We start from the raw sequence: 72089 nt of genomic DNA on the forward strand, positions 1-72089 counted from the left end.
CTAGTGATCCGAGTGAATATGCCAGTGAAAAGAACCGTGAGGGACCAAATGCTTGTGTTGAATCTTTTGACGTGACTGGTCATACTGACAGCGCCGAATTTTTCGGGATCCTCAAATTTCGGTTGCCGCGCGCTCAGCGGGGATGACGACATCGCCATCGAGTAGGTTTCGCCTCCTCGATTACCGTGCCGTTATCTTCTCCACTAATCTTGCAGCGGCCGGTTGGGGGGATAAGATCCTGGGCCCACCTGTAGGTGACTCAGTCGGAGGCCTATTAAAGCTTCCCCGATGGACTTTCCTGTTGCGCTGCTCATCCTCCTCCCGTTAATCCCGCCCTCTCCCTCAACTCCTTGCGCACCTCTAGCCACCTCCTTCCTCTCCTCCTCTGCGGATCCGTCGCCCTCGCCATGACGAAGGGACAGACCAGCAAGCTCGAGGCAAAGAAGAAGAAGAAGGGGGCGGCCTCCACTCAGCGGCTGCAGCGGGCGTTGCCGGCGGGCTGGATCCAGGGGGACTTTCTCCCCTCCTCGATGACGGAGAACGACGTGCTGTGGCTGGTGGAGCACAGCATGGTTGTCAACAAGACCTCGGGGCTGCCGGAAGGCGAGACGGAGCCGGCGCCGAAGGAGGTGGAGCGCGTTCTGCTGCTCAGCCACGTGGCCAGAGGTTTCTCCTTGCCTCCCCATCCTTTCTTCCGAGGTATCATGAATTACTTCGGGGCACAGCTCCATCACTTCCCTCCGAATGCGATAGGTCATCTTTCCGCATTCATTACCCTTTGTGAGTGCTTCATAGGATGTCCCCCCCCCACTGGGGGCTCTTCAAATACGTTTTCTCTGCTAGATCTCAGACTGTTAAGAAGCTTAGCTAGTCTGATGATAAGACGCACATCCTCCAGCTCCGCGGGGGTTTAGGATTTCAAAAGAAAACGAAGAGTAGCTATCCCTCCCTTCAGCGATCCCAGTCAGTTAGGAACTGGCAATCGTCCTGGTTCAATTGCCAGGACATTGCTTGCCCGAATGCTTCGAGTGGGTTTCCACCTTTCAGTTTAGACCGTCCGGGGCCTCCCAGAAAGCTAGCGCTCCTTAAGGGAGAAAGAACCCAGATCCAGCCTTTGGTTGACACGCTGATAGCCGTCGCCCGGAGGGGAGTCACCGGCATGGACCTGCTGGAGACTTTTCTGGGTCAGCGCATCCGGCCGCTGCAGGCCCGAGACCACGCTATGTGGCATTACACGGGGCCTTCGGATACCAATAAGGTCTCATCCAGAGGACGTGAGCGGGGAGACTGTGAGTGCGTGGGTCCGCAACATCACAGGCACATGTGATAACCCCGTGGGAGCTCGGCGGGTGAAGGCCTTCCGCGCCGAAAGTCCTCCTCCGAATGAGGTGAGAACATGTTGTCGAGTGCTTTTAACCTTCTCAGTTTTATTGATTTCCTTGTCTCGCTGACTGACGTTGCCGACTGTGTTTTGTGCAGGAGTGGATGAACTGGCATTCTATAGTCTCGAATGGAAATCTAGTCGAGGAAGAGGAAGGCAGCATGGAGGGCAGCGCGGATAGCGCCGAGTACGTCTCTGACAGTGGGGAGATGGAGGAGGAGACGGAAGAGGAGGAGGAGGAGAGTGGAGAGCAGAGCTCCTCACCCTCACCACCAGAACACCGAACCAAGCGCCGTCATGACCCCGCTGCTCCGCCGGCTCCTCCCGTGGCCTCGAGTGCTCGGAGTGTGAAGAGAACCAGAGGCGCTTCTGCCGAGCCCGTGAATCAGCCGTCCAAGGTGGCTAAACCGAGCGGGTCTAAGCCTCGAAAAGCTTTGCCTCGGATGAGGATCGCTGTTCCGGTCGGCTCAGCGTAAGTGTCTTTGCTCTTCCATCTTCCTTCAGTATCCGATTGGACTCTTCTTTTTGGGAATCCATGTTTACCCGTCGAGTGGAATTCACTCAACAGAGCTGCTACCTCTGCCACCTCTCTGCCGCGTCAGTATGATGATCCCATGGACACTGATAACGCTGCCAATGCCCAGCAAGGTACGTTGTCACGACTCCGAGAGCTGTACTACCGTTTCGAGAGTGCTATCTTTGATCTTGACCTTTTTCTGTATTTTTATTTTGTTCAGTCGGGCTTCCTTCGGAGGTGATCCATCTGGACGATGACGACCAAAGGAGGTCGGAACTAGCTTTGGTGACTGCTTCTGGGGTTATCCAACCTGCTGCCAATCCCGCCATGAGCGTTCCGCCGACTGAGACGGTGGCCCTCACGGCGGAACCGACTGAAGCAGAGCTCGGGATGCCCAGGGAGCCTTCTGCCACGCCGGGTCTGTCCGCTTTTCAATATGATGCCCCAAGCCTCCCGGAGGATCAGGTAGGAGCCGCCAAGGACGCCATGGTGCAAGTGGAGCTGATGGTGGGCGACGCCAAGGGAGCATACGAATCCATCGCGTCTCTGTACCAGAAGAGCTTGGAGCTTCGAGATGATATCCGAGTAAGTGCGCTAGTAAGTGTTTACATTCCTCTTGGTACCCACTGGGGGGTTTCAGCGAGATACTTGAATACAGGTGGTTGATTTTTCAGTGGGTTCAGTCCGAGTGAACCCAGTGGGTGTAGTCCTCGAGACTTCTGTCGAGTGCTTGCACCGGCAGTTGTCTTTATATGAATTTTCCATAATCTCTACAGATCAGAGTTGATCTGCCCGAATGGTACCAGTGGGGGCACGCCGAGTGCACCTGCTGGGTGTAGTCTCCGAGAGTAGTGTTACTCATAGTGTTGATGGTTTGCTATGGAGCTCAATGGGACCGACTTGTTCGAGCTTCATACCAGTGGGGTCACTCTCAGTGAACCCACTGGGTGTAGTCCCCGAGACCGCTATCGATTGCTTGCATCGGCAGGGGTCTGAAGAATTTTGAGTTTTGATTGTTTTGTCATATCTGTCAAGACCTTTCCTTGTCGAATGTGGCTGATCCTCCCGTCGTGTCTCTTTGGCAGAAGACTTGTGAAATGGGATCGGCCTATAATGCTCTGAAGGCCGAGAAGACTCAACTTGCTGCGGACTTGGAGGTGGCTGTGAATGATCTGACTGGCATGAAGAAGGCTCTTGCTAAACGAGAGTAATCTTTGGAGGAATCTCGGGAGACTAACAAGGCATTGGTGGACGAGGTAGAAAAAATGAAGAAGGAGAGATCTGACTGGATGGCCCAGCTGAAGTTAATGAACACTCGGTGCAGAGCGCAAGAGAACTATGTAGACGACTGGGCGAAGAAGAAGGTCGCACTGCTTGGTGGTAAGTTGCTTTCCGAGTGCTCTTTGACTTTGGAGTTCACTCCGCGCTTATTTTCTCCCTGTCTTTTCTTTGCAGATTTCTGCTGGGATGTTGAAGCTGAAACTGCCGAAATTGAACGGTCGCTTGGGCAACCAAATGTTCCACTCGGTGATGAAGCTAACCGGGACATGTTCCGAGTGAATTCCCGCCTTAACAAGGTGGGTCCTTTCATTGGTCGCCTGAGAGGAGTTGTCGGCCGAATTGACAAGGAGTTGTGGCCTGAAGATGACTCCCGGAACGAGATAAAGGGGTTGATGACCCGTTTGGAGGACGTCCCAAGCAGAGTGGAAGCATGGAAGAAGTCTGCCGCTCGGTGTGGCGCGGACGTGGCGCTGTCTCTGGTAAGAGTGCACTGCAAGGAAGCCCGTGAAGACAAGCTGAAGACATTGCAGGTCGCCAACACCAAGAAGCTTCAATTTGAAGATTTCATGGAGACCTTCCTCGACACGGCCACTCGGAATGCAGATTTCATGGAAACTTTATGCTGAACGCGTATTTACCTCGCCATGCCGAGTGTAGTCTGTATTAAACTTTGGCCACTGCTGATGGCCGGCGCATTCGTGGCTCGGTGTGGATAAACTTGATTCACACCGAGCCGACTAATCGTAGAACCAATTTGAATTCAAACCACATCTTTTGCTCTTCTTTCGCTGAGTTTTTTTTTGACACGATTTTGACTCGTGGTTTTTGTTTGGGCGTCTCCTGGTGAAGCCAATGGCAAACATGCGGAGCATGTAGTTGTCAGTTGTCTTCACATCCACATGAGCCTCAATGAGGGTCTGCTAAGCCTCCGAGTGTATCTCGAGTGCCCACTCGGAGGAGGCTTTTTACTTAGGCGACTCTAAGTCGCAGCTAAGTCCCCGAGTGTGACTTTTCATGTACACTCGGAGTGAGTTGTTTAATTAGGCGACTCTGGGTCGCAGCTAAGTCTCCGAGTGTGACTTTTAGTGCACACTCGAAGCAAGTTTGTACTTAGGCGACTCTGGGTCGCAGCTAAGTCACCGAGTGTGACTTTCCGTGTGCACTCGGAGCGAGTTGTTACTTAGGCGACTCTGGGTCGCAGCTATATCCCCGAGTGTGACTTTTAGTGCACACTCAGAGAGAGTTGTTTACTTAGGCGACTCTGGGTCACAGCTAAGTCCCCGAGTGTGACTTTTAGTGCACACTCGGAGCGAGTTTGTACTTAGGCGACTCTGGGTCACAGCTAAGTCTTCGAGTGTGACTTTTCGTGCGCACTCGGAGCTAGTTTGTACTTAGGCTACTCTGGGTCGCAGCTAAGTCTCCGAGTGTGACTTTTCATGCACACTCGGAGTGAGTTGTTACTTAGGCGACTCAGGGTCGCAGCTAAGTCCCCGAGTGTGACTTTTACTTAGGCGACTCTGGGTCGCAGCTAAGTCCCCGAGTGTGACTTTTAGTGCACACTCGGAGCGAGTTGTTTACTTAGGCGACTCTCGGTCACAGCTAAGTCCCCGATTTTGACTTTTAGTGCACACTCGGAGCGAGTTTTTACTTAGGCGACTCTGGGTCGCAGCTAAGTCTCCAAGTGTGACTTTTAGTGCACACTCGAAGCGAGTTTTTACTTAGGCGACACTGGGTCGCAGCTAAGTCCCCGAGTGTGACTTTTCGTGCACACTCGGAGCGAGTTCTCACTTAGGCGACTCTGGGTCGCAGCTAAGTCCCCGAGTGTGACTTTTAGTGCACACTTGGAGCGAGTTGTTTACTTAGGCGACTATGGGTCACAGCTAAGTCCCCGAGTGTGACTTTTAGTGAACACTCGGAGCTAGTTTTTACTTAGGCGACTCTGGGTCGCAGCTAAGTCCCCGAGTGTGACTTCTAGTGCACACTCGGAGCGAGTTTTTACTTAGGCTACTCTGGGTCACAGCTAAGTCTCCGAGTGTGACTTTTATTGCACACTCGGAGCGAGTTTTTACTTAGGCGACTCTGGGTCGCCGCAGCTAAGTCCCCGAGTGTGACTTTTCATGCACACTCGGACCGAGTTGTCACTTAGGCGACTCTCGGTCGCACCTACGTCCCCGAGTGTGACTTTTAGTGCACACTCAGAGCGAGTTTTTACTTAGGCGACTCTGGGTCGCAGCTAAGTCCCCGAGTGCGACTTTTGGCAAACACTCGGAGTTAGTTTTTTAGACCGGAGTCTGCAAACACGGAGGAATTTTGAATCGGCAAGAAATTGATCTGCTTTGTATTACTTTGATGATACTTGCTCTTTACATTGTTTCTGTCGGCGGCTATGTGTAGAAGCGCTTCAGTAGATCTCCATTCCATGCTCGCGGCTCGTCCGTTTCCCTGTCGAGGTTGTAGAGTCGATATGCTCCGTTGTTCAGCACCTTAGAAATGATGAACAGTCCTTCCCAGGCGGGAGCCAACTTGTGTGGTCTTTGTTGATCCACTCGAAGCACCAGGTCGCATGCTTGGAACGTGCGTCTCCTGACGTGCCGCGCATGAAATCGCCGTAGATCTTGTTGATAAATTGTTGAACGGATCAGTGCCATCTCGCGCTCCTCTTCTAAAAGGTCCACTCCGTCTTGCCTGGCTTGCTCTGCTTCGGCTTTGGAGAAGAGTTCGACTCGTGGAGAGTTGTGAAGCAAGTCACTCGGAAGGAATGCCTCTGCTCCATAAACGAGGAAAAAAGGGGATCGCCTTGTTGATCTGTTCGGAGTTGTTCGGAGGCCCCACAGCACCGAAGCTAGCTCGATGACCCATGCGCCGGCTGCATGTCCAACTTCCAGCAGGAGTCGAGGTTTCAACCCTTGAAGAATGAGTCCATTCGCCCGCTCCGCTTGTCCATTTGTTTGGGGGTGCGCGACGGATGCAAAATCCACTCGGATACCTTGGCCTGCGCAAAAACCTTTGAAACTGTCCGAGTCAAAGTTTGTGCCATTGTCGGTGATTATGCTGTGCGGAAGCCCGTATCTAGCGATGATGTCTTTGATAAATTTGATGGTCGTAAGGGCATCAAGCTTCTTGATAGGCTTGGCTTCAATCCACTTGGTAAACTTGTCGACTGCTGCCAGCAGATGGGTGAATCCTCCTTGGCCTGTTCTGAATGGTCCGACTATATCTAATCCCCACACGGCGAATGGCCAAGCAAGAGAAATTGTCTTCAGCACAGACGTTGGCTTGTGGGACTTGTTTGAATAGAACTGACAACCTTCGCAATGGTCGACTATATCTTTTGCCATTTCATTCACGTGCAACCAGAAGAAACCAGCTCTGAATGCTTTGGCGACGATTGCGCTTGAGGAGGCATGATGGCCGCAGGTTCCCGAGTGAATTTCTTCCAAGATTAACTACCCCTCCTCAGGAGAGATACACCGTTGAAGGACGCCTGAAACACTTTCCCTGTATAAGTGGTCATCAATGACGGTGAAGGACTTTGACCTGCGAACGATCTGCCTAGCTTGGACTTCATCTTCTGGTAACTCTTGCCTCATGATGTACGGAATGAACGACACAGTCCATTCGGGAATGGCAGCTAGAATCTCCATGATCAAATCAACCACAGCGGGGACCTCGACTTCAGTCTGATCTATTGAGCTCTTCGGTTATACATGTTCCTCTGTAAAAGGATCTTCTTTTACCGAGGGGAGGTGTAGGTGCTTGAGGCAGACATCACTCGGGACCGGTCTCCGTGTGGATGCATGTTTTGCCAATTCATGTGCTGCTTGGTATTTCAGTCGGGGAACATGGTGAAGTTCTAGACCTTCGAACTTCTTCTCGAGCTTCCTTATTGCGTTGCAGTATGCAGTCATGGTGGGGTTCCTTACATCCCATTCCTTCATTACTTGATTAACCACTAGATCTGAGTCGCCATAGACCATCAGGCGACGGACGCCGAGTGTGATGGCCATGCGCAACCCGTAAAGGAGAGGTTCATACTCTGCTTCGTTGTTGGAAGAATCAAAATGGACCTGCAACACATACTTGAGTTTATCACCTTTCGGGGATATGAGCACTACGCCGGCGTCGGAGCCATTCAACATCTTGGACCCATCAAAGAACATGGTCCAATGAGCCGAGTAGATGAGAGTCAGTTGGTGTTGTTCTCCCCATTCTTCTATCAAGTCAGCAAGAGCTTGAGACTTTATAGCTTTCTTGGCTTCGAACTTGATCTCGTAGTATAGCATCTCCATTGCTCACTTTGCCACTCGGCCTGATGTGTCCCGATTGTGGAGAATTTCTGACAACGGAGCATTAGATATGACAGATAACGAGTGGTCTTGGAAATAATGAGCCACCTTCTTTGCAGTCATGTAGATCCCATAAATAAGCTTCTGATAATGGGGATACCTCTTCTTGGAAGGAGTCAGGACTTGGGAAACATAATATACTGGCTGCTGAACCTTGTACGATTTGCCTTCTTCTTCGTGTTTGACTGTCAGAACGGTCCTGACGACTTGATTTCTAGCCGCGATGTACAGAAGAAGGGGTTCTTTACTGAGCGGGCCAGTAAGAACCGGCGGGGTGGAAAGCAGGTCTTTGAGGTCGTTGAATACGATTTGGGCTTCATCTATCCACTCGAAGGTATGTGACTTCTTCATGAGTCAGTACAGAGGTAATGCGTTCTCGCCGAGTTGAGCGATAAACCTGCTCAAAGCCGCTAGGCAACCTGTGAGCTTTTGAACATCATGTACTCTTACCGGCCGCTCCATTCGAACAATGGTCCCGATATTTTCAGGGTTAACATCGATCCCTCGTTCGGAAACGAAAAACCGAGTAACTTCCCGCTGGGAACGCCGAATGAACACTTGGCTGGGTTGAGCTTGATATCGTACCTTCATAGGTTGGCGAATGTTTCTGCCAAGTCAGTCAGCAGCTCGGAACCTTTGCATGACTTGACTACGATATCGTCCATATATGCCTACACATTTCGACCGATCTAGTCTAGGAGGCATTTTTGGATCATTCGCATAAAAGTTGCTCCTACATTCTTCAAACCGAATGGCATAGTGATTTAACAGAAACACCTGAATGGGGTGATGAAGGCTGTTTTTAATTCATCTGGACCATACAGGCGGATCTGATGATAGCCCGAATAGGCATCAAGGAAGGATAAGCGCTCGCAACCCATAGTCGAATCAACGATTTGATCAATGCGGGGGAGTGGGAAGTGGTCTTTCGGACAGACCTTATTAAGATGCTTGAAATCGATGCACATACGGAGAGACTTGTCCTTCTTGGGCACCATGACAACATTAGCGAGCCACTCGGAGTGGTGTACCTCGCGAATGAAGTTGGCTGCCAAAAGTTTAGCCACCTCCTCTCCGATTGATTTCCTCTTGTGCGCGGCAGACCGACGCAGGCGTTCTCGGACGAGCCGAGCGGCAGGATCCACATGCAGTCGGTGCTCAGCCAACTCCCTGGGTACACCTGGCATGTCAGCAGGATTCCATGCAAAAATGTCCCAGTTCTTACGGAGGAATTGGATGAGCTCGGCTTCCTATTTTGTATCAAGGGTGGTGGAGATGTTTGTCGGGGCGGCGGTGTCGTCCATCGGGTGGATGCTGACTTTCTTTGTGTCTCCCGCCGACTGGAATGCGGACTCGGAAGCTGGCTTCTTTCAACGCATCCGGTCAGCGGGGTCGGCGGTCTTCTTGTACTCATCCATCTCGAGTATAGCCATCTGATGATCAACAATTCTCGACCCCTGCCGTAGACACTCCTCGGCCCACTGCCGATTGCCTGTGACAGTAATCACACCTTTGGGACCGGGCATCTTCAGCTTCAAATAGACGTAACATGGACGGGCCATGAAACGCGCATATGCCGGACGGCCCAGAATCGCATGGTATGCACTCTGGAAGTCTACCACCTCAAATGTTAACTTCTCTTTGCGGAAGTTCTTGTCAGAGCCGAAAACGACATCCAACGCAATCTGGCCGAGTGATTTGGCCTTTCTTCCCTGGACGACTCCATGGAATTGCATACTGATCTCGCTAAGTGTGTACATCGGAATGCCCATTCCCTTGAGAGTATCGACGTACATGATATTCAAGCCGCTGTCACCGTCCATGAGGACTTTGCGCAGCCTAACTCCTTCCACCACCTGGTCGACGACCAGAGCTTGCCTCCCTGGGGTGGGTACGTGTGCTGGGTGGTCTGACTGATCAAAAGTGATCGCAGTCTGTGACCACTTGAGGAACGTGGGAGTGGATGGGGTTGCCATGTTTACCTCCCTGTTGACTAGCTTCAGTCGACTTTTGCTATCCACATCAGCAAAAATCATCAACGTTGCATGGACTTGAGGGAACGGATCCTCCTTGTCCTCATCATCTTGCTCGGTGTCCTTCTCACTCGGCTGTCCTTCACCGAATCGTTGGATCAGGAGGCGACACTGCCGAGTGGTATGCTTCGGCAATATGGCATTGCCTTCTTCATCCGTCTTCACGTGGATTGGACACGGTTGATCTAGGATGGAATTTCCTGACTACCTCTTCTTGGGGGTGTACTGTGCTTTCCCCTTGCCTTTGAACTTGGCATTTGTAACGACTGCTGCCTCTGCCTATGGAGTGGATTGAGCTTTCTGTTTCTTCTTCCGATTGTTGTTCCCATCTCCATCGGCGACTGACTTATGCTTGCCGCTACGTATGCGGTCCTCCTCTTCACCATTTGCATAGCAAGCGGCTATCTCCATCATCTTGCTCATGGAGATGTCGCCAGTCCGACCAAACTTCAGGTACAGATCTCTGTACCGAACGCCTGCCTTGAAGGCACAGACTGCTCGGTGCTCGGTAACATTCTCCACCGTGTGGTAGAGGGTCGTCCAGCGCTGGATGAAATCGCGCAAGGGCTCGTTTTGCTTCTGGACGCAGTGCTGAAGCTCTACGAGACTAGCAGGGCGTTTGCACGTTCCCTTGAAGGTCATGATGAAGACTCGGGCCAAATCTGCCCAACTGTAGATGCTTGAAGGGGCTAACTGGTTTAGCCAAGCTCGAGCCGAACCGTCGAGCATCAGTGGGAGATGTTGCATGGCGACATGGTCAACTCCGCCACCGATCTGGACCGCGACTCTGTAGTCGTCCAACCAAATTTCTGGTTTGGACTCTCCCGTGAATTTGCTAATTCCCGTCGGGAATCGGAAGTTGGGAGGGATGTCAGCCAAGTGGATGGCCTGACCGAAGCACTCGGGACCAGAAACAACAGTCCTGCTTCCACTCGGACGGTCTCTATCGTGACCATCCCGGTGGGCTCGACTTCTGTCGACCTTCTTCTGGGCGATGTACCCTCTTGCATTAGGCCTCGGATCATGCGCGCCACCGCCCGAATGACGATCATCGTAATGCTGGGGTCCGTAAGGCCCACTCCGCGGAGGAGTACGTGAACGGCGACGATCTTCGGGATGAGACCGAATGGGAAGCGGATTCCGACTCGGGTCCTTGGAACGGCTGCCCCCTCTGCGTCGCTGGTGAGAGTCGGGACTGAAAATCGACCGATGCGTGTTCGCTTGAACAGAACTGTTGTGGATCCTGTTGTGCGACTGGGAGACCGCCGAATTTTGCTGTTGCGCCGTATGCAACAAGGCACGGATCTGCTCAACTCCTCTACCAGCCGCTGAATCAGTCGGCTAGAGAGAATCAGCTGTCCTGGCGGTTGCAGCCAAGTTGAGGATGGGTGTGCGGAACACCTCGACGTTGCTCTGGCGAGTGCGCCGACTGGAAGAACGTTGGTGTGGATGACGAGCGCCGGATGATTCTCCGAACTCACGCTCGTTCCGATCATTCCCGAGGGGACTTTCGTGGGAATCGGCCATGAGAACTGTTGGAAATATGCCCTAGAGGCAATAATAAATTAGTTATTATTATATTTCTTTGTTCATGATAATCGTTAATTATCCATGCTATAATTGTATTGATTGGAAACACAATACTTGTGTGGATACATAGAAAAAATACTGTCCCTAGTAAGCCTCTAGTTGACTAGCTCGTTGATCAAAGATGGCCAAGGTTTTCTGGCCATAGGCAAGTGTTGTTACTTGATAACGGGATCACATCATTAGGAGAATCATGTGATGGACTAGACCCAAACTAATAGACATAGCATGTTGATCGTGTCATTTTGTTGCTACTGTTTTCTGCGTGTCAAGTATTTGTTCCTATGACCATGAGATCATATAACTCACTGACACCGGAGGAACGCTTTGTGTGTATCAAACGTCGCAACTTAACTGGGTGGCTATAAAGATGCTCTACAGGTATCTCCGAAGGTGTTAGTTGAGTGAGTATGGATCGAGACTGGGATTTGTCACTCCGTGTGACGGAGAGGTATCTCGGGGCCCACTCGGTAATACAACATCACACACAAGCCTTGCAAGCAATGTGACTTAGTGTAAGTTGCGAAATCTTGTATTACGGAACGAGTAAAGAGACTTGCCGGTAAACGAGATAGAAATAGGTATGCGGATACTGGCGATCGGATCTCGGGCAAGTAACATACCGAAGGACAAAGGGAATGACATACGGGATTATATGAATCCTTGGCACTGAGGTTCAAACGATAAGATCTTCGTAGAATATGTAGGATCCAATACGGGCATCCAGGTCCCGCTATTGGATATTGACCGAGGAGTCTCTCGGGTCATGTCTACATAGTTCTCGAACCCGCAGGGTCTGCACACTTAAGGTTCGACGTTGTTTTATGCATATTTGAGTTATATGGTTGGTTACCGAATGTTGTTCGGAGTCCCGGATGAGATCACGGATGTCACGAGGGTTTCCGGAATGGTCCGGAAACGAAGATTGATATATAAGATGACCTCATTTGATTACCGGAAGGTTTTCGGAGTTACCAGGAATGTACCGGGAATGACGAATGGGTTCCGGGTGTTCACCGGGGGGGGGGGGAACCCACCCCGGGGAAGCCCATAGGCCTTGGGGGTGGCGCACCAGCCCTTAGTGGGCTGGTGGGACAGCCCAAGAAGGCCCTATGCGCCATAGGAAGAAAATCAAAGAAAAAAGAGAAAAAAAAGGAAGAGGCGGGAAAGGGAAGAAGGACTCCACCTTCCAAACCAAGTTGGATTCGGTTTGGAAGGGGAGACCTTCCCCCCCTTGGCTCGGCCGAATCCCTTGGAGGTCCTTGGACCCCAAGGCAAGGCTTCCCCTCTTCCCCCTATATATACGGAGGTTTTAGGGCTGATTTGAGACAACTTTTGCCACGGCAGCCCGACCACATACCTCCACGGTTTTACCTCTAGATCGCGTTTCTGCGGAGCTCGGGCGGAGCCCTGCTGAGATTAGATCACCACCAACCTCCGGAGCGCCGTCACGGTGCCGGAGAACTCATCTACCTCTCCGTCTCTCTTGCTGGATCAAGAAGGCCGAGATCACCGTCGAGCTGTACGTGTGCTGAACACGGAGGTGCCGTCCGTTCGGCACTAGATCGTGGGACTGATGGCGGGACGGTTCGCGTGGCGGATCGAGGGACGTGAGGATGTTCCACTACATCAACCGTGTTTCTTAACGCTTCTGTTGTGCGATCTACAAGGGTACGTAGATCCGAAATCCCCTCTCGTAGGTGGACATCACCATGATAGGTCTTCGTGCGCGTAGGAAAAATTTTGTTTCCCATGCGATGTTCCCCAACAGTGGTATCAGAGCTAGGTTCATGCGTAGATGTCTTCTCGAGTAGAACACAAAAAATTTTGTGGGCGGTGATGTGCGTTTTGCTGCCCTCCTTAGTCTTTTCTTGATTCCGCGGTATTGTTGGATCGAAGCGGCTCGGGCCGACATTACTCGTACGCTTACGAGAGACTGGTTTCATCGCTACGCGTAACTCCGTTGCTCAAAGATGACCGGCAAGTGTCGGTTTCTCCAACTTTAGTTGAATCGGATTTGACCGAGGAGGTCCTTGGATGAGGTTAAATAGCAATTCATATATCTCCGTTGTGGTGTTTGCGTAAGTAAGATGCGATCATACTAGAGACCCATGGTCACCACGTAAAACATGCAACAACAATTAGAGGACGTCTAACTTGTTTTTGCTGGGTATGCTTGTGATGTGATATGGCCAACGATGTGATGTGATATATTGGATGTATGAGATGATCATGTTGTAATAGTTAATATCGACTTGCACGTCGATGGTACGACAACCGGCAAAAGCCATAGGGTTGTCTTTAAACTAACGTTTGTGCTTGCAGATGCGTTTACTGTATTGCTAGGACGTAGCTTTAGAAGTAATAGCATGAGTAGCACGACAACCCCGATGGCGACACATTGATGGAGATCATGATGATGGAGATCACGGTGTGACGCCGGTGATAAGAAGATCGTGCTGGTGCTTTGGTGATGGAGCTCAAGAAGCGCATGTTGATGGCCATATCATGTCACTTATGAATTGCATGTGATGTTAATCCTTTATGCACCTTATCTTGCTTAGAAACGACGGTAGCATTATGAGGTGATCTCTCACTAAAATTTCAAGACAAAATTGTGTTCTCCCCGACTATGCACCGTTGCGACAGTTCTTCGTTTCGAGACACCACGTGATGATCGGGTGTGATAGACTCAACGTTCACATACAACGGGTGCAAAACAGTTGCACACGCGGAACACTCGGGTTAAGCTTGACGAGCCTAGCATGTGTAGACATGGCCTCGGAACAGATGAGACCGAAAGGTTGAGCATGAATCATATAGTTGATATGATTAGCATAGAGATGCTTACCACTGAAACTATTCTCTACTCACGTGATGATCGGACTTGAGATAGTGGATTTGGATCATGTACCACTCAAATGACTAGACAGATGTACTTTTTGAGTGGGAGTTCTTAAGTCATATGATTAACTGAACTAATTTTCATGAACATAGTCTAAAGGTCTTTGCGAATTATGATGTAGCTTGCGCTATAGTTCTACTGTTTTTATATTTTCCTAGAGAAAATTTAGTTGAAAGTTGATAGTACCAAACTTTGCAGACTGAGTCTGTAAAACCGAGGATTGTCCTCGTTGTTGCGCAGAAGGCTTATGTCCTTAATGCACCACTTGGTGTGCTCACCTCGAGCATGGTCTGTAGATTTTGTGAACATCCGACATACACGTTTCTGATGACTACACGATAGTTCAGTGCAAAATACTTAATGTCTTAGAAGCAAGGCATCGAAGACGTTTTGAAACGTCATGGAACATAAGTGATGTTCTAAAGAGATGAAATTGTGATTTCATGCTTGTGCCCTTGTTAAGAGGTACGAGACCTCCAACAAGATTCCTTGTCCACAAAGTAAAGGAGAAAAGCTCAATCGTTGAGCGTGTGCTCAGATTGTCTTAGTACGACAATCGCTTGAATCAAGTGGGAGTTGATCTTCCAGATAAGATAGTGATGGTTCTACAAAGTCACTGCCACCAAGCTGTGAGAGCTTCGTGATGAACTATAACATATCAAGGATAGATACAATGATCCTTGAGCGATTCATGATGTTTGACACTGCGAAAGTAGAAATCAAGAAGGAGCATCAATAGTTGATGGTTAGTAAAACCACTAAGTTTCGATAAAGGCAAGGGCTAGAAGGGTAACTTCGTGAAATGGCAAAACAGTTGCTGCACTAATCAAGAGACCCCAGATTAAACCCAAGCCCAGGACTAAGTGCTTCTGTTATGAGGGGAACGGTCACTGAGGCGGAGCAACTCTAGATACTTGGTAAGATAAGAAGGCTGGCAAAAGTCGAAAGAAGTATATTTGATATACACGATGTTGATGTGTACTTTACTAGTACTCCTAGTAGCACGAGGTATTGGATACCGGTTCGGTTGCTAAGTGATTAGTAACATGAAATGAAAGCTACGGCATAAACGGCCACTAGCTAAAGGCGTGGTGACGATACGTGTTGGAAGTGTTTCCAAGGTTGATATGATCAAATGTCACACACTCCCTCTACCATCGGGATTGGTCTTAAACCTAAATAATTGTTATTTGGTGCTTGTGTTAAGCATGAACATGATTGGATCATGTTTATTGCAATACGATTATTCATTTAAAGAGAATAATGGTTACTCTATTTGCTTGAATAATCAGCTTCAATGGTTTATTGAATCTCGATCGTAGTGTTACACATGTTCATAATATTAGTGCCAAAAGATAAAAAGTAATAATGATAGTACCACTTAGTTGTGGAACTGCCACTTGAGTCATGTTGGTGTAAAATGCATGAAGAAGCTCCATGCTGATGGATCGTTTGGACTCACTTGATTTTGAATCAATTGAGACATGCAAAACATGCCACATGAAACAAGTAGAGTAACTTGTTGGCAGTAATGCATTTTTGATGTGTGCAGTCCAATAAGTGCTAAGGCACGCAGTGGATATCATTATGTTCTTACTTCACTAACGATTTGAGTAGATACAGGAGTATTTACTTGATGAATCACAAATCTGAAATGTTGAAAAGTTCAAAGCTATTTTAGAGTGAATATCGTCGTGACAAGAGGATAAACAGTCTACGATATGATCATAGAGATGAATATCGGAGTTACGAGTTTTGGTACGCAGTTAAGACAATGTGGAAATTGTTTTGCAGTTCATGCCACCTGGAACACCATAGTGTGATGATGTGTCTAAACGTCTTAGCCACGCCCTATTTGATATGGTGCATACTATGATGTCTCTTATCGAATTACCACTATCGTTTATGGGTTATGCATTAGAGACAACCGCATTCACTTTAAATAGGGCACCGCGTATTTACGTTGAGATGACACAGTATAGACTATGGTTTAGAGAAATCTAAGCTGTCGTTTCTTGAAAGTTTGGAGCTGCGATGCTTATGTGAAAAAGTTTCAGTCTGATAAGCTCGAACCCAAAGCGGATAAATGCATCTTCATAGAATATCCAAAACAGTTGGGTACATCTCCTATCTCAGATCTAAAAGCAAAGTGTTTGTTTCTAGAAACGGATCCTTTCTCGAGGAAAGGTTTCTCTCGAAAGAATTGAGTGGGAGGGTGGTAGAACTTGATGAGGTTATTGAACCATCACTTCGACCAGTGTGTAGAAGGGCGCAGGAAGTTGTTCCTGTCGCGCCTACACCAATTGAATTGAAAGCTGATGATGGTGATCATCGAGCATCGGATCAAGTTACTACAAGCCTCGTAGGTTGACAAGGTCGCGTACTACTGCAGAGTGGTACGGTAACCCTATCTTGGAGGTCATGTTGTTGAGCAACAGTGAACCCACGAGTTATGGAGAAAGCAATGGTTGGCCCGGATTCCGACAAATGGCTGGAAGCCATGAAATCCGAGAGAGGATCCATGTATGAAAACAAAGTGTAGACTTTGGAAGAATTACTTGATGGTCATCGGACTATTGAGTAAAGATGGATTTTTAAAAGGAAGGCAGACGATGATAGTGATAAGTCACTATTCAGAAAAGCTTGACTTGTCGCAAAGATGTTTCCGACAAGATCAAACAGTTGACTATGATGAGACTTTCTCACTCGTAGCGATGCTAAAAGTCTGTTAGAATTATGTTAGTAGTTGCTGCATTATTTATGAAATATTGCATGTAGGATTTCAAAACATTGTTTCCTCGACGGTTTGCTTGAGCAAACATTGTATGAGATACAACCATGAGGTTTTGTCGATCCTAAAAATACTAGCAAGTATGCAAGCTCCAGCGATCCTTAAATGGACTGGTGCAAGCATCTCGGAGTTGGAATATACACTTTGATGAGATGATCAAGGATTTTGGGTTTGTACAAGGTTTATGAGAAACTTGTATTTCCAAAGAAGTGAGTGGGAGCACTATAGAATTTCTGATAAGTATATGTGGTTGACATATTGTGGATCAGAAGAAATGTAGAATTTCTGTAAAGCATACAAGGTTGTTTGAAAGGAGTTTTCAAAGGAATACCTGGATTGAGCTACTTGAACGTTGAGCATCAAAGATCTATGGAGATAGATCGAAAGCGCTTAATGGAAGTTTCAACAAGATGCATGCCTTGACAAGTTTTGAAGGTGTTCAAAATAGATCAGCAAAGAAGGAGTTCTTGGTTGTGTTGTAAGGTGTGAATTTGCGTAAGACTCAAAACCCGACCACGGTAGAATAAAGAGAATAGACGAAGGTCGTCTTCTATGCCTTAGCCATAGACTCTAAAGTATGCCATGCTGAGTACCGCACCTGATGTGTGCCTTGCAGCAAGTCTGTTGAGAGGTACCGAGAGTGATCCATGATTGAATCACTAGCAGCGATCAAAATTTATCCTTAGTAACTAATGGACTAAGGAATTTTTGTCGATTATGGAGGTGGTTAAAGAGTTCGTCGTAAAGGGTTACGTCGATTTAAGCTTTGACACTAATCCGAATAACTATGAGTAGTGAAACGGATTCGTATAGTAGAGTAGATATTTGGAGTATTTTCGAATAGCACATAGTAGCAGCATCTATAAGATGACATAAAGATTTGTAAAGAACACACGGATCTGAAAATTTCAGAACCGTTGACTAAAACCTCTCTCATGAGCAAGACGTGATCAGATCCCATAACTATATGGGTGTTGGATTCGATGGAATCACATGGTGATGTGAACTAGATTATTGACTCTAGTGCAAGTGGGAGACTGTTGGAAATATGCCCTAGAGGCAATAATAAATTAGTTATTATTATATTTCTACGTTCATGAATCGTTTATTATCCATGCTATAATTGTATTGATTGGAAACACAATACTTGTGTGGATACATAGACAAAACACTGTCCCTAGTAAATCTCTAGTTGACTAGCTCATTGATCAAAGATGGCCAAGGTTTCCTGGCCATAGGCAAGTGTTGTTACTTGATAACGGGATCACATCATTAGGAGAATCATGTGATGGACTAGACCCAAACTAATAGACGTAGCATGTTGATCGTGTCATTTTGTTGCTACTGTTTTCTGCGTGTCAAGTATTTGTTCCTATGACCATGAGATCATATAACTCACTGACACCGGAGGAATGCTTTGTGTGTATAAAACGTCGCAACGTAACTGGGTGACTATAAAGATGCTCTACAGGTATCTCCGAAGGTGTTAGTTGAGTTAGTATGGATCGAGACTGGGATTTGTCACTCCGTGTGACGGAGAGGTATCTCGGGGCCCACTCGGTAATACAACATCATACACAAGCCTTGCAAGCAATGTGACTTAGTGTAAGTTGCGGAATCTTGTATTACGGAACGAGTAAAGAGACTTGCCGGTAAACGAGATTGAAATAGGTATGCGGATACTGACGATCGAATCTCGGGCAAGTAACATACCGAAGGACAAAGGGAATGACATACGGGATTATATGAATCCTAGGCACTGAGGTTCAAACGATAAGATCTTTGTAGAATATGTAGGATCCAATATGGGCATCCAGGTCCCGCTATTGGATATTGACCGAGGAGTCTCTCGGGTCATGTCTACATAGTTCTCGAACCCGCAGGGTCTGCACACTTAAGGTTCGACGTTGTTTTATGCGTATTTGAGTTATATGGTTGGTTACCGAATGTTGTTCGTAGTCCCAGATGAGATCACGGACGTCACGAGGGTTTCCGGAATGGTCCGGAAACGAAGATTGATATATAGGATGACCTCATTTGTTTACCGGAAGGTTTTCGGAGTTACCGGGAATGACGAATGGGTTCCGGGTGTTCATCGGGAGGGCAACCCACCCCAGGGAAGCCCATGGGCCTTGGTGTGTGACATCCTCGACTTTTGCAACAGTAATTATTGTAATTAAGCTACAGTGATCAACCGCTAATGATGCCACGTCATCGAAATCCCATCTTAGACCCGCGTTGATTCGAGTCTGTCCGGATCCAAAATTTGAAAGCAAGGGAAAAATACTTTATAAGTTCATTACAAATATTAAGAAGGATATATATAAAAAAGGAAAGTATTAAAAATAATAATGATAAAATAAAGTATAATAAAAGAAAGTGTTTAAAAAGAAAAAATCAAATAGTAAAATAAATAATAAAAGAAACAAAAAAAATTAGAAAGAAAAATAATAATAAAAAAGAAGAAGAAAGAAGCAACCCCCCCACCCCCTGGCCGAGCTGGGCCAAAAGGCCCAGCTGGCCAGCCCACCCGCGCCCCTGATCCAAACCCTAGTCCCCCCTGGCGAGCAGCCCCTCCCCTCGCTACTCCCTCCCCTTCCCAGCGCCGCCAGCGCCCCCCCCCCCACTCCCTCGTCTCGGTCCCCCCCACCCCCACCGACAACCCCCCACGAGAGGACCCTCCTCTCCTCCCGTGACACTCTCCCTCCCCCACGACCCCCCTCCCCTGCCGAGCCCCCATCTCCCTCCCACGACGCCAGACCGCCCCACTCCCCCAGATCCCTCCTCCACCTCGCCCTCCCCTGCTACTCCTCCCACCGGCGACCGCCCCCAGCGCCAGCTCGCCCCCCTCCCACCTCGGCTCCCCTCCCTGGCCGGCGGCCTCTCCTCCTCCCACAGGCATCCCCCCTCACGGCCTCCCTGTCCGGCGAGCCCCCTCCCTGGCCGGCGCGCCACCTCCTCCCGCCGGCGAGCCCCTCGGTCTCCTTCTTCGCGCGGCGAGCCTCGGCCCCCGTCGGCCTTCTGCCGCTCGGTCCGGGAGGGACCGGGCAGGGAGACGTCATCACCTCGCCGGATCCGGCCGGCTCCCCCTCGCCGGCGCGTCAACACCATCATCACCATCCCCTCCACCACCGTAACCACGCCGTCTCCACTGTCACCTTCGTGCGAACTCCGGCTTCATCGGCCCGTCTCGTCACCGTCGGTGAGTCCCTCCTCGGGCTCTTCCCACCATGTCGATCTCCTCACCGCCCCGGTTCCGTTCCAGCAAACGGGGCCTCGATCCGTCGACGATAGACTCCGGTAGGAAAGTTTGAATATTTGGTTCCTCTAGGTTGAGTTGGAGCAGAGAGAGTTCTGTGTCTCTGTGTTAGCAGAGAGGGAGATGAGAGTTTTGAGAGAGAATAAATAAAAACAAATGATGTATTAGATGCGTATGTATGTATGTATGTATGTATGTATGAGATGTGATGTATGTATTTGCGTATATGGATATTTAGAGGAATACGGTATTTGCACGGTTAGGTATCTAATAATAAAAAGATGAGAAAATAGCCTTAGGTCACTTACCGGTGGGGCCAATGCACCCGCTGTCTATGACAGGGAGGCCCCACGCGAGAGTTAATATAAATAATAAAAAAATAATGTTTTATTAAATAAATAAATAGATATATTAGTTAAAATAATTAATTAACATAATTAGAGTATGACACGTGGGTCCCTCGTTGAATTAATCTGATTAATAAATAATTAATCTTAATAAAAACTTGTCCCTATGACGTTCGGGACCCGCAGGTCAGTTGACCGGTCAAATGTTGATGTCAGCATGACATCGCGATGATGTCATAATAGGATTTTACTAAATCTTTTAAATCTGTTTTTAATTCTTAAATAATTAATAAAACTTTGAAAATTAATATTAAAAAATCCGTAAGTCAGATCAAAATAATTTCAACATGAAAGTTGATCAGCAAAATGAGACGAACCCGGATACACGGCTCGTGCGTCTGTCACGCGTCCCTAGCATAGCAAACATGGAACTTTTCCATCGTTTCCAGTATAACCGGTAGTAGCCCGAGACCCGGAAAATATCGTCAGATATTCTTCCGACCCGTCTATGACGGATGTTGCTGCGTTAGCTCATGTCTAGCCTGCATCTTTCCATGTCATGCTTTGTGTTGCATCGGTGCTATTATTTATTGTTTCTTCCCCCTCTTCTTACCGGTAGACCCCGAGACTGACGCTGCTGCCGGGTACATCTACGACCCTGCCGATCAGTCCTTTGCCGCAGAGCAGCAAGGCAAGCAAATTCCCCTTGATCATTCCTATATCGCCTATGTCTTTATTTCTACTGCTTGCATTAGTATTTTCTTACTGTTGTAATTAGCTCCTATATCTGATGCATAGCCTGTTTTTGATGAACTGCTACTTTCATTCCTGTACTTTTAATATGCTTAGTATAGGTGGAGCAGTCATCCCCTCTGACCCCGTAGCTCAGTTGCCCCGCTTGTTTTCAAATCTCGATCTTTGATCGACGAGCCAGACCCGACATAGCACATTCACCCACCTTCGTTGTACGACGCTACAGAGATACTATCGGGTACCGAGGGTGACACCTCGCTAAGTACTCCTGATGATATCTCTGTAGTATAGCTAGTCGATCGTGGTTACCGAGGGTGATTCCTCTTTCACCATTCCCGATGACGCCCCTGTCGTGCAACCCCGCGAGTGTGGGACCCCCGAGGGTGATTCCTCTAAGCCCACCTTGACGGGTACATCGTTCGGAATCCAACGAGCGTGATACCTCGGATTCCCCCGATGTTACAACCACACAGTTACTCGACCATGTTACTGGGATCATTGGTGATTAGTTGTAAGACGGGTGGATTTCCATGAGACTGTGTTGTTGGCCTAATTAAAATGCTAATGGATTTGGGTATTTGATCTGGGTTGGTCGGAGACCTTTTCGGACTAACCGGCTACGCGGGAAGAATTATGGGTACTCGGCGTCGCGGTATCAGCCGAAGCTTTTCAGATGCCAGCAGTGTAGCGGCGCGCGCCCGAGTGGTCCCAAGATGCATCGCGCTTGTGATTAAGGGATGCTAGGACTGACGTCGGCCGCCCACGCCACGTGCAGGAGCGTGAAGGGGAACTGGGCCCACGAACCCTTTGTGCTTAGGATTTAGACCGGCGGGCTGGCCTCTCTGATTAGTCTTTGGTGGGGCAGCGACGTGTCGATATTCCGAGGCCGGGCAGGACCCAGAAAAGTATGTCCGGCCAGAGTGTTATCGAGCGTGACGTGACATGTGGTGCACCCCTGCAGGGATGAAAATTAACTATTCGGATAGCCGTGTCCACGTTTACAGGACGACGTCGAGTTGTGCCCCGATCTTTTACAACTACAATTGTTACTTAACTGGAATTAGTTTGCCTCGGGATTACTTCCTCGCAGGGAGTCGAGGGAGGATCTTTAGGCGTGACCTCACTTTATTATTGCTGCAACAATATGACTATTAATGTTTTACCCTTGTTCTACTCTCGTCTATTGCTGCAAGACCCAGAAGATGCTAGTCTTTGATAGGACTAGTCTTTCTCTCTCTATCCTCGCATTGCCGCAGTCAGTCCACATATACCCCCCCTTTCTTTGATACTGATGCATAATTAGCATAGTTCTGATGTAAGACTTGCGAGTACTTTGGATGAGTACTCACCGCTGCTTTGCTCCCCCCTTGTCCCCTTGATCCCTTTGCTGCGACCAGATGATGGAGCCCAGGAGATGGAAGTCCCCGTCACCGACGACTGCTACCCCGACGGTGCCTACTACTACGTGGAGGCCGCTGATGATCAGGAGTAGTTAGGAGGTTCCCAGGCAGGAGGCCTCGCCTCGTTCGATCGTTGTATCTTTTGTGCTAGCCTTCTCTAAGGCACCCCATGTTGTTTTATGTCTGTACTCAGATATTTGTTGCTTCCGCTGACTCGTGTGTTTATCGAGCTTCCGTATTCTAGCCCTCGAGGCCCCTGGCTTGTAATATGAAGCTGATGTTATTTTATTTGTGTCTAGAGTTGTGTTGCGATATCTCCCCGTGAGTCCTTGGGTTTGATCGTACGCATTTGCGTGTATGATTAGCGTACGATTAAGCCGAGGGCGTCACAAGTTCGTATCAGAGCCAACTGCCTGTAGGTAGCCCCTTTCCAACTCCTTGGCCGAAGTTGAGTCTAGTGTTTGAAAAACTTTACTAACACTGATGTTGTGGCTTACGGGCCCACATCTCAATTGGGTGGTATTAGTATCTTTTACTCCTTTTCTATACTCTGGGCTCTACTTTCTCTTCTCTTTCGGGTCAAAGATTTTACTAACTCTAGCATTAGGTTCTCGAATAACATCGATCCGGAGAGCTGGACTATCTACTCTTTTTCTCCTGAATATGTATTACACACACTGTCGTTGAAATCCGTCAATCTTATTTTCATATGCGTCCCGCAAGACAACACGTGCGCCTGACACATGCCACTGAGACAACTGGGTTCCCGGCCATTTTGGTCGATCTCCTGACCAGGCTGGGATATCGCTGGTACCCCGAGTACACTGTGTTCCAGGATTTCCGCGAGTACAACCAGTACCAGTACCAGGCTGAGGTGCGCATCTTCGACCAGAGGGGCGGCGAGACCCTCCAGCGCCACGTGTTCTGTGGTATTGGAGTGTCGGTCGAGATGGCCGTCCATGATGCGGCCTACATCGCCATCACCCGTCTCCGTGGAGCGTACCCTCACCTGGAGGAGAGCCCTTTCAGATACATCCCGCATACTCCTGCTGGGGATGAGACTGGATCTGATCTCACTGCCTACGCTTCTGACGTTCGGGAGCGCAGCGACCGTTCCTACGTCACTGTCTGCGCCCCCTACGTGACGCGTCGCTACGACGCGCGGGTTCTGGTGCAGTACACTGAGGCAATGGATAGTGCTTTCCGAGCTCTGACTGTGGAGCTGTATGCTACGCGCGCTCGTCTTTACGATGCATTGACAAAGCTGCAGCCATCACACTGTCCGAGGGTTCCACCTATGCGCATCCGCGAGCCGAGCAGGACAGAGCTACCATCAGCTCTCGAGTGGACTGATGTTGGGGGTAGAACCCCTGCACTTGGACCTCAGCTGCTCGATTGGATGCGGTACCCTCACGAGAGTCACAACGGGACACAGGGTCCTGTCCCTACCTTCTATCACCGCCAGCTACCAGGATTCGATCGTCCTCTCCGACGTTGATGTAGCCTTATCGCTACATCTCGTTGTGGTACTCTTCCACCGCGTGCCTGCGCGCCGCCTAGTGAGTCCAGGGTATCGTCAAATGCTTCCGGGCTATCGCCAATTTTCGAATTTGTAATCGTTAGTCTGTAATCGAACTTATGTATGGGTCTGTATGTCGAACTCAACTACTATGGAGTATCTATCGCATTTCCCTTTCATAATGCTTAATTACTTTATGAATGCGTGCAATGCCTTTGCAATTACCTTAAGCTAAACTACCCCTGCTAAATATTTAACAGGATGGTTAGACCAGTTAGCCGCCCGCGTGGCCCTACCAACGATGCACCACCCCCGCCTCCTGAGTATATGGCGGGGATGATCCAATAGTTTGAGCTGAACCGCCAGTTTATGCAAGGTCTCATGGATCAGTTCCAAAGGCCGAACCTGAACCAACCGCAAGGCGTGACACTGCAAGACTTCTGCCGTCTCAACCCTGCGATCTACCGCAGCTCAACTCAGCCTCTAGATGCTGATGACTGGCTCCGTGACATTTCTTACGAGCTAGAGTCTGCCAATGTGCCCCTGGCGAGCTATGTCAACTTTGCTGCCTACTTTCTGAAGGGTCCCGCTGCTCAATGGTGGGACAGCCACAGGGGCTCTCAGCCCGATGGAACTATCATCACTTGGGCAGAGTTCAAGGCTGCTTTCCGTGCTCGATACATTCCCCAGGGAATCATGGACCGGAAGAAGCGTGAGTTCCGCAACTTGGTCCAGGGCAACAAGACTGTGGATGCTTATCAGCGGGAATTTCTGGAATTATCTCGCTATGCTGAAGAAGACATTGCGACTGATGCACGCAGGCAGGAGAAGTTCCGTGAAGGCCTCCACCCTGATATCAAGCTGACACTCCTCGTTCAGGACTATGCTGATTTCGCCACCCTCGTGAACAAGGCTATTCAGGTTGAGACTGGTCTGCAGGAATACAAAGATAGCAGCAAGCGCAACCGTGACATGGGCTCATCTTAGGGCTCATATGCACAGAAGCGGAAGATCTGGATTCCCAACAACATGTATCATGCACCTGCTCCTACTCTGAGGCCGTCCTGTGCTGCACCTCGCCTGCCTCCTCCACCACCTAGGCAGCCGAGGCTCCCAGCTCCACCACCTCGAGTTCCTCCTTCCCGTCCTGAGGACGGGTTGTGCTTCAAGTGTGGCCATCCAGGTCACCGTGCTAGAGACTGCAGGCAGAATCCGAATCAGCTGGCACTTCCCGCAACTGGCACAGGCAACAACCAGAACCGCAATTTGAACACTAAGCCTGCTTATGTTCGTGGTCAGGCCAACAACATTGATATGGGTCAAGCTCAAGACCAGCCTGCTACCGTGATGGGTACACTTCTCGTTAACTCAGTACCTGCTTCTGTATTGTTTGATACAGGAGCATCGCATTCCTATATGTCGGAAAATTTTGCATACATGCATGACATTAGGAGCGAAGAGATGAACATCCCGATAGTGGTAAACACCCCTGGGGGCGAATGCCGAACCTCTGTGGTTTGCCCCCATGTTCCAGTTGAAATTGAAGGATTAGAATTCCTTGCCAACCCCATCCTACTAAAGTCATCCAACATTGATCTCATATTGGGGATGGACTGGTTGAAAGCTCATACGGCATCGATCGTTTGTGCCACCAGAACCGTCCACCTCCTACACCCTTCAGATGAACTAGTAAGCTACCATGCTCATCTCGTCCGTAATGCTGAGGCACGGTTGTATGCTTTGAATGCATTAAATGTGTCGCCTCTGGAAGGGATTGAAAACATACCAGTGGTCCGAGAATTCCAAGATGTCTTTCCAGAAGAACTTCCGGGGATTCCCCCTGCTCGAGCTGTCGAGTTTGTCATTGACTTGGTACCCGGTACCACTCCTATTGCCAAGCGTCCTTATAAAATGCCACCACATGAACTCCTTTAACTTAAGCAAGAAATTGACAACTCGCTCCGTCTGGGTTTCATCCGTCCGAGTTCCTCTGCTTGGGGAGCACCTTCTCTCTTTGTTAAGAAGAAGGATGGGACAAATCGATTGGTTCAAGACTATCGTCCTATCAACCAGGCCACTATTCAGAACAAATATCTTCTCCCTCGGATAAATGATTTGTATGATCAACTTGCTGGTTCCACCGTTTTCTCTAAGCTCGACTTGAGATTGGGATACCACCAAATCCATGTTCGCAAGGAGGATATTCCAAAGACCGCCTTTGTTACTCGATATGGATCATACGAGTACACCGTCATGTCCTTCAGCTTAACCAATGCACCGGCAACCTTCTCTCGATTGATGAATTATATATTCATGGACTACCTCGACAAATTTTTCGTGGTATATCTGGCTGATATTCTGGTGTTTTCGAAGAACAAAGAAGAGAATGCTGAACATCTTCGTCTTGTACTGGATAAGCTTCGGGAGCATAAACTCTATGCGAAGTATTCCAAATGTGAGTTCTGGCTAGACGAAGTGACTTACCTTGGTCATGTGATTTCCAAGGATGGTATTGGTGTCAACCCCAAACGAATTCAAGCTATTCTTGACTGGACTCCCCCGAAGAATGTCAAGCAAGTCAGAAGTTTTCTCGGACTCGCCAGCTATTGCCGTCGATTCGTCGAGAACTTCTCCAAGATTGCGAAGCCCTTAACCAACCTGGTTCACAAAGGTGTTAAGTATGAATGGACTGATAAATGTCAGGAAAGTTTCCAGGCACTCAAGGACAAACTGACGTCCGCTCCAGTACTTGCTCCTCCAGATACGAAAAGGGATTTCGTCATATACTGTGATGCTTCTTGTCAAGGAATAGGTTGTGTCCTAATGTAGGATCGCAAGGTGATCGCTTATGCTTCACGTCAACTGCGTGCTCATGAAGAGAACTACCCAGTTCATGATCTCGAGCTTGCCGTAGTCATTCATGCATTGAAGGAATGGCGACAATACCTTGTCGGTAATCGTTGTGAAATCTGCACCGACCATCAAAGTCTGAAGTACTTGTTCACTCAACCGGAGCTGAACCTACGTCAACAAAGATGGATGGAGCGTATAGCAGATTTTGACTGTAGTATATCATATACCCCTGGCAAGGCTAACGTAATGGCTGATGCCTTAAGTCGCAAGTTATACTGCAACCACCTCCAGGTTCTTCAGGTTCACGATCGTCTGCAAGAGGAATTCCGTAAGCTGAACCTCCACATCGTTCCTCAGGGTTACCTTGTTCCCCCTCCGGAAGAGTTTCAAAAGATGAACCTTCGTGTTGTTAATCAGGGTTCCCTCAGTAACCTAGTGGTTGAACCAGATCTTGTGAGCTCCATAAATAATATACAAGACTTTGACGATGATGTCGACAGGATTAAGAGTTATATTGCGAAGGGTAAACCCTCCTTTTTCACTGTTGATGAAGGTGGCGCCTTGTATTTCAAGGGTCGCCTATTCGTCCCAAATAAGAAGGAAAATCTCAGGATGACTGGAAAGGTGATGGAAGAAGCTCATGACACACCACTGTCTATTCACCCGGGTAGTACCAAGATGTACCAAGACATCCGGCAGAGATTCTGGTGGCCCAATATGAAACAAGACATTGCACGCTATGTGGCAGAATGTGATATATGCCGGCGTATCAAAGCAGAACACCAAAAGCCTGCTGGAACTCTGCAACCTATCTCTATTCCCGAGTGGAAATGGGACCATGTTGAAATGGACTTTGTCACTGGTTTTCCCAGATCTCAGAAAGGTAATGATGCTATTCTTGTCGTCATTGATCGACTGTCCAAAGTTGCACATTTCCTGGCCGTCAAAGAAACGATTAATGCTAGTCAACTGGCAGATCTTTATATGTCAAGAGTTGTTTCACTTCACGGTATTCCGTTGGTAATCAGTTCGGACCGTGGCAGCTTGTTCACTTCAAAATTCTGGGAAAGTTTTCAGAAGGCTATGGGGACTCATCTGTCCTTCAGCACTGCATTTCATCCTCAATCCCAGGGACAAGTTGAACGAGTCAACCAAATTCTCGAGGACATGCTTCGAGCTTGTGTCATTTCTTTCGGTAAGAAATGGGAGGAATCTCTGCCGTATGCCGAGTTCTCTTACAACAATAGCTATCAAGCTAGTCTGAAGATGGCCCCTTTCGAAGTATTGTATGGGCGAAGGTGTCGAACTCCTCTGAATTGGTCAGAAACTGGGGAACGATCACTCTTTGGTCCGGATATTATTCAACATGCCGAAGATCAAGTCCGTATTATTCATGAGGATCTGAAGGCTGCTCAGTCTCGTCAGAAGAGTCAGTATGACCGTCATCATCAAGATATGGTCTATCAACCTGGCGAAAAGGCTTATCTTCATGTCACACCAATGAGAGGTGCACACCGTTTCGGAATCAAGGGCAAGTTAGCTCCTCGTTATATTGGTCCTTTCACTGTTCTCGAAAAGCGTGGAAGAGTGGCTTATCAATTGGAACTGCCGGCGAACCTTTCTCAGGTTCATGATGTCTTCCATGTTTCTCAGCTCCGTCGCTGCTTCAAGGACCCTATTCGAGCAGTGGATCACGACATGCTTGAACTACAACAAGACCTCTCTTATAAAGAGTATCCGGTCCGCATTCTCGATCAAGCTAAATGTAAGACTCGTCGCAAGGTCACCAAGTTCCTTAAGGTGAAGTGGTCAAATCACTCTGAAGATGAAGCCACTTGGGAACGCGAGGATCATCTTCGTGATGAATACCCCGGGCTCTTTCCCTCTACCTCTTAATTCTCGGGACAAGAATTCTTGTTAGTAGGGGAGAATTGTGACATCCTCGACTTTTGCAATAGTAATTATTGTAATTAAGCTACAGTGATCAACCGCTAATGATGCCACGTCATCGAATTCCCATCTCAGACCCGCGTTGATTCGAGTCTGTCCGGATCCAAAATTTGAAAGCAAGGGAAAAATACTTTATAAGTTCATTACAAAAATTAATAAGGATATATATAAAAAAGAAAAGTATTAAAAATAAAATGATAAAATAAAGTATAATAAAAGAAAGTGTTTAGAAAGAAAAAATCAAATAGTAAAATAAATAATAAAAGAAAGAAAACAAATTAGAAAGAAAAAAAAATAATAAAAAAAAGAAGAAAGAAGCAACCCCCCCACCCCCTGGCCGAGCTGGGCCAAAAGGCCCAGCTGGCCAGCCCACCCGTGCCCTAATCCAAACCCTAGTCCCCCTGGCGAGGAGCCCCTCCCCTCGCTACTCCCTCCCCTTCCCTGCGCCGCCAGCGCCCCCCCACTCCCTCGTCTCGGTCCCCCCCACCCCCACCGACAACCCCCCACGAGAGGACCCTCCTCTCCTCCCGTGACACTCTCCCTCCCCCACGACCCCCTCCCCTGCCGAGCCCCCATCTCCCTCCCACGGCGCCAGACCGCCCCACTCCCCCAGATCCCTCCTCCACCTCGCCCTCCCCTACTACTCCTCCCACCGGCGACCGCCCCCAGCGCCGGCTCGCCCCCCTCACACCTCGGCTCCCCTCCCTGGCCGGCGGCCTCTCCTCCTCCCACCGGCAGCCCCCCTCACGGCCTCCCCTGCCTCCCTGTCCGGCGAGCCCCCTCCCTGGCCGGCGCGCCACCTCCTCCCGCCGGCGAGCCCCTCGGCCTCCTTCATCCCGCGGCGAGCCCCGGCCCCCGTCAGCCTTCTCCCGCTCGGTCCGGGAGGGACCGGGCAGGGAGACGTCATCACCTCGCCGGATCCGGCCGGCTCCCCCTCGCCGGATCCGGCCGGCTCCCCCTCGCCGGCGCGTCATCACCATCATCACCGTCCCCTCCACCACCGGAACCACGCCGTCTCCACCATCACCTTCGTGCGAACTTCGGCTTCATCAGCCCGTCTCGTCACCGTCGGTGAGCCCCTCCTCGGGCTCCTCCCACCATGTCGATCTCTTCACCGCCCCGGTTCCGTTCCGGCAAACGGGGCCTCGATCCGTCGACGGTAGACTCTGGTAGGAAGGTTTGAATATTTGGTTCCTCTAGGTTGAGTTGGAGCAGAGAGAGTTCTCTGTCTCTTTGTTAGCAGAGAGGGAGATGAGAGTTTTGAGAGAGAATAAATAAAAACAAATGATGTATTAGATGCGTATGTATGTATGTATGTATGAGATGTGATGTATGTATTTGCGTATATGGATATTTAGAGGAATACGGTATTTGCACGGTTAGGTATCTAATAATAAAAAGATGAGAAAATAGCCTTAGGTCACTTACCGGTGGGGCCAATGCACCCGCTCTCTATGACAGGGAGGCCCCACGCGAGAGTTAATATAAATAATAAAAAAATAATGTTTTATTAAATAAATTAATAGATATATTAGTTAAAATAATTAATTAACATAATTAGAGTATGACACATGGGTCCCTCGTTGAATTAATCTAATTAATAAATAATTAATCTTTATAAAAACTTGTGCCTATGACGTTCGGGACCCGCAGGTCAGTTGACCGGTCAAATGTTGATGTCAGCATGACATCGCGATGATGTCATAATAGGATTTTACTAAATCTTTTAAATCTGTTTTTAATTCTTACATAATTAATAAAACTTTGAAAATTAATATTAAAAAATCCGTAAGTCAGATCAAAATGATTTCAACATGAAAGTTGATCAGCAAAATGAGACGAACCCGGATACACGGCCCTGCGTCTGTCACGCGTCCCTAGCATAGCAAACATGGAACTTTTCCATCGTTTCCAGTATAACCGGTAGTAGCCCGAGACCCGGAAAATATCGTCAGATATTCTTCCGACCCGTCTATGACGGATGTTGCTGCGTTAGCTCATGTCTAGCCTGCATCTTTCCATGTCATGCTTTGTGTTGCATCGGTGCTATTATTTATTGTTTCTTCCCCCTCTTCTTACCGGTAGACCCCGAGACTGACGCTGCTGCCGGGTACATCTATGACCCTGCCGATCAGTCCTTTGCCGCAGAGCAGCAAGGCAAGCAAATTCCCCTTGATCATTCCTATATCGCCTATGTCTTTCTTTCTACTGCTTGTATTAGTATTTTCTTACTGTTGTAATTAGCTCCTATATCTGATGCATAGCCTGTTTCTGATGAACTGCTACTTTCATTCCTGTACTTTTAATATGCTTAGTATAGGTGGAGCAGTCATCCCCTCTGACCCCGTAGCTCAGTTGCCCCGCTTGTTTTCAAATCTCGATCTTTGATCGACGAGCCAGACCCGACACAGCACATTCACCCACCTTCTTCGTACGATGCTACAGAGATACTATCGTGTACCGAGGGTGACACCTCGCTAAGTACTCCTGATGATATCTCTGTAGTATAGCTAGTCGGTCGTGGATACCGAGGGTGATTCCTCTTTCACCATTCCCGATGACGCCCCTGTCGTGCAACCCCGCGAGTGTGGGACCCCCGAGGGTGATTCCTCTAAGCCCACCTTGACGGGTACATCATTCGGAATCCAACGAGGGTGATACCTCGGATTCCCCCGATGTTACAACCACACAGTTACTCGACCATGTTACTGGGATCATTCGTGATTAGTTGTAAGACGGGTGGATTTCCGTGAGACTGTGTTGTTGGCCTAATTAAAATGCTAATGGATTTGGGTATTTGATCTGGGTTGGTCGGAGACCTTTTCGCACTAACCGGCTACGCGGGAAGAATTATGGGTATTCGGCGTCACGGTATCAGCCGAAGCTTTTCAGATGCCAGCAGTGTAGCGGCGCGCGCCCGAGTGGTCCCAAGATGCATCGCGCTTGTGATTAAGGGATGCTAGGACTGACGTCGGCCACCCACGCCATGTGCAGGAGCGTGAAGGGGAACTGGGCCCACGAACCCTTTGTGCTTAGGATTTAGACCGGCGGGCTGGCCTCTCTAATTAGTCTTAGGTGGGGCTGCGACGTGTCGATATTCCGTGGCCGGGCAGGACCCAGAAAAGTATGTCCGGCCAGAGTGTTATCGAGCGTGACGTGACATGTGGTGCACCCCTGCAGGGATGAAAATTAACTATTCGGATAGCCGTGTCCACGGTTACAGGACGACTTGGAGTTGTGCCCCGATCTTTTACTACTACAATTGTTACTTAACTGGAATTAGTTTGCCTCGGGATTGCTTCCTCGCAGGGAGTCGAGGGAGGATCTTTAGGCGTGACCTCACTTTATTATTGCTGCAACAATATGACTATTAATGTTTTACCCCTGTTCTACTCTCGTCTATTGCTGCAAGACCCTGAAGATGCTAGTCTTCGATAGGACTAGGCTTTCTCTCTCTATCCTGGCATTGCTGCAGTCAGTCCACATATACCCCCCCTTTCTTTGATACTGATGCATAATTAGAATAGTTCTGATGTAAGACTTGCGAGTACTTTGGATGAGTACTCACCGCTGCTTTGCTCCCCCCTTGTCCCCTTGATCCCTTTGCTGCGACCAGATGATGGAGCCCAGGAGATGGAGGTCCCCGCCGCCGACGACTCCTACCCCGACGGTGCCTACTACTACGTGGAGGCCGCTGATGATCAGGAGTAGTTAGGAGGTTCCCAGGCAGGAGGCCTCGCCTCGTTCGATCGTTGTATCTTTTGTGCTAGCCTTCTCTAAGGCACCCCATGTTGTTTTATGTCTGTACTCAGATATTTGTTGCTTCCGCTGACTCGTGTGTTTATCGAGCTTTCGTATTCTAGCCCTCGAGGCCCCTGGCTTGTAATATGAAGCTGATGTTATTTTATTTGTGTCTAGAGTTGTGTTGTGATATCTCCCCTTGAGTCCTTGGGTTTGATCGTACGCATTTGCGTGTATGATTAGCGTACGATTATGCCGAGGGCGTCACATGGTGGTGGCGCACCAGCCCTTAGTGTACTGGTGGGACAGCCCAAGAAGGCCCTATGCGGCATAGGAAAAAAATCAAAGAGAAAATAGAAAAAAAGGAGGAGGTGGGAAAGGGAAGAAGCACTCCACCTTCCAAACCAAGTTGGATTCGGTTTGGAAGGGGAGACCTTCCCCCCTTGGCTCGGCCGAATCCCTTGGAGGTCCTTGGACCCCAAGGAAAGGATCCCCCTCTTCCCATATATATACGGAGGTTTTAGGGCTGATGTGAGACAACTTTTGCCACGGCAGCCCGACCACATACCTCCACGGTTTTACCTCTAGATCGCGTTTCTGCGGAGCTCAGGCGGAGCCCTGCTGAGATTAGATCACCACCAACCTCCGGAGCGTCGTCATGCTGCCGGAGACCTCATCTACCTCTCCGTCTCTCTTGCTGGATCAAGAAGCCCGAGATCATCGTCGAGCTGTATGTGTGCTGAACGCGTAGGTGCCGTCCGTTCGGCACTAGATCGTGGGACTGATCGCGGGATGGTTCGCGGGGCGGATCGAGGGACGTGAGGACATTCCACTACATCAACCGCGTTTCTTAATGCTTCTGTTGTGCGATCTACAAGGGTACGTAGATCTGAAATCCCCTCTCGTAGATGGACATCACCATGATAGGTCTTCGTGCGCGTAGGAAAAATTTTGTTTCCCATGCGACGTTCCCCAACAAGAACTTCTGCTGCGGGCCCGTGACCCGGATTCTCGGAAGGTAGTTTAGTCGGAACTGACTCCAAGCACTGGGATGATGGTGGGACCACAACCGATTCGAGCACCGCCACTTGAGAGGACGTGTTTTGTCTCGCTATGGCGTGTCGCACCCAACGCTAGAGCCGCGGACGGCGGGATCGCTTGTTGCGGCGCGTGACGGGGGGAAGATCGACACCGGGGTCAATGGCTGGAGAAGAAGAATGCCGCAGGAACTGGCACGGAAGTGCGTAGCCCCGCGACTCGGAAGCGCCTCGACGTCGAGGGGCGCTTCCCGAAGCCATTCCGAATCGTCGGCGATGAAGGAGAGTGCACTGAAGAGGATCTCATGACACATGCACAGATCTCCGCCGGACGACATGACGAAAAGATGAAATCGCAAACTCACCGGAACTCGCTTAGACGCCTGCCCCAAGGTTGGCGCCAACTGTCGTGGGTATAAGTCTGAAAGTAGAAGTATGGGGTACGAAAGTATATGGGCAAAGCCGTAGCTACGGCGAGGATGTATGAGTTCAGGCCCCTCTACGGTGGAGGTAAAAGCCCTACGTCTCAGTGCTCTTGTGAGCTTTGTGTCGAGTGTATTGTGGATTACAGCAAGTGCCAACCTGTGCACCAGTGGGGAAGGGCGGCTTATATAGAGTGCGTTGCCCTTCATAATTGCCCGGTGGACAAGGGTGGAATGGTGACGAGTAAATGCTTACGTTACAAGTAACGTAAGCTTTAAATGCTAATAATGGTGTATGAAAACGTATGACCGTTGCCCTCCTAGGTGGTTATGATGTACAGAGTGGATTCCAGTCGGTACGTTAGAGATGCTCCGAGTGGATCGTCGCCGACTGGATGAGGGGGGCGTCCTTAGTTCAGTCGGAACTGTGTAAGGGCCTTGTCTTCTATGAAGGGTAGTCCTTGGGATGGACCTATAGGGCAGACCTATGACCCTACCCTGGGGCTATAACCCCATCACCCGTCAAACCTAACTCGATTACATGATAGATCCCATCAAACTCATCACCGTCCAGCAATCCTACGATGAGATTACTCACGAACGGTGAAGAGCAGCATGGAATTGGTGATGAAGGAAGGTTGATGATGACGATGGCAACAATCTCCCCTCTCCGGAGCCCAGAACAGACTCCAGATCTGCCCTCCAGAGGAAGAACAAGAGGTGGCGGCGCCTTCGTATCATAAAACGCGATGAACTCTTCTCCCTGATTTTTTCCGGACGAAAGAGGTTATATAGAGCTGGAATTGGGGGCGGCGGAGCTCCGAGGTGCTCACAAGCCTGCCAGCCCCGACCAAGGGGGGGCTGGTGGGCTTGTGGGCTCCTGGCTCCGTCCCTCCAGTTGATTCTTGCACCATTATTTTTTATATATTTCAGAAAAAATCCTCCTAGATTTCGAGGTCATTCCGAGAACTTTTATTTCTGTGCAAAAACAACAACATAGCAATTCTGCTGAAAACAGCGTCAGTCCGGGTTAGTTCCATTCAAACCTTGCAAATTGGAGTCCAAAACAAGGGCAAAAGAGCTCGGAAAAGTAGATACGACGGAGACATATCACATGCCAACTTTCAACATTTTCAGAGTTCATTTGTAGTGATTTTAGATTTCAGGGTCAACTAGCTCAAAAAAAAGTAAATGCACGAAAAATACCAAATGAAGTCAGAAATTGTTAAAAATTAATGATGTTTATTTGAATGGTGCATTTTGAACACACAAAAAGTATGGAGTTCAAATAAATTGAAAAATGAAATCCCTTTGTAGCAGATGAGTTCTCGTTCGAAACCCTGATACTTCGAGAGAGATTGTCCATTTTGTACACGAAGTGCATCCAGTTTTTGTCAAAACCCTCTTAACATTTAGCACATGCTATGTGCGTGAAATGATGATACCATGCCAACTTTCAACATTTTCAGAGTTCATTTGTAGTGCTTTTCAATTTCAGGGTCAACTTGCTTAAAAAAATAAGTAAATGAAAAATAAATACCAAATGAAGTCAGAAATTGTTGAAAATTTGTGATGTGCCATTTAATAGTGCATTTTGAATACACAAAATGTATGGAGTTCAAATAATTTCAAAAAAATGAAATCCATTTGTAACAGATGAGTTCTCGTTCGAAACCGAGATACTTCGAGAGAGATTGTTCGTTTTGTACACGAAGTGCATCTAGTTTTTGTTGTAACCCTCTCAACTTTTTAGCACATTCTATTTGGGTGATATGATGATACCATGCCATCTTTCAACATTTTCAGAGTTCATTTGTAGTGCTTCTCGATTTCAGGGTCAACTAGCTCAAAACAAATAAGTAAATGCACGAAAAATATCAAATGAAGTCAAAATTTATTGAAATTTTATGATATGCCTTTGAATGGTGCATTTTGAACACACATAAAGTATGGAGTTCAAATAAGTTCAAAAAAGTAAAATCCCTTTGTAACAGATGAGTTCTCGTTTGAAACCCTCATACTTCGAGGGAGATTGTCCGTTTTGTACACGAAGTGCATCCAGTTTTTGTCGAAACCCTCTCAACTTTTTAGCACATGTTATGTGGGTGAAATGATCATACCATGCCAAGTTTCAACATTTTCAGAGTTAATTTCTAGTTTTTTTCAATTTCAGGGTCAACTAGCCCCCCAAAAAAAGTAAATGCACGAAAAATACAAAATTAAGTCAGAAATTGTTGAAATATTTTATGTGCCTTTGAATGGTGCATTTTGAACACACAAAAAGTATGGAGTTCAAATAAGTTCAAAAAATTGAAATCCCTTTGTAACAGATGAGTACTCGTTCTAAACCCTGATACTTCGAGAGAGATTGTCCGTTTTGTACATGAAGGGCATCCAGTTTTTGTCCAAACCCAATTAACTTTTTTGCACATGATATGTGGGTGAAATGAAGATACCATGCCATCTTTCAACATTTTCAGAGTTCATTTGTAGTGCTTTTCAATTTAAGGGTCAACTAGCTAAAAAAAAGTAAATGCACGAAAAATACCAAATGAAGTCAGAAATTGTTGAAAATTTGTGATGTGCCTTTGAATGGTGCATTTTGAACACACAAAAAGTATGGATTTCAAATAAATCCAGAAAAATGAAATCCCTTTGTAACAGACGAGTTCTCGTTCAAAACCCTGATACTTCGAGAGAGATTGTCCGTTTTGTACACGAAGTGCATCCAGTTTTTGTCGTTACCCTCTCAACTTTTTAGCACATGCTATGTGGGTGAAGTGAAGATACCATGCCAACTTTCAACATTTTCAGAGTTTATTTGTAGTGCTTTTCAATTTAAGGGTCAACTAGCTCAAAACAAATAAGTAAGTGCACGAAATATACCAAATGAAATCCCTTTATAACAGATGAGTTCTCGTTCAAAACTCTGATACTTCGAGAGAGATTGTCCGTTTTGTACACGAAGTGCATCCAGTTTCTGTCGAAACCCTCTAAACTTTTTATCACATGCTATGTGGGTGAAATGATGATACCATGCCAACTTTCAACATTTTCAGAGTTCATTAGTAGTGCTTTTTAATTTCAGGGTCAACTAGCTCAAAAAAAAGTAAATGCCCGAAAAATACCACATGAAGTTAGAAATTGTTGAAAATTTGTGATGTGCCTTTGATTTGTGCATTTTCAACACACAAAAAGTATGGAGTTCAAATAAGTTCAGAAAAAGGAAATCCCTTTGTAAGTGATGAGTTCTAGTTCGAAACCCTGATACTTCGAGAGAGATTGTCCATTTTGTACACGAAGTGCATCTAGTTTTTGTTGTAACCCTCTCAACTTTTTAGAACATGCTATGTGGGTGAAATAATGTTACCATGCCAACTTTCAACATTTTCAGAGTTCATTTGTAGTGCTTTTCAATTTCAGGGTCAACTAGCTCAAAAAAAAAAAGTAAATGCACAAAAAATACCAAATGAAGTCAAAAATTGTTGAAAATTTGTGATGTGTCTTTGAATGGTGCATTTTAAACACAAAAAACTATGGAGTTCAAATAAGTTCAAAAAAATGAATTCCCTTTGTAACAGATGAGTTCTCATTCGAAACCCTGATACTTTGAGAGAGATTGTCCATTTTGTACACGAAGTGCATCCAGTTTTTGTGGAAAGCCTGTCATATTTTTAGCACATACTATATGTGTGAAATAATGGTACCATGCCAACTTTCAACATTTTCAGAGTTCATTTGTAGTGCTTTTAAATTTTCGGGTCAACTAGCTCAAAAAAATAAGTAAATGCACGAAAAATACCAAATGAAGTCAGAAATTGTTGAAAATTTATGATGTGCCTTGGAATGGTGCATTTTGAACACACAAAAAGTATGGAGTTCAAATAAGTTGAAAAATGAAATCCCTTTATAACACATGAGTTCTCGTTCGAAACCGTGATACTTCGAGAGAGATTGTCCGTTTTGTACACAAAGTGCATCCATTTTTGATCGAAACCCTCTCAACATTTAGCATATGCTATGTGGGTGAAATAATGATACCATGCAAACTTTCAACATTTTCACAGTTCATTTCTAGTGCTTTTCAATTTCAGGGTCAACTAGCTCAAAAAAAAGTAAATGCACGAAAAATACCACATGAAGTCAGAAATTGTTGAAATTTTTTGATGTGCCTTTGTATGGTGCATTTTCAACACAGAAAAAGTATGGAGTTCAAATAAGTTCAGCAAAAGAAAATCCCTTTGTAAAAGATGAGTTCTCGTTCGAAACCCTGATACTTCGAGAGAGATTGTCCGTTTTGTACACGAAGTGCATCTAGTTTTTGTCGTAACCCTCTCAACATTTTAGAACATGCTGTGTGGGTGAAATGATGTTACCATGCCAACTTTCAACATTTTTAGAGTTCATTTGTAGTGCTTTTCAATTTCAGGGTCAACTAACTTGAAAAAAATAAGTAAATGCACGAAAAATAACAAATGAAGTTAGAAATTGTTGAAAATTTGTGAGGTGTCTTTTAATAGTGCATTTTGAACACACAAAAAGTATGGAGTTCAAATAATTTCAAAAAAATGAAATCCATTTGTAACAGATGAGGTCTCATTCGAAACCCTGATACTTTGAGAGAGATTATCCGTTTTGTACACGAAGTGTATCTAGTTTTTGTTGTAACCCTCTCAAATTTTTTGCACATTCTATGTGGGTGATATGATGATACCATGCCAACTTTCAACATTTTCATAGTTCATTTGTAGTGCTTTTCAATTTCAGGGTCAACTAGCTCAACAAAATAAGTAAATGCACGAAAAATAATAAATGAAGTCAAAAATTGTTGAAAATTTGTGATGTGCCTTTGAATGGTGCATTTTGAGGACACAAAAAGTACGGAGTTCCAATAAGTTCATAAAAATGAAATCCATTTATAACAGATGAGTTTTCGTTCGAAACTGTGATACTTCAAGAGAGATTGTCCGTTTTGTACACGAAGTGCATACAGTTTTTCTCGAAACCCTCTCAAATTTTTATCACATTCTATGTGGGTGAAATGACGATACAATGCCAACTTTCAACATTTTCAGAGTTCATTTGTAGTGCTTTTCAATTTTAGGGTCAACTAGCTCAAAAAAATAAGTAAATGCACGAAAAATAACAAATGAAGTCAAAAATTGTTGAAAATTTGTGATGTGCCTTTGAATGGTGCATTTTGAATACACAAAAAGTATGGAGTTCAAATAAGGTCAAAAAATGAAATCCATTTGTAACAGATGAGGTCTTGTTCGAAACCGTCATACTTTGAGAGAGATTGTCCGTTTTGTACACGAATTGCATCAAGTTTTTGTCGAAACCCTCTCAAATTTTTACCACATGCTATGTGGGTGAAATGATGATACCATGTGAACTTTCAACATTTTCAGAGTTCATTTGTAGTGCTTTTCAATTTCAGGGTCACCTAGTTAAAAAAAGTAAATGCATGAAAAATCTCAAATGAAGTCAGAAATTGTTGAAAATTTGTGATTATCCTTTCAATGGTGCATTTTGAACACACAAAAACTTTGGAGTTCAAATAAATTCAGAAAAATCAAATCCCTTTGTAAGAGATGAGTTCTCGTTCGAAACCCTCATACTTCGAGAGAGATTGTCTGTTTTGTACACGAAGTGCATCTAGTTTTTGTCGTAACCCTCTCAACTTTTTAGCACCTGCTATGTGGGTGAAATGATGATACCATGCCAACTTTCAACATTTTCAGAGTTCATTTGTAGTACTTTTCAGTTTCAGGGTCAATTAGCTCAAAAAAAAGTAAATCCACGAAAAATACCAAATGAAGTCAAAAATTGTTCAAAATTTGTGATGTGTCTTTGAATGGTGCATTTTGAACACAAAAAAAGTATGGAGTTCAAATAAGTTCAAAAAGAATGAAGTCCCTTTTTTAACACACGAGTTCTCGTTCGAAATCCTGATACTTCGAGAGAGATTGTCCGTTTTGTACATGAAGTGCATCCAGTTTTTGTCGAAACCCTCTCATATTTTTAGCACATGCTATGTGGGTGAAATTTTGATACCATGCCAACTTTCAACATTTTCACAGTTCATTTGTAGTGCTTTTCAATTTCAGGGTCAACAAGCTTAAAAAAAAGTAAATGCACGAAAAATACCAAATGAAGTCAGAAATTGTGGAAAATTTATGATGTCCCTTTGAATGGTGCATTTTGAACACACAAAAAGTACGGATTTCAAATAAGTTGAAAAATGAAATCCCTTTGTAACAGATGAGTTCTCGTTCGAAACCCTCATACTTCGAGAGAGATTGTCCGTTTTGCACACGAAGTGCATCCAGTTTTTGTCGAAACCCTCTCAACATTTAGCACATGCTATGTGGGTGAAATAATGATACCATGCTAACTTTCAACATTTTCAGAGTTCATTTGTAGTGCTTTTCAATTTGAGGGTCAACTAGCTTAAAAAAAATAAGTAAATGAACGAAAAATACCAAATGAAGTCAGAAATTGTTGAAAATTTGTGATGTGCCTTTGTATAGTGCATTTTGAATACATAAAAAGTATGGAGTTCAAATAAGTTCAAAAAATGAAATCCATTTGTAACAGATGAGTTCTCGTTCGAAACCCTAATACTTCGAGAGAGATTGTCTCTTTTGTACACAAAGTGCATCTATTTTTTGTCGTAACCCTCTCAACTTTTTAGCACATTCTATGTGGGTGATATGATGATACCATGCCAACTTTGAACATTTTCAGAGTTCATTTGTAGTGCTTTTCAATTTCAGGGTCAACTAGCTCAAAAAATAAGTAAATGCACGAAAATACCAAATGAAGTCAAAAATTGTTGAAAATTTGTGATGTGCCTTTGAATGGTGCATTTCGAACACACATAATGTATGGATTTCAAATAAGTTCAAAAAAATGAAATCCCTTTGTAACAGATGAGTTGTCGTCCGAAACCCTGATACTTTGAGAAAGATTGTCCGTTTTGTACACGAAGTGCATCCAGTTTTTGTCGAAACCCTCTCAACTGTTTAGCACATGTTATGTGGGTGAAATGATGATACCATGCCAACTTTCAACATTTTCAGAGTTGGTTTGTAGTGCTTTTCAATTTCAAGGTCAACTAGCTCAAAATAAAAAGTAAATGCACGAAAAATACCAAATTAAGTCACAAATTGTTGAAAACATTTATGTGCCTTTGCATGGTGCATTTTCAGCACACAAAAAGTATGGAGTTCAAATAAGTTCAAAAAAATGAAATACCTTTGTAACCTATGAGTTCTCGTTCGAAACCTTGATACTTCGAAAGAGATTGTCCGTTTTCTACACCAAGTGCATCCAGTTTTTGTTGAAACCATCTCAACTTTTTAGCACATGCTATGTGGGTGAAATGATGATACGATGCCAAATTTCAATATTTCAGAGTTCATTTGTAGTGCTTTTCAATTAAAGGGTCAACTAGCTCAAAAAAAGTAAATGCAAGAAAAATACCAAATGAAGTTAGAAATTTTTGAGAATTTGTGCTGTGCCTTTGAATGGTGTATTTTGAACACACAAAAAGTATGGAGTTCAAATAAGTTCAAAAAAATAAAATCCCTTTGTAACAGATGAGTTCTCGTTCGAAACCTTGATACTTCGAGAGAGATTGTCCGTTTTGTACATTAAGTGCATCTAGTTTTTGTTGTAACCTTTGCAACTTTTTAGCACATGCTATGTGGGTGAAATGATGATACCATTCCAACTTTCAACATTTTCATAGTTTATTTGTAGTTTTTTTTCAATTTCAGGGTCAACTAACTCCAAAAAAAAAGTAAATGCACAAAAAATACCAAATGACGTCAAATATTGTTGAAAATTTGTGATGTGCCTTTGAATGGTGCATTTTGAACACACAAAAAGGATGGGGTTCAAATAAGTTCAAAAAATGAAATCCCTTTGTATCATATGAGTTCTCGTTCGAAACCGTGATACTTCGAGAGAGAGTGTCCGTTTTGTACACGAAGTGCATCCAGTTTTTGTCGAAACCCTCTCAAATTTTTAGCACATGCTATGTGGGGTGAAATGATGATACCATGCCAACTTTCTACATTTTCAAAGTTCATTTGAATTGCTTTTCAATTTCAGGGTCAACTAGCTCAAAAAAATAAGTAAATGCACGAAAAATACCACATTAAGTCAGAAATTGTTGAAATATTTTATGTGCCTTTGAATGGTGCATTTCGAGAACACAAAAAGTATGGAGTTCAAATAAGTTCAAAAAATGAAATCCCTTTGTAACAGATGAGTTCTTGTTCGAAACTGTGATACTTCAAGAGAGATTGTCCGTTTTGTACACGAAGTGCATCCAGTTTTTGTCGAAACCCTCTCAACTTTTGAGCACATGCAATGTGGGTGAAATGATGATACCATTTGTCACATCCCTGACACCTTAAGCAAGTTAGCTTTGTGCTCATGTTTTCTTTGCATTGCATCTAGGAAATTTTCAACAAGAACAAAGCATGTGATGAAGGAAAATGCTAAAACCCTAGCCACTTCTCAAAATAAAGGAAAATTCAAACTAGTTAAAATCAATGAACCCAAAATGGCCTCAAGAAAAGTTCAATCTTTCTGATAAATCATGAAAGTAAATGAGCAATGAAGAAAACCATTTTCTTCACACTTTAAGCATTTTAATTAAATGCAAAAAACTACTGGTTTCAAGTTTAAAATTTGAAATCACAAACTTTAAGCTTTCAAAAATGTTGAAAACTTTAGGAATGGTTGTAAATATTCCAACAAATATTCTGGGGTGTTCAACATAGTTTTTACAAACTTTTTGGTAGCTGAAATAAATAGAAAAGCTATGTCACTAATTAAAACAGAAACAAAACAGAAAGAAAAATGAGAAAAGTCTATCTGTCGCTCACCTGGCCCGGCCGAGCTTATCCTGTCGTCTTCCTCCCCCGCCAGTGGGCAGCAGGAGGTGGCCGCCGCGTACTCCGGCGCGGCCACGCACCTGTGCGCCTGCCTGGCCGCCGCCTCGCGCTGGCAAGCACGGGGATATCCACCCCGAGCCCGTCCCTATCTGTTCCCCAGCTCCAGTTCCCCCCTCCTCTCGGGATCTCACCTCCCTCCTTTTTTCGCCATTGCCATGCGCTCGAGCTCGAGCCGCCGCGCCTCTAGCCACAGGACCCCTCTTCCGAGTAGCCCAGTAGCTTCGCCTCGTCGAGCTGGTTCTCTCTGCAACGGCCGAAGTCTCCCCGCGCTCTGCAACGTCCCCAACGCCATCGTCTTCAACCTTCGGACGCCGGCAAATCGACGGTGAAACGCCGGCAACAACCCTTCCCCGAGCCGTCTAGGGCCTTCTCTGCACTCCCCGTGAGCCTGCGATCAATTCCCCTCTTTTTTCCCCTCGGATACGACCCCCTAGCCACTGGACCATCGAACCCGTACTCCGAGAGCCGCGCCGGCTCATCGCCGGCTTACTCCGGCCACTTATTGCTCTCCCTGAGGCCAGTGCTGGAGGAGGTCGAACCTGAATATCACTCGAGTGCTCTCACCAACTTTGTCCGAGCACCACAGCACGTTTTAGCATGTCTCCGGCGAGGCTCTACCGCGGATCTGGTCGCCGCCGGCCAGGCTCCGGCGAGGAATGACGTGGCCAGGCTCTACCGCGGATCTGGTCGCCGCCGGCCAGGCTCCGGCGAGGAATGACGTGGCCAGGCTCGGGCGAGGAATGCTATGTTTAGAGTTGTGTATGGTCTGTCATCTGGGAGATGAACAGAATTGTGAGAATGTGTTCGGTAAGCAAAGGTTGTGTGTTGAACCTGATTTGGTAAAGGTACCGGTGAAAGGCTGTGTAGGAGTACATGGCGGGTTGTTTCATTGGAACCGTCGTTAGGAACTGAGTTCCTTGTATGTAATCCGAGACTAGATACTACCACAAATTGGGATACTTAATTGACCCTCTGGACTCATTAATCGCTTAGTACTCAGTCCAGGAGTTGCAAGTAGTTTCTGGTGTTTATAGTCATGCTGGAGGCCGTGCATGGTGCTGACCTGAGAGGTGGGCTGTGATGCAGTAGGCAGTGGCACGGTGTACCAAGTGGCACCCGGATGGTGGGCTTGGGAACCCTGCGCACATCGTTTGGGGCCGTGGCGGAAACCTCGGCCGGACTTCCATGCGGGTTACCCTCAGATAGGCGATAAACCTGGACTAGGTACTAGTGTGGTTAACGGTCGTGGCCGACTCCCTCGCTGGGCTTCCGCTTGAAGGTTGCCGAGGAGCATGACGTGCACATGGCGATAAGTGGCGAGAGCGTGTGTGACGAAGTACACCCCTGCAGGGTTATGATCTATTTGAATAGCCGCGTCCGCGGATATCGACTACTTGGAGACATATGTTGTTCATAGATAACTTCAATGGCTACTCATAAAATTGTCAAGATAAGCGTGAGTGTCGTGGACGGCATTTCCGTATGGATACAGAATGATTCCACGATGGTGTATTGTTGTGGTGTTAGTGGACTCGTGTGCGAGAAATCAAGTTGTCAAAATTATTTAAAAATTCAAGTTGTCTAGCCACGAGTCAAATGCTGGCTTTCCGCATGAAACCCCACCATACCTTGTTGATACATTGCATGAGTAGTTAGTTATCCTAAAGTCTTGCATAGTACCTACGTACTCATGTTTGCTTAATAAATGTTGCAGAGGTTGCTAATGACCCTAATGGAGGGTTCTTCATAGACATCGACGACGACGAGTAGCTGGTGTCCCAGCTACGATCTGGCCCTCGGTTGGGTGTGTAGTATAGTCAGGCCATGTGCCTTCTAGTTGCACCTGTCTGTACTCAGACAGTTTTAAACACTTCCGCTGGCTTGTAACTGAATGACTGTTATTATGGGTCGTGAGACCCTTACTTTGTAATATTATGTGTGTGGCTCTTCCGAGCCTCTTAAATAAAGCTTGTATGTTTATGGTTATGTTGTGATGCCATCGATGTATCTAGTCGTGAATTTTAGTAGCACTCCTTACAGGGAACTGCCCCTTTGTGATCCAACGAGCCATGGTAGTGTCACGCCCAAGATGCGACCATATCCTCAATTTGGCACGAGGGCCTCGTTAGGGATAGAAGCGCATCTCGTTGTGTCGCAAGAATGGATATCGTTACAAGTACATGTACTGAAAAGAAGAGATATATAAAGAGTTGGCTTACACTCGCCACAAGCTACATCAGAGTCACATCAGTACATTACATAATCATCAAGAGTAATAGCAGTGTCCGACTACGGACGAAAACAAACGGCAAAAGAAGAACGACGTCCATCCTTGCTATCCCAGGCTGCTGGCCTGGAACCCATCCTAGATCGAAGAAGAAGAAGAAGAAGAAGAAGCAACTCCAAATGAACAATCAACGCGGTCACGTCAAGTAACCTTTACATGTACCTGCAACTGGTGTTGTAGTAATCTGTGAGCCACAGGGGACTCAGCAATCTCATTTCCAAAGGTATCAAGACTAGCAAAGCTTAATGGGTGAGGCATGGTTAAGTGGTGCGGTTGCAGCAGCGGCTAAGCATATATATGTGGCTAACTTACGAGAACAAGAAATAAGAGGGGGGAAGATCTACGCATAACGGACGTGATCTACTGATGATCAAAAGAATGATCCTGAACACCTTCCTACGTCAGTCAAAACCCCACCGTGTCCTCAATCGGAGAAAGAACTCACGAAAGAGACAGTCACGGTTACGCACACAGTTGTCATGTTTTAATTAAGTTAACTTCAAGTTATCTAGAACCAGTGTTAAACAAAGCTTCCCCGTTGCCACATAACCGCGGGCCTGGCTTTCCGAAAGATTTAACCCTGCAGGGGTGCTCCAACTAGTCCATCACAAATTACCACAAGCCGCATAGAAATCCTCAATCACGAAGCTCGCGATCTCATCGGATTCGCTAGTGGAAAACCTCAACTCTGAGATTACCCAAAGCATCACCGGAATCCCGATGTACAAGATATCTCGTCAAAGGTAAAACTAATCCAGCAAGGCCGCCCGACATGTCGACGATCCCGATAGGAGTCGCGTACCTCGTTCTCAGGACACGACGGATGAGCGATGGTTACCACGCCAAACACCGAGTTGCCCCGGGTAGCGTTAATAAGCTGCTCTGTTTTGGACCAACACTCATGAGGAGCACTGGCCCGGGGGTTGATTAAAATAGTCCGCGGGTGCCGGCGGGTCCCTATGCAATTTTATTAGGTGATTAGGCAAATGTAGTACCAATGTTGGGCCTTGCCAGACCAGCTTTAATCTAAAACGAATTATCAAGGGGGTCCCCATAACAACCCCGATCGTGTTAGGAGTGCTCATTTATGGAACATAACACCGGTAGCTGGAAGCTAAGGGGGGCAAAAGTGGAACAAAACACCAAGCTAGAAAAGGCCGAGCCTTCCACCTTTTACCAAGTATATAGGTGCATTAAATTAAATAGCATTTAATATGGTGATATAACAAGGAACCCATGCTATCACATGGAAGCAACTGCACCTGCAACTATCAACGCTAACAACATGGATAAGCAAGCGGTAACATAGCCAATCAGTGGTTTACTAGGTTGAACAGGTGGAAGGTTATCATGGCATTGTTGAGAGGCTGATATTTAACATGTGGTAGGCAAGGAGACATAATCGATAGCAACGGTAAAACTAGCATGGCAATGATAGTAATGGTATATGGGGAAATGATCATCTTGCCTGAGATCCCGCTTGGAAGAAGATTGCCTCCGTGAAGCAGACGAACCGATGTAGTCGAACGGGTCCTCACATCCGACACGCTTGCGGAAACACAAATCAACAAACGGAATTCACCACACGATGCACAACACATATGATGCATGAGCAGCTGAATATATGCAAGTCACGGCATGACAATTCACACAATCAAACACTACACATTAAGTGAAGTTCAATATGCAACGGGTTGCAAATTGACGAAACTCCATGTTAATTATTTAGTTCTATCCCAATTAGGTACACGGCAATATTAAATGTGGTTAAACATGGCAAGAGGTTAAGCGTAATTAAACTACCTATCTAGGCATTTTAAATGAGGTCGGAAATGACATATAGCATCTCCGAGACGACCTCACATGTTAATTTACAATTCTGTCCAGATCTGAACTAATGCATTGAATTAGTTGTTAAACAGAAAAACAAATAGGTTCACGTGATTCTACGCCTCAATGCAAGCAATCTACACATAGAGAACATCTCCAACGGAGCTACGGATCAAAAGATACAAGCACCGCATGATATGATGGCATGAATGCGATATGTGTGCAACTTCGGTCACGAGCACTTCAAAACATACAAACAGCAAGAGAAAATGAAACTACACGAGATTCTAAGCAAGTTTCATGTAGGACACGATCAAATCGGAGCTACGGTTCAAAAACTACGAGCAAAACAAGAACTGACTACAATCTGCCCAAAATCAGCCACATAGCATTTCCTACGCCCCACAACTACGAGCTACCCAACTCCGATAAACTCATGCAAGGCATGGAACGGAAGAGGGCAAGAAGCACTACTACAAACAACTAACAACAACTAGCATGGCAGCAAGGAACACTAGGGAAAGAAGTCACAAAAGGGCTTCCCACACACTATTTCAGACTTAGTGAAAATTACACGTCAAGAAAGTGCAGTTTTCGGTCTGAAGCAATATTAACAGCAGCAAAATCCTAAGCTACAGGTCTCCAAATGTCTTTAAAATTACCAGCATGCTAGAGAAACACAAGGGGTACAACTAACTCCATTAGACCAACCTCAAAAGAGCTACAGAACAAAAGATAGAAGCAAGACAAGACAGCTACAAAATATTAACAGATTCCAGACTTAGAAATATTTCAGCACGTCCAAAACATCACTATTTCTAGCAACTTGAGAGCAAGAAAAACACACCTAAACATGCATTTCTATTGCATCCAAAAATACCGGGGGCTAGACAAAACATCAAAGATGAACTCTCTAGTTGACAACTCCGACAAACGAAGCACGGAATAAATCCTACGAATTGAACAAAAGGGCATCACGGCAAAAATATCGCGCGAACTAACTTCCTCAAAAGTTAAAACTAATTGCACAGAAAAATCCATGGGATTTTTCTACCGCGGGAACATATAAAATATGTGGGGTTTGCAACACAAAATAATGCCACACAAAAATGCGAGATAATAACCTATATACGGGAAAATAAACTACCGGCAATTCCTACGCGAAAAAATATCAATGACCGCTCTAAAATACATGGAAAATAGTTCCCTAGAGCATGAACATTTCTACTACGGAGTTCGGGCAACCCGGACTCGCACGGGAAAAATAACTACGGGCAAAACAATATAAACAGGACACATATTTAGGCATTCGGCACGCAAAACTACATCAAACAACTATGGAAGTTAAATATTCGGATTCTACGCGAAATTCTACATCAAATACATATGCTACACGTCGCGAACCGTTACACGGTTTAAAAGTTACGGACGTTTAACTATATGCCTATTTTCTGGAATATAAATAATTCCAAAAAAAAACAACCTAAAAATTGTAACGGGTCGGGGGGGAGCTGCTCACCTCGCAGGCCTTGGCCTGGCTCGAAGGAGAGGCTGGGCCGCGGGGCCTGGTGGTGCTGGGCCGCGCAGGAGGAGCTGTTGCTACTCGGCCGAGGGGAGGGAACCGGCCCAGGCGAGGCGGGAGGCCGGCCCAGGCGAGGCGCTCGGGAGCGGGCGACGCGGCCAGCTGGCCCACGTGCTGCGAGGAAGCGGGGTGGTTCCCGTCGGCTCCTCCCGACTGGGAACCAGGGCGACGGCGGTGGGGATCCCGGCGACAGCTGACAAGGGGGTCCGGCGACGCAGAGGTCCGGCGGCGGGGAGGCAAAGGCCGAGGGGCGCGTGACTGCGGCCAGCGAGCTTCGGGCAGGCGGCGGCCGGCGTGGAGGAGCGGGGAGGCGGCGAGCGGCGTGAGGTCTCCGGTGGCGGCGGGGGCTGCGACATGGATCGGGCCAGGGAGGCGGCGAACGGCGATGAGGCGAAGCGGCTTGGCTCTCCGGCGAGCTGCAGCCGGCGATGGGGCACAGGGACGCCTGGGGGCGGCGCGGATCCAGGCCGGGCACGGGAGCTCGACCCCTGCTGGCGGCGGCTAAGGCTGCGGGGAGCTCGGGCCCAGATGGGCTCGGGCGGGCCCAACGCGGGCTCCATAGTCCGGCGGCTGGAGGAGGGAGACAGGGGCGAGAGAGAGAGGGGGCTAGGGTTTCGGGCGCAGAAAACGAGGCAGGTTAGGGATGGTTGTCTAAAAATAAGATGGAGGGGGTATTTATAGAGAAAAGAGGGGCTCGGTTACCCGGAATCGTGTTCCGGATCCAACCGCGCAGTCGGAATCGGATAATTCTGAACGCGGGAATGGGTACGCGGCCGTGTAGACGGGATATCCGGAGACGAGTGGGAGAACGGGCGGCGCGGCATGAATTTTTAAAAACACCGACAGACGTCCGACGAATAACCGAAGACAGTGCCGCTACGGTCGACCGTTCGGGTACCAGACGGACTCCGATCGTGACGAAATTCGACAGGCGGCCTGGCTATATATAAATAATACCGCATGACAAATCTCAACCCGATCAGAGGAAGTTTTACGCACACTTTTAAAACAGGCTTTCGACGGTGCCGCGGGCGCGTGCGTGTGCGGTCGGACTCAGAACGGACGACGACGAGAACCGACAACTACTAACGAATGCAAGTTTTGAAAACTGGTGGAAACGGAGATGCCGATGCAATGCAGATGATGCGCATGATGCGATGATGATGCGGCAAATAAAAATACCCACACGACAAAAACGGAATAGAAAGGGAAGCTTCTGGAACTCCGGCATCGGGCTATCACAACTCTCCTACACTACAAGAAGATCTCGCCCCGAGATCCAAGAATGAAAAGGGGGGAGGATGAGAAAGAACAAGAGGTAAAAACTTAGTCGCTTCCTTGACAGACGAGTGAAATCAACGATCCTTGAAGGTAGCAAAGAGATGAGGAATGGTATGAGAAGGAAGCAAGAATTCACGAAAATTTCGGCAGCACTTCGGTAGGAAAATGGGACAAAAAATTCGATAAGATGAAAGAAATAGACAATATTCATAACAAACAACTAAATAGAACATGGGAACACCATGAACTTGATAGAACAACATAATAGACCCAAAAGAGCAACTTCACAAAGCCTCCAGATCAATAGAATAGGAACTAGCTCAAGCAGAAGAAAAGAATGACAACTATCATCACAATAGAATTGAAGAGCCTCCGGATAGAAGAATAGACGGAGTAGTTGGAAAACCAACAACGAAAAGAACAAGATAGTAGTGGGCTTATGAAAACCATCTCAACAAATATGAGGTGACAAACAACCACTAAAAGAAACAAGGATAGTTGAAAGCAAAGACAAGAAAACTTCATACACCAAGAGGGTACATTGAGAACTAGGATTAATGGGAAGCACCATGATAGCAACAATCCATAGGAAAAGCTTTAGGTGAAATCCAAACCAAGATAGGTCAATGAAGAAATCATGTGTTGGAAATATCTCATGACCATAGAATTCGTTGTTTTAATTATCTCAATCTTGAAAGGAAAACTCTTCGAGGCTCCTACACTAACAAGAATGCTATAACACCACCTCAAAGGATAAAGGAAGAACAAATGCACTTGGAATTGCAAGATAAGAAAAACTTGAGGTTCTCCAATAGAATCTTGAAGAACACTTTGAGAATGAATTGATATCATGACCATAGAATTCGTTGTTTTAATTATCTCAATCTTGAAAGGAAAACTCTTCGAGGCTCCTACACTAACAAGAATGCTATAACACCACCTCAAAGGATAAAGGAAGAACAAATGCACTTGGAATTGCAAGATAAGAAAAACTTGAGGTTCTCCAATAGAATCTTGAAGAACACTTTGAGAATGAATTGATATCATGATGAACCACCATGAAGAACTTTTTATACAAATGAACGATGCAACGATATGAAGGTAGAAAAGAATAAGAATATGACCTTGCGAAACTTTAGATGAAGCTTCACAAAGAGATACTTGACAAAACTTGGAACTCCGGAAAGAAAAGATAAGAACACTTTGAGAACAAGGAATTGATATCATGAGCCACTCCGGAAGAAGAATTGAAATCTCTTGGAAGAAGGAAGAACAAGAATAAGAATTATGTTATGCTCATCCTTCATCAAGTAACTGATGACAAGCAACGGATTTAGCATATCACTTATTATTCTTGAAATGATTGAGGAGAGATATGATACAAACTAGAATAAATCTTGAAAGAGGCATCGGTGAGGATTGAAATAAATGAGGCAACCAAGAATTAATGGAGATGCAAGAGAATGAAGAGATCATGAACCACCTGAGATAAAACTTGAACAAAGCGTCGGAATAACCGAGAGACGAACGAAGAGACAACAATGGAGAAGAATTAGAGAACAAAAGCTGCAAGCTGAGAACGAAGAAGTCTTCTGAAATGATGGCCTTCGGAGAATCGAGAATGAAACAATTCAGAAATGCACCGGATAGCAAGAAAGGGATACTCATGATTGGAACAAATAAGATGACGACACCAAGCTGAAATGATGAATATCCAAGAGAATAGACCAAGATTTGAGTGAAACACTCCTACAGATTTCCAAACTGAGAATGATGAGGAGAAACAACACCACGAATAACTGAGACACTCCGGAATAAAGAAGAATGCAAGGTTGAGCCAAATATGAGAATAATTCGAATAGATCTTAAAGAAAGAATATGACTGATGAAATTCATACTTACGTCATAGTTGAAAAGAATTAGAGATCTTCGGGAAAAAATAGAAGAGCTAGGAAAGATCCTGGGAAAAACCTGTGGGTTATGGGCCCACTCAAAGAAATCACCGCTGAAACAATTGCTAGAACGAGAGATATTGCACCGGTATAAGAAAACTAGATGAGGTTAGCACCTCGAAATAATGAAAGATCTGAAACAAGAAACTCTGAGATATCTTCAACACACCGGATTAAAAGAGAGGAATGAATAACCAAGATAGGGTGAAAGAAATCTCCAACATGAAAGAGAATTACAAGGATAATTAGGATATGATGAACATGGATAGCTGAATTAAATTCACCGGAAAAGATGACAAGAATGAATAAAGATGAACACGAAGCTCCTGAGAATCTTCACAATGAATTACCGGGTATGAGAGAAAAGAACAGACAGCGGAAGCACAACGAAAAGAAAACTCTTGGATGAAAATTTAATCACTGAAGAAAAGGGTGGGAGGGCGGGGAAAAACAATGAGAACATGAGACAGATGAGATGAACTCCGGATGAAATGAGAGAACGATCTTGCAAAATTAGAGAGCATAGACTACACTTGAAGAGGAGCACACCGGTTGAAAAAGAATTAGCACGACGACTCCGGTTGACAAGAAATGATAAGACAATCTGATTGAGCAAGAATTGCATTCACATAAAAATATGAGAACACCTCTTGGGAAGATCTGAAATCACCACTTGACATCGAAGCAACTTGAATTACCATATTCAACAAAACAAAGGATGAGGCTTACGAAACAATCCAGAACAAACTCATGAGAAAGATTTCGTCCGATATTTTCATGGACAGGATCACACGGGCTCGATTTTATAGTAGCCATCAAGTGCAAGGTAGTGCACCCGACATACGAAGCGTCCCCGAGTCGTAGCAAGCTACAAGGACTCTTTAAGACACAACGTGTACCGCTGTAAGTTGATCGTGAACAAACGAATCCACTAGATGTCGAACCCCAACCTAACATCATGCATTTGTTGGAAGATTGTCCTATAAGCAACTACTTGAATTCCCACCTATGAATTCCCAAAATATCTGGTCATGCAATCTGGTACACGGATACAAGGAGTAATAATCACACAACTCCTATACTAACCCGTCACCTGTATCACATCCGTCAACACACGACCAGAATCTCGGACCTTCATCTACAACAGACCCTCGTGATCACAACGATACAAAGTATGGCAGTACCCCCGAACAATCTACACAAGTACTAGGGACATCGGGGTTATCTCGCCACTACTAGTATTGAAGCAATTACGAACATCCTTCGTTCTTAGATACCAAGAAATCTGAATGATAACGATGTGCTCAAGAATCTCCTGGAGCTCAACTCCCCGGAAGAAAATCAAGTCAGACAAGAGGCACCAAGACAGAACTCCGTCACATCGGCATCATATAGATTCCAAAAATATCCGCGTGATCCTAAAAAAAATTTGAGTGGGAAGAGGAGTAGAGTAAATTATTACGTCAAGATTCCTCACCAGAGCATAGAAGAGGAGAAAAAAGAGTCCTACTCTCCAATATATAACTAGACTCAAAGTTTTTCACTAGACTCGACTCGGCCAAGTTCGATCACTCAAGGGGGATCCTAGGTCGGTACTCCTCTGATACCAACTTGTCACGCCCAAGATGCGACCCTATCCTCAATTTGGCACGAGGGCCTCGTCAGGGATAGAAGCGCATCTCGTCGTGTCGCGAGAATGGATATCGTTACAAGTACATGTACTGAAAAGAAGAGATATATAAAGAGTTGGCTTACACTCACCACAAGCTACATCAGAGTCACATCAGTACATTACATAATCATCAAGGGTAAGAGCAGGGTCCGACTACGGACGAAAACAAATGACAAAAGAAGAACGACGTCCATCCTTGCTATCCCAGGCTGCCGGCCTGGAACCCATCCTAGATCGAAGAAGAAGAAGAAGAAGAAGCAACTCCAAATGAACAATCAACATGCTCACGTCAAGTAACCTTTACCTGTACCTGCAACTGGTGTTGTAGTAATCTGTGAGCCACAGGGGACTCAGCAATCTCATTTCCAAAGGTATCAAGACTAGCAAAGCTTAATGGGTGAGGCATGGTTAAGTGGTGAGGTTGCAGCAGCGGCTAAGCATATATATGTGGCTAACTTACGAGAACAAGAAATAAGAGGGGGGAAGATCTACGCATAACGGACGTGATCTACTGATGATCAAAAGAATGATCCTGAACACCTTGCTACATCAGTCATAACCCCACCGTGTCCTCGATCGGAGAAAGAACTCACGAAAGAGACAGTCACGGTTACACACACAGTTGGCATGTTTTAATTAAGTTAACTTCAAGTTATCTAGAACCAGTGTTAAAAAAAGCTTGCACGTTGCCACATAACCGCGGGCACGACTTTCCGAAATATTTAACCCTGTAGGGGTGCTCCAACTAGTCCATCACAAATTACCACAAGCCGCATAGAAATCCTCAATCACGAAGCTCGCGATCTCGTCGGATTCCCTAGTGGAAAACCTCAACTCTGAGATTACCCAAAGCATCACCGGAATCCCGATGCACAAGATAACTCGTCAAAGGTAAAATTAATCCAGCAAGGCCGCCCGACGTGTCGACGATCCCGATAGGTGTCGCGTACCTCGTTCTCAGGACACGACGGATGAGCGATGGTTACCACGCCAAACGCTGAGTTGCCCCGGGTAGCGTTAATAAGCTGCTATGTTTTGGACCAATACTCATGAGGAGCACTGGCCCGGGGGTTGATTAAAATACTCCGCGGGTGCCGGCGGGTCCCTATGCAATTTTATTAGGTGATTAGGCAAATGTAGTACCAATGTTCGGCCTTGCCAGACCAGCTTTAATCTAAAACAAATTATCAAGGGGGTCCCCATAACAACCCCGATCGTGTTAGGAGCGCTCATTTATGGAACATAACACCGGTAGCCGGAATCTAAGGGGGGCAAAATTGGAACGAAACACCAGGCTAGAAAAGGCCGAGCCTATCACCTTTTACCAAGTATATAGGTGCATTAAATTAAATAGCATTTAATATGGTGATATAACAACGAACCCATGTTATCACATGGAAGCAACTTCACCTGCAACTAGCAACGCTAACAACATGGATAAGCAAGCGGTAATATAGCCAATCAGTGGTTTGCTAGGTTGAACAGGTGGAAGGTTATCATGGCATTGTTGAGAGGCTGATATTTAACATGTGGTAGGCAACGAGACATAATCGATAGCAACGGTAAAACTAGGCAATGATAGTAATGGTATCTGGGGAAATGATCATCTTGCCTGAGATCCCGCTTGGAAGAAGATTGCCTCCGTGAAGCAGACGAACCGGCGTAGTCGAACGGGTGCTCACATCCGACACGCGCTTGCGGAACTCTATCGAGACGAAGCAAACCGGAAACACAAATCAACACACGAAATTCACCACACGATGCACAACACATATGATGCATGAGCAGCTGAATATATGCAAGTCACGGCATGACAATTCACACAATCAAACACTACACATTAAGTGAAGTTCAATATGCAACGGGTTGCATATTGACGAAACTCCACATTAATTATTTAGTTCTATCCCAATTAGGTACACGGCAATATTAAATGTGGTTAAACATGGCAAGAGGTGAAGCGTAATTAAACTACCTATCTAGGCATTTTAAATGAGGTCGGAAATGACATATAGCATCTCCGAGACGACCTCACATGTTAATTTACAATTCTGTCCAGATCTGAACTAATGCATTTAATTAGTTGTTAAACAGAAAAACAAATAGGTTCACGTGATTCTACGCGTCATGGCAAGCAATCTACACATAGAGAACATCTCCAACGGAGCTACGGATCAAAAGATACAAGCACCGCAAGATATGATGGCATGAATGCGATATGTGTGCAACGACGGTCACGAGCACTTCAAAACATACAAACAGGAAGAGAAAATGAAACTACACGAGATTCTAAGCAAGTTTCATGTAGGACACGATCAAATCGGAGCTACGGTTCAAAAACTACGAGCAAAACAAGAACTGACTACAATCTGCCCAAAATCAGCCACATAGCATTTTCTACGCCCCACAACTACGAGCTACACAACTCCGATAAACTCATGCAAGGCATGGAACAGAAGAGGGCAAGAAGCACTACTACAAACAACTAACAACAACTAGCATGGCAGCAAGGAACACTAGTGAAAGAAGTCACAAAAGGGCTTCCCACACACTATTTCAGACTTAGTGAAAATTACACCTCATGAAAGTGCAGTTTTCGATCTGAAGCAATATTTACAGCAGCAAAATCCTAAGCTACAGGTCTCCAAATGTCTTGAAGTTACCAGCATGCTAGAGAAACACAAGGGGTACAACTAACTCCATTGGACCAACCTCAAAAAAGCCACATAACAAAAGATAGAAGCAAGACAAGACATCAACAAAATAATAACAGATTCCAGACGTAGAAATATTTCAGCACGTCCAAAACAGCACTATTTCTAGCAACTTGAGAGCAAATAAAACACACCTAAACATGCATTTCTATTGCAACCAAAAATACCGGGGGCTAGACAAAACATCAAAGATCAACTCTCTAGTTGACAACTCCAACAAACGAAGCACGGAATAAATCCTACGAATTGAACAAAAGGGCATCACGGCAAAAATATCACGCGAACTAACTTCCTCAAAAGTTAAAACTAATTGCACAGAAAAATCCATGGGATTTTTCTACCCCGGGAACATATAAAATATGTGGTGTTTGCAACACAAAATAGTGCCACACAAAAATGCGAGATAATAACCTATACACGGGAAAATAAACTACCGGCAATCCCTACGCGCAAAAATATCAATAACCGCTCTAAAGTACATGGAAAATAGTTCCCTAGAGCATGGACATTTCTACTACGGAGTTCGGGCAACCCGGACTCGCACGGGAAAAATAACTACGGGCAAAACAATATAAACAGCACACATATTTAGGCATTCGGCACGCAAAACTACATCAAACAACTATGCAAGTTAAATATTCGGATTCTACGCGAAATTCTACATCAAATACATATGCTACACGTCGCCAACCGTTACACGGTTTAAAAGTTACGGACATTTAACTATATGCCTATTTTCTGGAATATAAATAATTCCGAAAAAAACAACCTAAAAATTCTAACGGGCCAGGGGGGAGCTGCTCACCTCGCAGGCCTTGGCCTGGCTCGAAGGAGAGGCTGGGCCGCGGGGCCTGGTGGTGCTGGGCCGCGCCGGAGGAGCTGCTGCTACTGGGCCGAGGGGACGGAACCGGCCCAGGCGAGGCGGGAAGCCGGCCCAGGCAAGGCGCTTGGGAGCGGGCGACGCGGCCAGCTGGCCCACGTGCTGCGAGGAAGCGGGGTTGTTCCCGTCGGCTCCTCCCGAGCGGGAACAAGGGCGACGGCGGCGGGGATCCCGGCGGTAGCTGACAAGGGGGTCCGGTGACGCAGAGGTCGGGCGGCGGGGAGGCAAAGGCCGAGGGGCGTGGGACTGCGGCCAGCGAGCTTCGGACATGCGGCGGCCGGCGTGGAGGAGCGGGGAGGCGGCGAGCGGCGTGAGGTCTCCGGTGGCGGCGGCGGCTACGACACGGATCGGGCCAGGGAGGCGGCGAACGACGATGAGGCGCCTCGGCTTGGCTCACCGGCGAGCTGCAGCTGGCGGCGAGGCACAGGGACGCCTGGGGGCGGCGCAGATCCAGGCCGGGCACGGGAGCTCGGCCCCTGCTGGTGGAGGTTGAGGCTGCGGGGAGCTCGGGCCCAGATGGGCTCGGGCGGGCCCAACGCGGGCTCCGCGGGCCGGCGGCTGGAGGAGGGAGACAGGGGCGAGAGAGAGAGGGGGCTAGGGTTTCGGGCACAGAAAACGAGGCAGGTTAGGCTTGGCTGTCTAAAAATAAGATGGAGGGGGTATTTATAGAGAAAAGAGGGGCTTGGTTACCCGGAATCGCGTCCCGGATCCAACCGCGCAGTCGAAATCGGATAATTCCGAACGCAGGAATGGGTACGCGGCCGTGTAGAGGGGATATCCGGAGACGAGAGGGAGAATGGGCGGCGCGGCATGAATTTATAAAAACACCGACAGACGTCCGACGAATAACCGAAGACGGTGCCGCTACGGTCGACCGTTTGGCTACCAGACGGACTCCGATCGTGACAAAATTCGACAGGCGGCCTGGCTATATATAAATAATACCGCACGACAAATCTCAACCTGATCAGAGGAAGTTTTACGCACACTTTTAAAACAGGGTTTCGACGGTGCCGCGGGCGCGTGCGTGTGCGGTCGGACTCAGAACGGACGACGACGAGAACCGGCAACTACTAACGAATGCAAGTTTTGAAAACTGGCGGCAACGGAGATGCCGATGCAATGCAGATGATGCGCATGATGCGATGATGATGCGGCAAATAAAAATACCCACACGACGAAAACGGAATAGAAAGGGAAGCTTCTGGAACTCCGGCATCGGGCTGTCACAGGTAGCTCGCTACTGCTCCGGACACATCGGTTGACCGGCATGTGTCCTTCTTAGCTGCTGTGTCTGTCCCCTTTGGGGAAATGTCACACGATGTAATGGAGTCCTTGTAGCTTGCTACGACTCGTCTACACTCGTTGGTGACCGACACCTACTTTGTTGGGTCATGTATGCATGTCCTTGTGCAATACTGCCACTTTGGTTTATGACTAAACTTGTCGATCCGGGTTCTTTGACATTGGAATGCTAGCGACACTATTGCATACGTGAGTCAAAAGACGCAAATGGTCCCGGCTAAGGTAAGGTTGCAGCCGTGGAGATAACCATGCGTGAGACCGCAAAGGGATGCGATGTGTTACAGGCTGGATTCCTATGACTTAGGATCGGGGTCCCGACAGCGTTGGTATCAGAGCCTGTTTGACTGTAGGACTACTAAGCCAAACTGGTCGAAGTTGAGTCTAGAATTGCTTTAGTTATATATAAGGGAATTGTTTGTGGAAGGGAACGTAAGACTCTTGTTCTCTTCTCAAGTTATTCTATTCTGGTCATCCTCGTCTTTTCTGCGGGAATTAAGGACTAGGTTACTCATCTTCTTCTAGGCTCGTGTTTCTGATCGGTAGATTATAGGACTACGGGTCAAGAGATATTTGGGTTTCTTTCATTCCTAGGAAAAAGGAAGTAAGTTTGATGATCATAGAGTTGAACTTGATAGTTGAGTGGTTACGCTATTCCATTTTGGGTTGTCTCAAAATTTGTTTTTGAGCATTTACAGCCGTTATGCTGCCCAATTTTGCATCCAGAGCTCTAATGCTTTTGCATTACTCTCTATTTACAGATGCCTGGTCGTCCTCCTCGTCAGGTGGTACGTCTGACCAGGTGCATTGATGTGCCGGGTCATACGGACATGCTGGTCAGGGTGATGTTGGTGTGCGGTTACCGCTGGTACCCCGAGTACACAGTGGAGGAACAGTACCGAGACTTCAACCCTGGAGCTGAGGAGCCAATCCATTGGTCCTATGGGTTGGGAGTCACTGTTGACATGGCAGTACAAGATGCTGCCTATTCAATGATGACCATTATGAGGGCGAGTCATGCACTGCTGCAGAATTCAGAATTCTGCTATGTTCCGGCCTCTCAGCCTGGTGAAGAGGGATACCACAGCGGAGTCTATTTTGATTCTTCTATGGAGGATCCACTTTTGCAGTCCACTGTTGAGATGCTAGAGAACAGAGATAGGGATGCTCGTGCTCTCCGCATGGAGCTTTATGCTACCCGTGCCCGTCTGTGGACGGCTTTGACACAGCTGGCACCGGTAGTCCAGACAGGGTACGGAGATATGGAGATGCTGAACCCTGTTAGGACCCATCTTCCGGCCCACGTTGACTGGCCAGCTATAGGAGGAGTCACCCCTCTACGGGGACCCCTCTTACCACCAGTCAGGGGACCAAGGCCACATCCGTGTCCTTATGGATCCCAGGGATCTCAGGCTAGAGTGTTTCCTGATCCGCAGGTTGAGCTTCCAGGTCATGGAGGTAATCACTATGAGATGTTCTATGCGGATGCCTGAGCTGTGAGCGTAAGGATAGTATGGTAGTAGCCGTACGTTCACAGTCCTGCGTGACTTGTGAAGTATGCCTGTGATGTGAAATGAATTCCGGAGGCCTAGATAAATAATGTATAGGAAGCTTGTAAGCCTGTGATGAGTAGTTTTATAATTTCAGTAGTTTGCTCTTTGGTTAAGGTTGTAGTGAACTATGTAAGGGTGTGTATGAACCATGGTGTATATATAGCAGTTGCTTGTTACCATGCTGTTCGGATATTCATTTCTGCATTCCATGTGTTCATTACATTCTTAATCCATAGCTAGTATTGATATGATATTGGTCTAAGCTGTGAGTTTGTTTGTCAGGATAGTGTTCACCAGGTTGAACCGTGCCCCTGCTCATGAGCAAGGCGAGGGTAGTCAAGCGTCACAGGAAGACCTGCCTCACCCGCCCTCTCTGGCGGAAGTTATGCTTGAGGCGGAGAGAAACAAAAGGGAGACCAACCGACTGTTAGAGCGTATTGAGAAGACTACGGCTCGTCAGCCTAGGAATGCTGCAGTGTCCCTCAACGACTTTGTGAAGTTGAATCCTCCAAAGTTTCATCATTCCGTCGATCCCCTCGACGCTGATGACTGGCTGTGCTGCATCTCACCCAAGATTTGCTCTGCGAATGTTTCTGAGGCCGACAAGGTGACCTTTGCGGCTTACTTCCTGGAAGGACCCGCCAATCTGTGGTGGGAGAACTTTGAAGCTATGCGTCCCGCTGAACCAGCAGCCACATGGGCTGACTTCAGTGCAGCCTTTCGTCTGCACCATATTCTAGAGGGCCGGATGGACGGAAAGAGAGAGGAGTTCTATGCCTTCACTCAGGGCAAGTTGACCGTGGATGCCTATAGCCGCGAGTTCGGTAACCTCGCCCGCTATGCAATAGAGGAGGTGTCTACTGACGCCAAGAAGCAAGCAAGATTCCGTAAGGGTCTGAGCCCTGAGCTTCGTCGTGATCTGCGCCTCCACGAGTGTGCAAGCTTTCAAACCCTGGTCAACAAGGCGATCAGTACCGAGACTGGTCATACTGACTTTGAAGCCACAAGGAAGCACTCCCGTGATTTAGGCTTGTCTTCTGGTTCCGTGTTTCCAAAACGCAGGTTGTGGGTTCCGAACAGTTCTCTGCCGCCAAGATACACTCCGAGGCCATCCTACATGGCGCCTCAGACGAATCAGACCAACCCTCCAGCAAAAACTTATGGTGGTCCAGCTAGCAATGCTGCACCACGTGCCAACCAAGTGATATGCTACAAGTGTGGAGAACCAGGGCACTATTCCCGTGAGCGTCCTCAAAATGTGGGTGCCAAGCAACCCGGAAAGTCCGTCGGGCAAGGCAAGTCGGGCAAAGCTTACTATGTGAAGCCAACTCCTGCACGCGGCCGTGTGAACTATGTCTCAGCAGAAGAAGCTGCAGAGGATCCCGACGTCATGCTGGGTACGCTTCTTGTTAATCATCACCCAGCGTCTGTTCTCTTTGACATTGGGTCTTCTCATTCCTTTATTTCAGAAAGTTATGCGCAGTTGCATAACATGTCTTTTTGTGATATGCCAATTCCGTTGGTTGTCCAAACTCCTGGTAGTAAATGGCAAACCTCTAGGATAACCTATGACAATGAAATTCTAGTAGACAGGCTAGTTTTTCTAGCCTCATTGATAGCCTTGAAATCTTCGGATATTAATATCATGTTGGGTATGGACTGGATGTCAGCTCACTATGCCAAGATTGATACTCATTCTAGAAATGTCCATCTTATCCATCCCTCGGGTGAGATAGTGAATGTCTCTACTCGAGTTGCCAAATGCCAACCTTATTCCCTAAATGCCAACTCTCTTCCGTAACTTGAAGACATTCCGGTAGTCCGTGACTTCCTGGATGTTTTTCCAGAGGAACTGCCAGGAATTCCACCTGACAGAGATGTAGAGTTTGTGATAGATCTTGTTCCGGGAACTGTCCCAATAGCCAGAAGACCATATAAGATGGCACCCCTGGAGCTAGCCGAACTTAAGAAGCAACTAGATGAGGCCTTGGATTAAGGTTTCATTCGTCCTAGCTCTTCTCCTTGGGCTTGCCCCGTCCTCTTCGTCAAGACGAAAGACGGAACGTATCGGATGGTTGTAGATTACCGACCAGTTAATCTGGTCACCATAAAGAACAAGTATCCGCTCCCCAGGATCAACGATCTGTATGATCAGCTCGCTAGATCCTCAGTGTTCTCCAAAATGGATTTGAGTTTGGGATACCATCAAATCAAGATCAAGAACGGGGACATTCCAAAAAGGGCTTTTGTTACTCGTTATGGCCAATACGAGTACACCGTCATGTCCTTCGGTTTAACCAATGCCCCAGCCACGTTCTCTCGTTTGATGAATTCAATCTTCATGGAGTATTTGGATAAATTCATCGTGGTATACCTCGATGATATTCTCATCTACTCGAAGAACGAACAAGAACATGCCGAGCATCTAAGGCTGGTATTGATGAAACTTCGAGAGCATCGCCTTTATGCCATGTTTTCAAAACCTGAATTTTGGTTACCAGAAGTGACCTATCTAGGTCACGTAATCTCTGGTAAGGGTATTGCTATCAATCCCGAGAGAGTTCAAGTTGTCCTTGATTGGACTCAACCTGAATCGGTTAAGCAAGTTAGGAGTTTTCTTGGTCTAGCGAGCTATGGTCGCCGCTTTGTCGAGAATTTCTCCAAGGTTGCAAAGCCTCTAACTGAACTCCTCAAGAAGGATAAAAAGTTCGAGTGGACACCACAGTGTGAGCATAGTTTTCAGGAACTGAAAAGACGCCTGACTTCCGCACCTGTGTTGCTACCACCAGATTTTTCTAAGGACTTTGTTATCTATTGCGACGCCTCGCGACAAGGATTAGGTTGCATTGTCATGCAAGATCGTCATGTGATCGCATACGCATCTTGACAGTTGCGTCCACATGAGGATAATTATCCCACACATGACCTTGAGCTTGCAGCTGTGGTCCATGCACTAAAAACCTGGCGACATTACCTTTTGGGTAATCGTTGCGAAATATTCACTGATCACCAAAGTCTGAAATATAACTTTCACCCAGCCGGATTTGAATCTCAGGGAAAGACGGTGGGTTGAGTTGATCTCGGATTACGACTTAGGGATAACTTACACCCCGGGGAAGGCCAATGTTATGGCCGATGCACTAAGTCGTAAATCTTATTGTAACAATTTGATGCTACAACAAGGTCAACCACCACTCTATGAGGAATTTCGGAAGTTGAATCTTCTTATTGTTACTCAAGGATTCCTTTCTACCCTGGTGGCGAAGCCTACTCTTAGGGATCAAATCATAGCCGTGCAGGCTTATGATAAGGGTATATCCCGGATCAAGGGGAATATTGCTAGCGGTAACGCTAGGGATTTCTCCATCAATGAGAAAGGTGTTGTGTTCTTCCAGAACCGTTTAGTGGTTCCTAAGAGCAAACGTCGGCGGCAATTGATCCTTAAGGAGGCTCATGACTCTCCTCTCACCATTCATCCCGGTAGTACTAAGATGTATCAGGACCTACGCCAGAGATTCTGGTGGACTAGGATGAAGAGAGAAATTGCTGAGTTCGTTGCTAACTGCGACGTTTGTCGTTGAGTTAAGGCAGAACATCAAAGGCCTGCTGGCACCCTTCAACCTCTAGCTATTCCTGAATGGAAATGGGATAAAGTTAGTATGGATTTCATTACCGGATTTCCCAAGACCAAGAAAGGAAATAATGCTATCTTTGTGGTCATTGACCGTCTTTCCAAAGTGGCTCATTTTCTTCCCGTTCGTGAGAGTATAACAGCTAGCCAGCTAGCAGAGCTATATATCTCTCGAATAGTGTCTCTTCATGGTGTTCCCCTCGAGATTAACTCGGACCGTGGGAGTATCTTGACTTCTCGCTTCTAAGAAAGTTTTCAGAATGCCATGGGGACTCACTTGTCTTTTAGCACTGCTCTCCATCCCCAATCAAGTGGTCAAGTAGAAAGGGTGAATCAAATCCTAGAAGATATGCTCCGAGCTTGTGTTATATCGTTCGGTATGAACTGGGCGAAGTGCCTTCCATTCGCCGAATTCGCCTATAACAATAGCTATCAATCAAGCTTGGGCAAAGCTCCTTTTGAAGTTCTCTATGGACGAAGATGTCGAACACCTCTTAATTGGTCAGAAACCAGGGAGAGGCAACTCTTTGGCCCGGACATGATCCAGGATGCAGAAGAGCAGGTTCGCATTATTCGTGAAAAGTTGAAAACTGCCCAGTCTCGTCAAAAGAGCCAATATGATCGTCATCATAAGGCTGTGACCTTTGAAGTTGACGAGAAGGCTTATCTTCGGGTTACACCGTTTGAAGGGTACCCATCGATTCGGTATCAAGGGCAAATTGGCTCCTCATTACATTGGTCCTTTTCGCATTCTTGCCAAACAAGGAGAAGTTGCCTACCAGTTGGAACTTCCTCCGCATCTTTCCAAGGTTCATGATGTCTTCCACATCTCGCAACTCAGGCGTTGCTTTTCGCATCCTATCCGTGAAGTGGACCACGAAACGCTTGATCTCCAAGATAACCTTTCATACCGAGAATACCCCATGTGTATTCATGATCAAGCTGAGCGTACCACTCAACGTCGAAACCTTAAGTTTCTTAAAGTTCAATGGTCAAATCATTCTGAAAAGGAGGCAACTTGGGAAAGAGAGGATCGTCTCCGACTTGAGTATCCTGCGTTATTCCCGACGGCTTCTAAATCTCGGGACGAGATTCTTTTGAGTGGGGGTGAGGTGTCACATCCCTGACACCTTAAGCAAGTTAGCTTTGTGCTCATGTTTTCTTTGCATTGCATCTAGGAAATTTTCAACAAGAACAAAGCAAGTGATGAAGGAAAATGCTAAAACCCTAGCCACTTCTCAAAATAAAGGAAAATTCAAACTAGTTAAAATCAATGAACCCAAAATGGCCTCAAGAAAAGATCAATCTTTCAAATAAATCATGAAAGTAAATGAGCAATGAAGAAAATCATTTTCTTGACACTTTAAGCATTTTAATTAAATGCAAAAAGCTACAGGTTTCAAGTTTAAAATTTGAAATCAGAAACTTTAAGCTTTCAAAAATGTTGCAAACTTTAGGAATGGTTGGAAATATTCCAACAAATATTCTGGGGTGTTCAACATAGTTTTTACAAACTTTTTGGTAGCTGAAATAAATAGGAAATCTATGTCAGTAATTAAAATAGAAACAAAACAGAAAGAAAAATGAGAAAAGTCTATCTGTCGCTCACCTGGCCCGGCCCAGCTTTTCCTGTCGTCTTCCTCCCCCGCCAGTGGGCAGCAGGAGGTGGCCGCCGCGTACTCCGGCGCGGCCACGCACCTGTGCGCCTGTCTGGCCGCCGCCTCGCGTTGGCAAGCACGGGGATATCCACCCCGAGCCCGTCCCTATCCGTTCCCCAGCTCCAGTTCCCCCCTCCTCTCGGGATCTCTCCTCCCTCCGTCTGCCGCCATTGCCACGAGCTCGAGCTCGAGCCGCCGCGCCTCTAGCCACATGACCCCCCTTCCGAGTAGCCCAGTAGCTTCGCCTCGTCGAGCTGGTTCTCTCTGCAACGGCCGAAGTCTCCCTGCGCTCTGCAACGTCCCCAACGCCATCGTCTTCAACCTTCGGACGCCGGCAAATCGTCGGTGAAACGCCGGCAACAGCCCTTCCCCGATCCGTCTAGGCCCTTCTCTGCACTCCCCGTGAGACTGCGATCTATTCTCCTCTTTTTTTCCCTCGGATCCGAGCCCCCTAGCCACTGAACCATCGAACACGTACTCCGGCAGCCGCCCCGGCTCGTCGCCGGCTTACTCCGGCCATCTATAGCTCTCCATGAGGCCAGCGCTGGATGAGGTCGAGCCTCGAGATCACTCCAGTGCTCTCAGGATCTTTTTCCGAGCACCACAGCACGTTTTAGCATGTCTCTGGCGAGGCTCTGCCGCGGATCTGGTCGCCCGGCCAGGCTCCGGCGAGGAATGACGTGGCCAGACTAATCCAGCAGTTTAAATGCTTAAACACTCACTGACAGTGGGCCCAGGGCCAAGTCAAACACACTTAGGGGCTGGTCAGCGCGGGATTAGTCCCTAAGAGGCTGACCAGTGGGTCCCCCCCTGTCAGGTTTGACCTGAGCAGGTCAGTTGACCTGCTGATGTTAGGCTGACGCAATAAAGGGGTTTTCCAGTATAAAGATAATTCCAGAAATGTTTAAAACTTCAAAAATTCATAGAAATTAATCTGTAACTCCAATGAAAATAATTTATATATGAAAAAGTATCAGAAAAATCCAAGGAATCTGAATATGCCATTTTCAAATATGTTTGAAAATGTTACAGAACCCAAACATGTAGATTAACGAATAAGTTAATTCTTATAAATACTTTATAAATAGAATTTGGAAAATATTTAAAATTCACTATGAATGACATGATCAAGCACTGTTCTAATTACAAACCAGCAACCTAACATGTCATCCCATGCATGTTAAAAGCAAGTTGATCTGAGCATCAGGTCGAATCAATTAAAATGGTATTCCAGAATACCTCGTTTGAAGTGATATATGAATTTGATTCAAATCAACTTCAAACCTAATACATGTTAGCTATATTAGTATATCATCTTGCATTCTCATACCATGCTCATGCATCATCTTGATTGCATATGTTTGTTATTGATTGTTGTCATTCCTTCCGGTAGGCTCCGCTCCCCCGGATTCCACCGAATATCCGTCTGACGGATATTGTCACTCCTCTGAGCAACAAGGCAAGCAACCATTTTTGATCATCCCGATAAATCCCATGTTCCTGCTCCTGCACTTACTTATAGCATTAGTATCAAATGCTTCAAATGCTTTTGCCACGTTAGTTGAACCCACTTCCTTTGCATGACCTATCCTTGTCACAGTAAATAGCTGAACCTTGCAACCTAGCATACCTGGTAGTTTTTGAGCCGTGATGTGCCTTATCCTGCTATGCATGCTATGCTTAGAGTTGTGTATGGTCTGTCATCTGGGAGATGAACAGAATTGTGAGAATGTGTTCGTTAAGCAAAGGTTGTGTGTTGAACCTGATTTGGTAAAGGTACCGGTGAAAGGCTATGTAGGAGTACATGGCGGGTTGTTTCATTGGAACCGTCCTGAGGAACTGAGTTCCTTGTATGTAATCCAAGAATAGATACTACCACACGTTGGGATACTTAATTGACCCTCTCGACTCATTAATCGCTTAGTACTCGGTCCAGGAGTTGCAAGTAGTTTCTGGTGTTTATAGTCATGCTGGAGGCCGTGCATGGTGCTGACCTGAGAGGTGGGCTGTGATGCGGTAGGCAGTGGCACGGTGTACCAAGTGGCACCCGGATGGTGGGCTTGGGAATCCTGCGCACATTGTTTGGGGCCGTGGCGGAAACCTCGGCCGGACTTCCGTGCGGGTTACCCTCAGATAGGCGATAAACCTGGACTAGGTACTAGTGTGGTTAACGGACGTGGCCGACTCCCTCGCTAGGCTTCCGCTTGAAGGTTGCCGAGGTGCATGACGTGCACATGGTGATAAGTGGCGAGAGCGTGTGTGATGAAGTACACCCCTGCAGGGTTATGATCTACACGAATAGCCGCGTCCGCGGATATCTACTACTTGGAGACATATGTTGTTCATAGATAACTTCAATGGCTACTCATAAAATTGTCAAGATAAGCGTGAGTGTCGTGGATGGCACTTCCGTATGGATACGGAATGATTCCACGATGGTGTATTGTTGTGGTGTTAGTGGACTCGTGTGCGAGAAATCAAGTTGTCAAAATTATTTAAAAATGCAAGTTGGCTAGCCACGAGTCAAATGCTCGCTTTCCGCATGAAACCCCACCATACCTTGTTGATACATTGCATGAGTATTTAGTTATCCTAAAGTCTTGCTGAGTACCTCCGTACTCATGTTTGCTTAATAAATGTTGCAGAGGTTGCTAATGACCCTAATGGAGGGTTCTTCATAGACATCGACGACGACGAGTAGCTGGTGTCCCAACTACGATCTGGCCCTAGGTTGGGTGTGTAGTATAGTCAGGCCATGTGCCTTCTAGTTGCACCTGTCTGTACTTAGACAGTTTTAAACACTTCCGCTGGCTTGTAACTGAATGACTGTTATTATGCGTCGCGAGACCCTTACTGTGTAATATTATGTGTGTGGCTCTTCCGAGCCTCTTAAATAAAGCTTGTATGTTTATGGTTATGTTGTGATGCCATCGATGTATCTATACATATCAGTATGCCATGCGTACGTGTGTCGTACTTGATATGTATGGGGTTCGATTACCTAGTCGTGAATTTTAGTAGCACTCCTTACAGGGAAATGCCCCTTTGTGATCCAACGAGCCATGGTAGCTCGCTACTGCTCCGGACACATTGGTTGACCGGCATGTGTCCTTCTTAGCTGCTGTGTCTGTCCCCTTTGGGGAAATGTCACGCGATGTAATGGAGTCCTTGTAGCTTGCTACGACTCGTCTACACTCGTTGGTGACCGACACCTGCTTTCTTGGCTCATGTATGCCTGTCCTTGTGCGATACTGCCACTTTGGTTTATGACTAGACTTGTCGATCCGGGTTCTTTGACATTGGAATGCTAGCGACACTATTGCATACGTGAGTCAAAAGACGCAAACGGTCCCGGCTAAGGTAAGGCTGCAGCCGTGGAGTTAACCATGCGTGAGACCGCAAAGGGATGCGATGTGTTACAGGCTGGATTCCTATGACTTAGGATCGGGGTCCCGACACCATGCCAACTTTAACCATTTTTATAGTTCATTTGTAGTGCTTTTGAATTGTAGGGTCAACTAGTTAAAAAAAAGGAAATGCACGAAAAATACCAAATGAAGTCAGAAATTGTTGAAAACATGTGATTTGCCTTTGAATGGTGTATTTTGAACACAGAAAAAGTATGGAGTTCAAATAAATCCAGAAAAATGAAATCCCTTTGTAAGAGATGAGTGCTCGTTTCAAACCCTGATACTTCGAGAGAGATTGTCCGTTTTGTACACAAAGTGCATCTAGTTTTTGTTGTAACCCTCTCAACTTTTTAGCACATGCTATGTGGGTGAAATGATGATACCATGCCAACTTTCAACATTTTTGGAGTTCATTTGTATTGCTTTTCAATTTCAGGGTGAACTAGCTCAAAAAAATAAGTAAATGCACAAAAAATACCAAATGAAGTCAAAAATTGTTGAAAATTTGTGATGTGTCTTTGAATGGTGCATTTTGAACACAAAAAAAGTATGGAGTTCAAATAATTTCAAAAAAAATGAAATCCCTTTTTAACAGACGAGTTCTCATTTGAATCCCTGATACTTCGAGAGAGATTATCCGTTTTGTACACGAAGTGCATCCAGTTTTTGTCGAAACCCTCTCATATTTTTAGCACGTGCTATGTGGGTGAAATGATGATACCATGCCAAATTTCAACATTTTTAGAGTTTATTTGTAGTGCTTTTCAATTTCAGGGCCAACTAGATCAGAAAAAAGTAAATGCATGAAAAATACCACATGAAGTCACAAATTGTTAAAAAATTATGATGTGCCTTTGAATGTAGCATTTTGAACACACAAAAAGTATGGAGTTCAAATAAGTTGAAAAATGAAATCCCTTTGTAACAAATGAGTTCTCGTTCGAAACCCTCATACTTCGAGAGAGATTGTCCGTTTTGTACACGAAGTGCATCCAGTTTTTGTCAAAACCCTCTCAACATATAGCACATGCTCTGTGGGTGAAATGATGATACCATGCCAACTTTCAATATTTTCAGAGTTCATTTGTAGTGCTTTTCAATTTCAGGGACAACAAGCTTAAAAAAAGAAGTAAATGAACGAAAAATACCAAATGAAGTCAGAAATTGTTGAAAATTTGTGATGTGCCTTTGAATAGTGCATTTTGAATACACAAAAATTATGGAGTTCAAATAAGTTCAAAAAAATGAAATCCATTTGTAACTGATGAGTTCTCGTTCGAAACCCTCATACTTCGAGAGAGACTGTCTGTTTTGTTCATGAAGTGCATCTAGTTTTTGTCGTAGCCCTCTCAACTTTTTAGCACATTCTATGTGGGTGATATGATCATACCATGCCAACTTTCAACATTTTCATAGTTCATTTGTAGTGCTTTTCAATTTTAGGGTCAACTAGCTCAAAAAAAAGTAAATGGACGAAAAATACCAAATGAAGTCAGAAATTGTTGAAAATTTGTGATGTGCCTTTGAATGGTGCATTTTGAACACACATAAAGTATGGAGTTCAAATAAGTTCAAAAAAATGAAATCCCTTTGTAACTGATGAGTTCTCGTTCAAAACCCTCATACTTCGAGAGGGATTGTCCGTTTTGCAGATGAAGTGCATCCAGTTTTTGTCGAAACCCTCTCAACTTTTTATCACATGTTATGTGGGTGAAATGATGATACCATGCCAACTTTCAACATTTTCAGAGTTCATTTGTAGTGCTTTTCAATTTCAAGGTCAACTAGCTAAAAATATAAGTAGATGTACGAAAAGTTCCAAATGAAGTCACAAATTGTTGAAAATTTTTATGTGCTTTTGAATGGTGCATTTTGAAAAACAAAAAGTGTGGAGTTCAAATAAGTTCAAAAACTGAAATACCTTTGCAACACATGAGTTCTCGTTCGAAACCTTGATACTTCGAGAGAGACTGTCTGTTTTGTACACGAAGTGCATCCAGTTTTTGTCGAAACCATCTCAACTTTTTAGCACATGCTATGTGGGTGAAATGATGATACCATGGCAACTTTCAACATTTTCAGAGTTCATTTGTAGTGCTTTTCAATTTCAGGGTCAACAAGCTCAAAAAAAAGTAAATGCAAGAAATATACCAAATGAAGTCAGAAATTTTTGGAAATTTGTGATGTGCCTTTGAATGGTGCATTTTGAACACACAAAAAGTATGGAGTTCAAATAAGTTCAAAAAAATGAAATCCCTTTGTAACAGATTAGTTCTCGTTCGAAACCTTGATACTTCGAGAGAGATTGTCCGTTTTGTACATCAAGTGCATCTAGTTTTTGTCGTAACCCACTCAACTTTTTAGCACATTATATGTGGGTGAAATGATGATACCATGCCAACTTTCAACATTTTCAGAGTTTATTTGTAGTGCTTTTCAATTTCAGGGTCAACTAACTCCAAAAAAATAAGTAAATGCACGAAAAATACCAAATGACGTCAAATATTGTTGAAATTTGTGATGTGTCTTTGAATGGTGCATTTTGAACACAAAAAAAGTATGGAGTTCAAATAAGTGCAAAAAAATGAAATCCCTTTATAACAGATGAATTCTCGTTCGAAACCCTCATACTTCGAGAGAGATTGTCCATTTTGTGCACGAAGTGCATCCAGTTTTTGTCAAAACCCTCTCAACTTTTTAGCACATGCTATGTGGGTGAAATAATGATACCATGCCAACTTTCAACATTTTCAGAGTTCATTTCTAGTGCTTTTCAATTTCAAGGTCAACTAGCTCCAAAAAAGTAAGTAAATGCACGAAAAATACCAAATGACATCAAATATTATTGAAAATTTGTGATGTGCCTTTGAATGGTGCATTTTGAACACAAAAAATTACGGAGTTCACGTCGGGACCGAGATCCTAAGTCATAAGAACCCAGCCTGTAACACATCACATCACTTTGTGGCCTCACGCACGGTAAACTCCACAATTGCCACCTTACCTTGGCCAGGACCGTTTGCGTGTTTTGGCTCACGTATATGAATATGTTGCTAGCGTTCAAACGACAAAGAACCCGGGTCGACATGACTAGTTATAAACCCAAGCGGTACATCCGTACAGGGACAGGCATACATGACCCAGCAATGCATGTGTCGATCAACAGCGTGTGTAGACGAGTCATAGCAAGCTACAAGGACTCCATTACACCGCGTGACATTTCCCCGAGGGGACAGACACAGC

The sequence above is a fragment of the Hordeum vulgare genome, chromosome 4H, assembly GCF_904849725.1.
Source record: "Hordeum vulgare subsp. vulgare chromosome 4H, MorexV3_pseudomolecules_assembly, whole genome shotgun sequence".
Lineage (NCBI taxonomy): Eukaryota > Viridiplantae > Streptophyta > Magnoliopsida > Poales > Poaceae > Hordeum > Hordeum vulgare.